A 72,089-nucleotide genomic window follows, 5' to 3' on the forward strand; every position below is an offset into this window, starting at 1 on the left:
CTTCTTCATAGGGTTCACTCAATACAGAAATCTTTGATTTTACACTCTCCCTTACATTGTTCATTCAATATACAAGCTCAGAGATTACCCTGAGGGTTTGGTTTTCCAACAGGATCTAGATCCCTGTACCTGTTGTTTGGTATAATGTGTTCACCCTTTGTGCACAATATTAACCAAATTAAATATAGGTATGGTGCATGCAAGTGTTTGTGATTAAATTTCTCTACAGCCTTTATTCAACATCTGCATTTTCTTGATATATTGGTTTACTGCCATTTTATCTCCTGTGGATTAGTTAGAAATGTTTCCTTTTATGCAGTATTTCAGAAATTAGTATAGGGAACTTCAAGATCATATCGATACTGGGAAGGAATTGCCAGAAATTATTCTGCTTTAGCTGGAGTAGTCCAAATACAAGTGTTTGGAAGTTGCTGCATCAATGAATTGATTTTCAAAAGTCTAATGTAAAGACTCCTCACCAGGAGTCCAATTCAAATTGTGTCAGGAACTCAAGAAGTGAAGTGAAGACAAGAAACAAATTACTTTTAAAGACAAGGTAACAATCAAAATCATTGTAAGTTATAATAGTGAAATGAAATCTTCTGAATCATTGAAGACATTTGCTCTTATTCATTAGCTGAAAACATACTGTGATTTTTAAGCAACACACACACAAAATGCTGGAGGAACTCAGCAGGCCAGGCAGCATGTGTGGCAAAGAGTATAGTTGATGTTTTGGGCCGGGACCCTTCATCAAGACTAGAGAGAAAAAAAAAGATGCCATCTATTACAACTTCTCCAACAGCTGACGAAATCCCTAACAAAGTACTAAAATGTAACACAAATATTTCTGTTAAGAATTTATGATCTTCATCTGGGAAGTGGTAAGTATGTTAGAGGATATCAAGGACATTTTAATTGTTAATCAGGCTTGATTGTGGCAAATAGGAAAAGTCTTCCTGCTGTATATCACAAGTTATCACAAGAGTCCTGCTAAAGTGCTTTATCCTTGTGGTCAACGATGCTGTTTTCAGAATCACAATGCAGATTTCACCTGTCGATAAGTGCAATGGACACATAGTTTTAAATGTAAAATAAGCATTGACCTGCATCAGATACCATACATGGCCTTCTTTACCTCACCAATGCCTCTAATTCATCAACATAGAGGGGTCATCAAAGCTCCTTCCCAAAGATGGTATGCTCAAAAAATTATCTGCATGCTACATTGTTCTATGCTGACAAATAGCCACAATCCTCAACAATGGACTAACTGTAGATCCAATCCCAGTGTAGACTACGGTCCAAAGAAGACTGAGTCAACATAAATCACAAACACAAGAAAGTCTGCAGATGCTGGAAATCCAAAGCAACATAAGCAAAATGCTGGAGGAACTCAGCAGGTCAGGCAGCATCTGTTGAAAGGAGCAGCATTTTTCCAAGTGATTGAGTGGGAAGAGCCCTGCTTATAGTTTAACCTCCCTCCAACAGGAGGCGAAGTATTTCAAAAAGGAAGACTAATAAAAGTGTTGTTACATTGACACAGCTTGTACTTCTTCCGCCTCCCCCCCCCCACCTTCTTCTTCTGGCTTCTGCCCCCTTCCATTGTAGTCCTGATGAAAGGTCTTGGCCTGAAACATTGATTGCTTAATTCCCTCTATAGATGCGACTTGACATGCTGAGTTCCTTCAGCATTTTGTGTGTGTTGATCAGAAAACTATTCAGTCGTTGTTGCCCCCTCTCTAGAACCAAGTTCGCACCAAATTCAACCATAGTGTGCAGACAATGATTGGAAGATAACAAGAGAAAATCTGCAGATGCTGGAAATCCATGCAACTCACACAAAATGCTGGAGTAACTCAGTGGGCCAGGCAGCATCTGTGGAAAAGAGTACAGTCGACATTTTGGACCGAGACGCTTCAGCAGGTTACCAGGTGAAGGGTCTCGGTCCGAAATGTCGACAGTACTCTTTTCCACAGATGCTGCCTGGCCCACTGAGTTCCTCCGGCATTTTAAATGATTGGAGGCTGATCTCTAATCCATATTGTTTCCTTCCCAGAAGTACACTGGAGAGTGGGTGTTGCACTCAACATCCAGAAGGCACAGGTCCTTAACTAACATGACATTCAAGATCAATGATAAGGTACTAGTCAGTGGATCATTTTCCTGAGTGAGGTCAGACAAATCCATCACTGTCCGCAGTGTCCATCTTTGCATTTGACAAGCTTAGGTTATAGATTTTTGATGACCAAGGCATTGTACCCATTACCAATCTCATGGATAACTGAACAGTGTGATCCCTAGCTTCCCTAACATTGGAGGTGTGGACAACATATGGCATGTATTGTAACATACTGGTGAGGGTTCATCAATGATGCCTCAGCAAATTCCTCCAAGTGTACTGACAGGCTAAGTGAAACAATTTCCAGCAGACTGACAAATGATACAACTGTGGTGGGCCGCATCTCAGATAATGATCAGTTGGAGTGCAGGAAGGATAGAGAGTTTAGTATCATGGTATCATGACAATATTCTTTCCCTCAACATCATCAAAACCAAAGAGCTGTTCACTGACTTCAGAAGGGGGCAGGGTGACAGTGCACATGTTCCTATCTACAACAACAGTGTTGAGGTTGGGAGCTTCAAGTTTCTAGGTGTGATTGGTCTGTCCTTGTGCAATTACATTGGTGTCATGGTGAAGAAAGCTCACCAATGCCTCTACCTTCTCAGGAGACTAAAGAAATTTGGCATAACCCCATCAACTCTTACCAATTTTTATCAATGCACCTAAGGAAGCATTCTATCTGGATGCATAACGGTTTGCTATGGCAACGTCTCTGCCTGTGTCTGCAAGAAACTGCTGAGAATTGTGAACACAACTCAACACATCATAGGAGCCAGCCTCCCCTCTATGGACTTTGTCTATACTCCTTGCTACGACAGTAAACCTGCCAACATAATCAAAGATCCCACCCACCATATGATTCTCTCTTCTCCCCTCTTTGACAGAAGTCTCAACAATCTGAAGGCACTTACCAGCAGGCTCAAGGACAGCTTCTTTCCCACTGTTATCAGACTCCTGAATGGACCTCTTGTATGATAAAGTAGATCCTTGACCTCACAATTTAACTCATTATGATCTTGGACTTTATTGTTTGCCTACACTGTAAATTTTTGGTAGCTTTTACACTTTATCTGCACTGCTTTTTTTAACCTTACTTTAACTCAATGTGTAATGATTTGATTTGTGTAAACAGTATGAAAGGCAAGCTTCACTGTGTCTTGGTATATCTGACAATACTAAACCAATGACCAAATACCAAACACACCATTGAGTGTCTGATCTTACCTAACCATCTCTGACAGGAGAGTCACATTCATTGCATCACACCTGACTCATCAAGCAAACAATCTAATCCAAGGTATGTCTTGGCAAATGATCTCCAGGAGAACAAAGAATAATTTTAAAATATGTCCTCAAAGCCTCTATGAAGAACTATAATATCCTTTCTGACACACAGAAATCTCTGGCCCAAAGATGTAAATGATTGAGAAGAATCTGATATGGGACTGGGCACTTTCTCCGACAAGAGATAGTAGAGAGTCAGCATAAGTCAGGAAATTAGCTTGCAAGATTTCAGTTAACCCAAGCACCCACTCTATAAAGTTCTACCTATCAAACCTGTGACAGGTTCTGCAGGTCCCACATAGGACTCTTTGCAGAGAAATGGAAAAGAAAAAGGTTATTCATGCCATCAAAGGACTGCCTAAGGAGAGGAAAGAAAACTTATTAACCAACAATTCTTTTAAATTCTAGAGGCTTTTATTTCCAAATGAATAGTTAGTTTCTTCCTAATTAGAAGCATTTTTAGAACATATAACATAGAAATCTACAACATGTTACAGGCCTTTCGGCCCTCAATATTGTGCTGACCATGTAACCTACTCAAGAAACTGCCTAGAATTACTCTACCGCATAGACCTCTATTTTTCTAAGCTCCATGCACCTATCTGAGAGTCTCTTAAAAGGCCCTATTGTATCCTAAAAGACCCCATTTTATCCATTTCTACATGCTGAACAATGAGGAGAAGCAGAGGTGAAAATTGTACTAATTTCATTATGCATCTTATTGTTTTTGTCACAGTTTTAAAAATATTGATTCTTGTCTACAATCCCTTCATATCCATGCTCCTCCTCCCGTCCTACAACCATTCATGATTTCATGCACCAACTCATTGCTTGGCTCTTCCTTTGTATTTTGTAAACTCTAATGGTATTTTAGGAAGAGGAACTGTTATATACCATCAACCTTCACTAATTGTAAGTATTGCACTTCAGATATGTGACATCCAATTACACAAATTTGTAATTGTAATTTACATCCAATTTCACCCACATTTGACTGGCTGTCTTCACCAGCAACATATTTTCTATCTGTGCTGCCACCAAATGGCAGTGCTGTAAAGGAAACTGCCATCTGAAGAGATCGAAACAGACTCATGTTTGGAGTAAGCAGGAATGAAGGTAGTGGCGATCATTTTCTTCTACACCATCCATACAAACCAATTGCTTTCTTCCAATTACTGGTCTTCATAGGCTCTCCCCAACAGTTAGAACATGGTTACTTGCCCAGAATTATACATATTTATTCATTATTTTATTATTCTAGTGTGTGCCTTGGATTAGAATTCATACTATTGTTAGCTCAGGCCACAGGATCCTCTCAAACGGGCCACAAACATAAGTATTGACGTCGTTTGCAGTCAAAGATTTGGCTCCAAAGGTTTGTGTCGTTGTGTGGTTCAGCACTGTGTTGCCATTTCTATGTTTACACCCGAAATGGTAACAGCGATATTATGGAGGAATGCCGGTGTTCCAGACAACAGTGAGAGGCTGTTCCGAGGGAAGCCCATGACCTTATCCACGAAACAAAGCACAATTCTTTCAAGTTTCAAACATACCTAATGAGTTTGGGCAAACAAATTGAAGTCCTGTTCTCTAGATAAAGAAAGAGTTTTTCCATAATTATCCCTTTATCATGGCTGGCCAGTTGGTTCACGGCAGAGGGTTTAACTATGCTAGCCCACCACACCAAGCACAATGGACAAAATGAGATAACAGCTGACTGAGTGTGTTGTGAAAATGAATTAATGCATTTTATCATTAGCTCTCTGGCAAACAAAAGGGGGATTTGCCAAAGCTCTGTGAATGGAATGACGAAGAATGGAATAGGAAACCATTTAAACAGCAGTTATCCCTTGCATTGAAGGCACCCTTGGCCAATCCAGGAAACAATGACACATTTGTCTTTCAGACTATTAAGAGTGTGGGACAAGTGACCAGTACTGACGTCTCTGGCAGTGCAAACGTGAAGTGGGCAATTTGCTTTCGGCACATGCTGTGGTTTATTTCTGCTGAGCAAGTAAATCATTCCGTAAGTGGTGTTTAATGTGTGGAGGCTTAACTGACTTGGACATACAGTGACGGTCGTTTGAAATACTAGTGATTGCTGTCAATACAGAAAGTTATTTGGCAAAGTATTTTCTAAACATTCACAACACATTTATGATGGTGAGGTCATGGTGTAAATGCTTTCTGGTGCAACAATGACCCCCCTCCCAAAAAAAAACTAGAGCAACGATGGAACTATGAGTTCAAATACTGCTGCAGAACTTGAATACATAGATGGATTGAAACTGTAAGAGCACTGATTTGTTGGAGATATTGTCCAAGTGATGATACATGAACTAAATGTCTGTTTGGCTATTCAGATGCATACGAAGAACCCCTCAGCTCTATTTTGACAGTTAGGTGGGAAAGCCCTGAAAAATGGCAGAATCAATGGTGGAAGGACAATGGGAGGTTTTTGGACTGATTTGTGAAAGTATGTGAGAAACCATCATTATCTGTACAGAAGAACACTGCAGGTTATGCTTCAAAGTGGTAGTTGCAGCAGAGATTTCTCCATGTCAGAAATATTGGTCACTCTGTAAGTTCAGAATCAAGGAAATAAAATTCTACAGTGATATACCGTATTTCCAGTTTAAGACCCTTTAAATCATTGCCAATATTTATCCTTCAATCAACTAAAAATATTTGTATGGTCATTATTTTATGGTTAATCCTTGGTAATTATTAAGTCAAGTTGTGAACTGCTTTCCAATGTTGCAGCAGTTACCATTTTTTGATGGGCTGAATGGCCTAATTCTGCTCCTTATGATGTTTGATTCAGTTCACCCTATGTGTGACATTAAGAAACAAATGGGAGCAGTGGAGGCTATGGAAATAAACAACATCCCGATTCTAGTACAGAAGAGATGATGCTCTGCTAATTGCCAAATTTCAAGCAAGCTCCTCCAGAACTGTGGTAACAGTGATATCTATCCAATGACATTGCAAATTGCCCAAGTATGCCCTTTCCACAGTACACATGGGAGAGAAAAACAATTCTGCTAATTACTGCTCAACTGGTACATTCTTGGTCATTAGCAAGGTAATGGAAAATGTTGTCAACAGTGCATTCAAAACTATCCACTGTGTCTAATTTGTGAATTTGCATATTCAATGGCATTTCATTCAATAGGTTTCAGTAGGTGCATTTAATGTCAGAAAAATGCATACAATATATATCTTGAAATTCTTTTTCTTTGCAAACATCCATGAAAACAGAGGAGTGCCCGAAACAATGAATGGCAGTTAAGTGTTAGAACCCCAAAGCCGCCCCCCCCATGCACAAGCAGCAGCAAGGCAACGACATCTCCCACCCCCACCAGCAAAAAAAGCATTAGCGCCCTCAATCAATGGAACGTTCCCCTAGCTAAATATTGGGAAGATCAAACCCATTAACTTCAGCTACACGAATCAGTCCCTACATGGCTTATCCATGTCACCCCTGATCACCAACTTTACCCCGTCTCCTTGGCACTGCTTGAATCTAAAGTAGTCTCCTTGGAACTTTCCTGTCATGTTTATTCAGTGAAGATCTTTCAATCACAGTACCAAGCAATTACTAAATGATCATTATTTTCACTACAACATCGTAGGCTATTTCTGTGTTTTCTTCTCCCATAGCTTCGTTACCATAGATCTGATAATACTCAGACATTCCATCAGTCTCCCGTTTTTTACCTGCCATCGACTTGAGGATATCGACAATTGCGATACCAATGTTCTAATTTTCCCCAAGCTGCATTCACTAGACAACTCTATGCATGCTAACGACATTGAATCCTGGTTGATCAATGTCTCCAAATGACCAATATAGCTTTGTGGCTACTGATTTTCTCAATTGCTCACTCACTTCAGCTGTGGTACCCTTCTTTTCCCTTAAGTAAATATTTATGTTTTAGAAGTTCATATCAAATACTGAATGCTTTTTCTGAAGAATATTCAGTTTCTGCCCTTTGTTAACTTGAGATTGTGGCTCTGTATTTAGTTTGAATCAATTCATTAATTTTTAGATTCTCAGTATTTTTTTCAAATGTCTTCAAGGTCTCCTTTGCTTATTCACCAACCCTCTGAAATACATGCTGCCATCCATTTGTATCCTCATGATCATCCATGATTTTATTGGCTTCATATCCTTGATTTAAACTCTGGAAAACAATTGATAAACCTTCCTTCACCTCTTTCCTTCTTCAAGATGCTCCTTAATACTTTTTTGTAGAGCCTTTGTTGGACTGATATTCCACAGCATGTGATTGGGAATCTTCCTAATGAACCTACTGTACATCAGGTGAATCTTGCTATAGGAACAGTAAATCTATTAACTTGAAAGGAACAGGAGACCAAAATAAGTATTAGCTTATTTTGTTATAAGGATTTTCAAGATTTTTCATTATTTAAAATAAACTTTTAAATGCTTAATTTGTTTGAAATTTAATGATTTTGTAATGCTTTGAATGGATAGTCATAAATATTAAACATTCTTGCCAGATTTGATAATTGGCCAATGATTTAGCAGCTTGCATGGTTTTTCCCTGCTGTTTCATGGGTGGGGTTTGTTCTGCATCTCCCTTCATCATCTTCACCCAGGTGACTGCACCAGGGAACACAAGGCTTTGCTCCAGCACTTAGCAGCCTCTTGGCAATGGTAGATCCACAGAACTAATAAGTTGCTGGCCCAACATTTAGATCTTCCCCAGTCAGGTGTGAAAACTTTACAAGGTAGCAACATGTCTGTGACAAGCTGCCTAGTTTATCTGTGGATAATGCCACATTGCAGGGCCTTGCTGAGTACAAAATTGGTTTTGGCTTTGCTTTGAAAGTAACAGTGTCACCATTTCAAAAATAAGTTATGTTGCATATCCTAAAGATAAGAAAGTTATACTGTAGATGCAAGTTCTTCCTATGCATTAAATATCTGTTGTGTAACATTAACTGGAAGTTATTTGCCTAATGAAGTAAATGACAGATGACAGCATATTGATAAGTCATACCATTTATCTCATTGGCTTATGATTTGACACAAAAATTAATAATGACCAATAATCCAATAGAAATTTCATGCTAGTGCTGGAAATATTATATAAGAACTTAAAATCCTGCACATGCTGATATATTTTTTTTTCTGAAGGTAATAATGCAGGATATTAATCATGCACAAATTTTATAAATTCAGACGAGGACAGAAGCATGATTAAAGGCAAAAGTTGTTGTCCGTAAAGTGCCATTCTGCTGTTCACATTGTGAGGAGGGCATTTTACTGCCTGAGTTACCGCTGAAACTGATTTACCATTGCATGGAATGATGTTGTTTTGTGTAGACACATAGGAACTCCTGTGGAACATTAATTTGTCTATTTCAGTCTATTTAAAGTGGTGTGGTAAGTGTTAATTACTGCCAGTCAACTTATCTATCACAGGAAGGTAACAAATACAAATGTGGAGTTTCTTTCCATCAGGGTTTTATTGCCTTTAGATGCTCTAATACTGCAAATGATAGCGCGCTATAACTACCAGCAGTATAATAAACTATCAAATGTTGTAGCAGAGCCTTTTCTGTATGATTACACAAACCTTTATAGCCAGCAAACTGTCTTTTAATTTGGATATATACATGAAGACGGTTAACCTCTCAAGTAATGGCTTCTTAAATGTCTTTGGAGCTGCCCACAGTGACCACAAGAGAAAATAAAATGTCGGTCTGTCTTCTAATCCTCCCGGTCCACACAGATGCATCTCTAGTCAACATTAGATGTATGATCATTCTGGACATAATTGTCAATTATTTGCTTTATATAGGAGTCACAACTGCATAGTTCATTATATTATAACTATTAATAGCAACAAAATTAACACAGCAATATTATGGTAAAAGCAATGTGAGGCTTTAGTAATTGAATGAAAAGTTCTATTGGTCTGGTAACTGCAAAGAAACCCAGTTCTGATTTTGAAATGGATAAGTTTGCTCTTGTCTTCATCACAAAGCACACTCCTGTCTTAACTTAAACGGCTATAATATAGTACATCCAGTAAGATGGCGGCGTGCTTGGTCACAATGGCCTCTCCAGGTCTGAAAAAAGGTGCAAATGGCTTTTTAAAATGTTTTTCTTGTGCTCGCAAGACCCTGCTCAACATTGGTAATACCAAATGCTGCAAATCCGGTTCACTGGCAAGACTGAGTAGACAATAGACAATAGACAATAGGTGCAGGAGTAGGCCATTCGGCCCTTCGAGCCAGCACCGCCATTCACTGTGATCATGGCTGATCATCCACAATCAGTATCCAGTTCCTGCCTTATCCCCATAGCCTTTGATTCCACTATCTTTAAGAGCTCTAACCATCTCTTTTTTGAAAGCATCCAGAGACTTGGCCTCCACAGCCTTCTGGGGCAGAGCATTCCATACATCCACCACTCTCTGGGTGAAGGTGGGGGAGTTGCGCAGTCTTGTTTGTTGTGTAGACTACGCCCTCACGTCCTGGCATCGCCTGTTACAACCATCTAGGTGGGAGAGAACAGAGGTGTAACAGGCTTGCTGGAATTCATGCTGCCCCCTACAGGCCTGCCCTCCAATTAGTGTTGCTGTACAGTGTTCGCTTCCTGGAAGACAAGCTGGATTGCCTTTGTTTGTGGCTAGCCCAGCACAAAATCAGGAACTGCTGCATGCTTATACTTGCAGAGACATGGCTCCAGGACAACATCACATGCACCATCAATCTGCAGGCCATGCCACTCAGTGACTTGTGGTAATAGTATTTAGTGACTGTGTGTGACTGTATGTACTGTGTTTTGCACCTTGTCCCCAGGGAACATTGTTACGTTTAGCTGTATACATGTGTAAGGTTGAATGACAATTAAACTTGAACTTGAATAGACTATATACATAAAACAACGGCTGCAGGTTGTCAAGATAGACTTAGCCAACTAGGTCATACAATAAATACCCATTACTCAGTGACAACCTGTAAATCCTCTAGTGTAGAGCTGATCCGGTGCCAGTTTGTAATGAGGCATGTATATGCAATAATAGTGAAACCCATAAAGTACCAGTTTGTATGGTAGCCAATATATCCTGTAATACAAAGTGATCTGGTGTCTGTTTTCAATGAGGCCTATTTATAAAGTGATACATACTCAATATGTAGTCATTGCCTTAAAATGTGTGATCAAGATACGTACAGTATGTACGTTATTTATGCAACTTGTTAAACTTTTTTCATTCTGTAACCATGAGAACATATATCAGTGGCAGAATTAGGTGGGTACCTACTATGACCTTTAGAAGAGAGTTTACGTTAGTCTTAATAATGAGGTCTTGTGATGTATTGAATGAAATTCCCATTCAGTAAGACCTTATATATTACAAGGATGCAGATCTCCTTAAAGGAGCTTGACACAAAATTTGAGTCATTAATACCTGCTGTTTGAGAGCTATAAGTAACCTTTGACCTGGAAGTGTAATTCACTTGATCTGCGTTTATTCTGGAGAAACTTTTACCCTTGTGCACATTAGAGGTGACATTAGTACATGTGCAGTGAATGCTTGTAGAAATTAAGTAGTCTGTATTTATGATAGTACTGATATTGTTACTGTTGAACTTGGTGCTCTAGTTAAAGTCAGCTCTAATGGTGGAAAACATCTAAACAGCAAGAAGAATCACTGAATAATTGTTCTGAAAAGGAATGATCTTTTTATTTTTAGATTAGATTATGAGGACACTCAGTCCTCGTTTATTGTCATTTAGAAATGCATGCATTAAAAAACGATACAATGCTCCTCCAAAATGATAGCACAAGAAAACACAAGACAAACCAAGACTGAAACTGACAAAACCACATAATTATAACATATATTTACAACAGTGCAAAGCAATACCATAATTTGATAAAGAGCAGACCGTGGACACGGTAAAAAAAAGTCTCAAAGTCCCAATAGACTCATCATCTCAAGCAGACGGTAGAAGGGAGAAACTCTCCCTGCCATGAACCTCCAGTGCTGCCAACTTGCCGATGCAGCACCATTAGAAGCACCCGACCGCAGCAGACTCTGATTCCATCTGAAAACTTCGAGCCTCTGACCAGCCCCTCCAACACAGCCTCACTGAGAACCATCCTCTGCCGAGCGCTTCGACAGCCCAGCCGCTGAGCAACAAGCAAAGCCAGGGACTTGGGGCCTTCCCGTCCGGAGATTCTAGACCACACAGTAGCAGTAGCAGCGAAGCAGGCATTTCAGAAGTTTCACCAGATGTTCCTCCGTGCTCTCACATCTGTCTCCATCAAATCAGGATTGTGCACGGCACCCTACTTGACAAATAACAGACATCACCACCGGAGTGGACGCTGCGAGCTGCGTCACGCCGCCATCTTCTCCTCCCGCCTTACGAACATTAGTAGAAGCAGGAGTAGGCCATTCAGCTTGTTTTGCCTGCTCTGCCATTCAATAAGACCACAAATGATTCTTTATCTGAATACCAATTTCAAGTGCTTGGTCAACTCCCTTAATATCTTTCTCATATTAAAATCTAACAAACTGTATCTTGTATATTCGCAGTGACCAAGCCCCTCTACAATCCACTTGGGAAGTGAATTCCAGACTTTACCCTCTGAACATAATGAATCTGGAATTGAAGAATACAGAACCCTCTCCTCATCTCTGCCCTGAATGGCCAAGCTTCAGTTTGAAACTGTGACCCTAGGTTCTAGATATCCCAGCCAATTGAAACACCACCCCCGCATCTAACTTATCAAGCCTCTCAAAGATTTTGTATGTTTCAAAGAAATCTCTCAATAAGATTTCAAAATTTGAGAGTATAGTCTCATTCAGCGTAATCCCTTCTCATTTGACAATCTGACCATCACAGGAATCAAATTGGTGTTCCTTTGCTGCACTCCTGTGGCATAGTTACTCCTCCCTATGTAGGGAGGCTGGACCAATACATGATCTTCCAGATGCCAGTTCCTCAGGGCTCTGTATAATTGGGACAAGCAATCACTATTGCTTTTTTTTCAATCATTTGCAAATAAAGCTGAATATTACTGGCTAGCTTCTGTTTGTTTTTCTTTCTGTCTTTTGCTATGATGTAGAAAGGTGTTCTATTTTGCAAAAGCTCCTGATGTCGGTGTGAGAGAATGGGGTGCTGGGGGTGGGGGTAGGGGTGCAAAGTGTGGGGTAATGTGTGGCTGATGGACCACATTAGCTTTGTGTGCTGATGGACTTATTGTTCACTTATGGCTTTTAGACCAGCCAATTGTCCCAGAGGCCGATGTGTTTGAAGGTGTTTGTCATAGCCTACGGTAATACATGAGTAGAAGACACAAAATAAAACAAGGTAGGCTGCTGGAGGAGGGAGGATTAGACTGTGGAGAGAATTCAGTAGGAGGCTATCAGTGCTTGGTATTATTAGGAGACAATTATTATGATTATGGTGCAGGGAGATTATTTAGGAGGTGCATGCTTCCACCAACTTCACCTTCCAAATAGGCAGAGAATGTGGATAAAGAGGGAAATGTGATGTGACCATTAGGGGTAAAGATATCAGTATCTGGATCTAGTTTTTATTTCCTTTCAGAATATTACTTAAATAGTCTCTTTTCTTGAAAGTCAATAGGCCTCATTCTCCAATGGTCACAGAGAAGGGTTGGCTAGCTGTAACATGAGCAACAGTGCATTCTCAGCTTCTATTTGCTGCTCAGAATTACAAAGTAATAGAGGTGCGACATGGGCACGTCTGACCTTGTTCTTAGCCTTGGATCATTATTGGATCTGGGGACTACTGTATTTCCCTGAATGGGGGTGGGGGGTCCAGTCATGTCACATCTGGACCCTCAGAGTGCCGTTCATTTGAATAGGGTACCTGATTATAATTAAAAATGTAAGCTTAGGTAAAGTATATGTATTTCCTTTATTTCACAAAGAAAGAAATAAAAAAATATATAATTTATCTAAGCAAATGATGTAGTCTTTATGATATAGATAAACATATACATTATATATATACATATACATAGACATATACATTTCACTGTTTAGTATGGTGGGGCTACTGCACAGGATTGAAAGAAGCGTCAGTTCCATCATGGGTACTAGTCTCTGGATTATCCAAGCCATCTTCAAGAAGTGGTGCCTCAGAAAGGCGACATCCATTATTAAGGACTCCCATCACCCAGGACATGCCCTCTCCTTACTGTTGCCATCAGGAAGGAGGTACAGAAGCCTGAAGGCACACACTCAGCGATTCAGGAACAGGTACGTTCCCTCTGCTGTCTGATTCCTAAATGGATATTGAACACATGAACACTACCTCACTTTTTTATTGTTTCTGTTTTTGCATTACTTTTAACTTAATTATTTAATGTACAGATATATATACTTTAATTGATTCTTTTTCTATACTTATCATATATTGCATTGTACTGCTGCCATTATAACAAATTTCATGCCATATGCCAGTGATATGAAATCTGATTCTGATATATGTACACAGCGATGCAGTATATATAAGATGTTATTTCTAAATGTCTGAATTTAGTAATTAAATACAAAATAACCTTCACTATTATTAATTGGTACTTGGGGCAAACATCAAGATGCACAGTGTGGAAGTCTGGTTGTTTTTTGGGTTTAATCGACTCATGGTGTAACTGCAGAACTGAGGCTTCAGATTTATTGGCAGCTGTGGAACCACAAGAGGTTAGTGGGGTTGTGGGGCTAGCATGGAGAGATAGACTTGAGCAACAGAATATGATCAGGCCCAATACTGTGCCAGACAATCAAATGTAAACCTTGACCTGTTGACCAAGATGCAGTTTTCATTTCATCATCTCATCTGTCAGCACGCTGGAAATGTCCAATCAGCAAGCTAACATCCTTTCAGAATATGATACCTCGCTATTTAAAGGACTTATTAAACATTAATAACCACTCTTTATTTTGTGTGAGTAGCTTTAGATGCAGAGGAAAAATGCGGCCTGGAGTTAAACACCATGTGGCTCTTCAGTGAATTAAGTGTTAAAACACAATATGAAGAAGAGGGGACAGATTTGTGGTTCTGTTGGCAAAGGAAAGGAAGCTGCTGATTCAGAGAAGTCTGAGGATGGTACATGTTTATGATAAGGGAAAACCTTCCAGAAAGAAAGAGGAGGCAAAAGAGACTGTGGAGTAACATAAAGAGTGCTGGAGGAACTCTGTCTATTTCCTCCATTGCTGCTACCTGACCGACTGACTTTCTCCAGCACTTTTTGTGCTGCTTCTAGAAACCAAGCTCTGTTCCAAGCTCACACGGGTTTATCTGATTATTGTATTATTTCATTATTTAAAAATACAGTGCAGAATAGGCCCTCCCGGGCCAACAAGCCGCATTACCCGGCAACCCACTTATTTAACACTAGCCTAATCACAGGATAACTCACACTGACCAATTAACGTGCAAACTGGTATGTCTTTGGACTGTAGGAGGAAACTGGAGCGCCCGGATGAAACCCTCCATTCATGGGAAGAACTCCTTACAGACAACACTCCAAACTCTGGAATGCCCTGAGCTGCAATGGCGTCATGCTAATTGCAATGCTACTGCGGTGCCAGTAGCTAAGTGGTCAATGTAGTTATGATGTATCATTGTAATTATGGGTTCTTCTGTTCCACATGTGCAACTTTGCCAGGAATCTGGCAGGATAACTTTGCTAAAATTTAATACTTGGTGATAGAATAGAAGCAAGTCTGAGGAAAGTCTGGGCAATATGTTGTTGGTTCTCAAGATCTCCATGGGCCAATCAATTTTGTATCATAGCCAAAATTACTTGGAGAGTCCCAAGTTCACTGTCCGCCTGTGCTGATGTAACTACTATAGAGACATAGAGCAGTACAGCAGAAAGTAGGCACTTTGGCCCATTTAGTCTGTGCTGATCAGACTTGTCCGCTTCACTTGTGGCAAGGATGTTTTAAATATCTCTACCAGAGCCCTTGCAGTTCCTGCACTATCCTCCTGCAAGGGATAAAGGTACAACTAGTCTCGCCCTGGGGATATATTTACCCTAATTTGCCTCAAGTCAAGCAAGCGCCTCCCTTCCCCGATCCGGGTTCAGTCTGTGACTTCATTACATTTTTGCTTCAGTCTATAGATGCTGTGTCTGTCTCCCAAGTAAATGCAGATGTGAAAAGTTCATACAAGATCTCGCCCATCTCTGTCAGCTCCATGTGTAGATGATCACACTGATCTTCAGGAAGACCAATTTTGTCTCTTGCTATGCTTTTGCCCTTAATATATCTATAGAAGCTCTTGGGATTCTCTTTCACCTTGTCTGCCAGAGCAACCGCATGTCCTATTTTAGCCATCCTGATTTCTCTTCTAAGTGTTTTCTTGCATTTCTTAAACTCTTCAAGACTATCATTTGACAGTAACTGAATATATCTGATATGCACCCACTCCTTCTTCTTAACCAGGGCCTCAATATCACTCAAAAACCAAGGTTCCCTAAATCTGTTCGCCTTGCCTTTTATTCTAAAAGGAACATACAGATTCTGTACTCTCAATATTTCAGTGTTGAAGGTTTCTCAAGTACCAAGTATCCCTTTGCTGGAATACAACCTATCCCAATCTACACCTGCCAGGTATCTTCTGATGCCATCAAAATAGAGAATCTCAACCCAAGAACCAGTTCTATCCTTCTCCATAAATATCTTGAAACCAGTGGAATTAAAAAAAAAGAACTGTGTAGTGGAGTGCATTCTGACAGGCAGCATCATTCACTGGTATGGGGGAGGTGGGTTACTTCACAAGACTAAAAGAAGTTACAGAAAGTTTTAAAATTAGTTAGCTTCATCTTGAGTACCAGCCTTCGTAGTATTCAAGACACCTTCGAGCAGCAGTGCCCCAGAAAGGCGACATCCATTATTAAGGACCCCCTTCTCCCAGGCCCAGGGCATGCCCTCTTCTCATTGTTACCATCAGGAAGGAGGTACAGAAGCCTGAAGGCACACACTCAGTAATTCAGGAACAGCTTCTTCCCCCCTGCAATCCGATTCAATGGACATTGAAACTATGAACACTGCCTCTCTTTTAAATTATATATTATTTCTGTTTTTGCACTAATTTTAATCTATTCAATCTACATTTATATACCTACACTAATTTATTTATTTATTTCTATATTATCATGTATTGCATAGTACTGCTGCTGCTGTTAACAAATTTCATGACACATGCCGATGATAATAAACCTGATTCTGATTCAGATTCTGAATTATGATCACCCAATCCAAAGTATCTCCTGTCGCTTCCCTGAATCATTCCTAAGTAGAGATCCAGTATTATGCCCTCTGCATATTGATTAAGGAAGCTTTCCTGAATACTGTGCATTTGACAAACTCTATCCCATCCAGTGCCTTTACAGAATGTGAGTCCCACCTGCGGTTGAGATTTACCCATGAAAATTCCACCTGTTCCCGCAACTGTTGCATTGACTCCTCCTTGATGTAGATTTGTGAGAAGATGTTAAACATGAATTCATAAAACCTTATCTATGATGAATTGTGTTGAATAGTTTTCCAAAATATGTTGTGAAGCTACACATAAATGGCTTTTCAATGAGGTACTGAAAGATCAATTATTGCCTCTGGGCCTGAAATACAACATAAAATCAAAAATGGGGGCTGAGAAAAAATTTGCAAAGATGATGTGAAAAGAGAAAACATCATTAACTTGCAGTAAATGGTTATTATGTTGTTCATAATGTTACTGTACTGTATATCGCAAAATGTGTGGTAAACAAAAACAAGTAAAAAAGCTGAGACCACACCCAGAGTCCTATCTGCAGTTTTGTTCTAGTTTAGTTAAGGAAGGAAAGTCCTAAACTGGAACAGGGCAGCAAGGGTTCATTGGATTGACTCCTAGGATGAAAGGTTCTTCTAAAATTTGTTACACTATTTGGAGATTGAGAGGTGATTTCATTTAAGCATTTGGAATCAGAGAAACAAGTGCTTCCACTTCTTGTCCATCTATAAGTCATAGAGTTTTTTATGGTATCAGTTAAGCTGGTGAATGGTGATAGTGGGAATGGTTGGAAGTATCCAAATGGTCAGTGTTGTTCTAATACTGCAGGTTTGACAGTGGTTGTAGCATTGAAGGTGTGGGAATGGCTGCAATGTTGAAGATTGGGGATGAGAGGGAAAATGGATCAGCCAAGAAGAAATGGCGGAGCAGACCCGATGGGCCAAATGGCCTAATTCTGCTCCTGCATCTTATGTTAAACTAATCATACTGTCAAAAGTTTGAGTGTGGTCCAACATTTATTTGTAAATGGAAATCAAAAGCAGGTGCAGAAGTCAAAATGAAAATAAAATGCTTGAAAAACTAAGCAGGTCATGTAATATCTGCAGGAAGAGAAACAGAGACCCTTTGTATTGTGAAAGCTAATCTGTGATTGTAACATAGGAGCTTAGTGTGTTCAGAACTTATTTATTACACGGCTATAGTGGCTACAAAAAGAGCATGCAGGGGCTGGGTTTACCACAATGGTGAACTCACCACACCAAAGGCTTTTTACCACCTGCAACACAAAAACTGGATCTGTGATGAAGTAATGCCAAAATTTGCCTGGATCAGTGCTGCTCCAGCAACTTCCAAGAAGCACAGCAATATATGCGGTATGAAGCAGCTCCATTGAATGGCGTTCCATCAACTCTATACATTTAGTCTCTCCATCTCTGGCACACGGTGGCTTCAAAATCTACAAAATGCTCTCCGGTTACTCACCCGACTAATCCGACATTTCCTCCCAAGCCTGTGACTTCTAGCACCCAAGAAGGACAAGGGCAGCAGGCACATGGAAATAGCACCACCTACAGGTTCTCCTCCAAGCCACTCATCCTACTGACTTGGGAATGTATCATGGTGCTTTTATCAGCATTGAGTATAAATGCTGAACACTCCTCCCACCAGCACTCTAAGTATGCCTTCACCAGAAGAACTGCAGCAGTTCAAGATGGTGGCCCCCTACCATCTTCTCAATGGCACAGAGAAGAGCAATAAATTCTGGCCAGTAAGGCCTAAATCCAGAAAAATGAAGACATGTGAGTAATGGATAAATGCTCTTTGGCCCATCCTGCCAATCAACAAGGACCTGTATTATTTGATACGTATACTTATTCCATTTACCTGCCTTTAACTCCATAGCCTTCTATGCCTTTTCCATTCAGGTGCTCATCAACTGTTGTGAGAGTTTCTGCCTCCACTACTCTCTCAGAAAGTCTAACAGCCTTCTCGGTGAAAAAAAAACTTCTTTTATTTCCTCTGAACCTCTTACTCATCCTAAACCTAAGCCCTTTGGTTATAGATACCTCTGCTAGGTAGGTATGCTTACAACAATCAACCCTATCTATGCCCCTAATAATTCTGTACACTGTAATTTTCACCCCTTGGTCTTTTTGACCCCCAAAAAAATGAACAACCTCACCTTGCTTCATAACTGAAACGCTCTATCCCAGGCAACATCCTGGTAAATCTCATCTGTACTCTCTCCAGAGCAATCAGTTCCTTTCTTTACTGAGTTAGATAGCTGTAATATACAAAAAGATGTTGCAATCAGACTAAGTTTTGACCAATAAGAGTTGACTTCTGCTTTTTTTTTAGCATGTATCCCTTTCATTCTGCGGCCAGTGCCGCATACAGCTGACATATTTTGATAACTGCATCACAGCTGCTGCTCTGGAGAATGCCTTCAGGCCCTGTGAAGATTCTGTTCAGTTGACTCTTCTATAAACTCCCTTATGCAATAAATCCCATCACTTTCAAAGTTTCCCCAGTTACAACTAATCACTTAAATTTCCATCATTGGCACTTGGATTCAATAATCACTTAGCACACATTTAACTGATCAAATCTCACAATATTCAAAGACAATTTGTTTCTTCATCTGAACAGAAGAGTTTGGAAAATAAAACTAGAGATTCAGTCAATTTTACAACATATAAAATTTAAATGTAAGTTATTTTCACATTGCAGCTGAATTTAAACCTCTTTTATACACTGCAACAGGATTTAAGAGACAATCATCAAGCCAAATTTAGAAAAATAAAAATAGCACTTTTTTCATAGGGCCAGCTGGCAAATGATACATGTTACTTTTGATGGGATACTCCATGTGGTATTGACATCTGGAAGCCAACAGATATTTTGAGGAAGTAAATGCAGGGGTTGCCTGTGGAGCCACATACCTGGGTCAGTAAAGCACTGGAGGAATTTAAAAGCCCCCGGAGTAAATGAAGAAAGTAAACAAAGTCACTAATAACCATGAGACCACAAGACTATAAGACTTTGGAGCAGAATTAGGCCATTCGGCCCATTGAGTTGACTCCACCATTTGATCAAGGCTGATTCATTTCCGTCTCAGCCCTGTTTTCATACCTTCTCCCTGTAACCTTTCACACCCTGACTTATCAATAATGTATCAACCTCCGCCTTAAATACACCCAGTGACCTGGCCTCCACAGCCGCCAATTCACCACACTCTGGCTAAAGAAATTTCTCCTCATCTCTGTTCTCAATGAACATCCTTCTATCCTGAGATTGTTCTCTTTGGACCTAGACTCCTCCACTATTGGAAACATCGTCCCCACATCCATTCTATCTAGCCTTTCAATATTTGATAAGTTTCAATGAGATCTCCGCTCATTCTTCCAAATTCCAGTCAGTACAAGCCCAAAGTTATCAAATCTCCTCATATAAGGCTAACAGAAGTATTCAATGGTAAACAACTGAAATTAACTACAGCAGATTACTCCAAAGGGATCTATAAAGAAGTTCATAGGGTGGTTTAAATTGAAATGGTGGTATTAAAGATGATCTCAAAAATTGCTATAAAGATCTGAAAGAAATAGACCAGAGGATACAGATAGGTTTAAATGAACCTAACAGTCACTAGGTACATTAACATTTAAATCTTTGGAACTTCGTAATTAAATATTGCATGCAATGACAGACAGAGTAGTAGCTTATTTTTTGCTGTAATGAACTGTCCTAAACTTTATTGTGTGTAATCCTCCCCTTAATTGACCCCTTGCAATTGAAGACAACTTGATTCTGCTCTGAGGGGTTTCTGAGGCGACTGGATGAAACCTGCAGATGTGGGATCTGCAGATTTTGCCCCATTTGGGGAGATGGTGATTGGTGAGACGGATATGTCACTTGTGAGTTGATATGTTCCACTCACCATTCCTGCTGGACCTCTGCATGTTCTTGAAGCATGGACTTCAGATGTTCAATGAGATCCTGAATACTCTTCTCCATTGGGCTCCCGCCACAGTTAGCACGATGCTATTACAGCTTGAGAGGTTCTGTCCGGAGTTTAGAGTTCAATTCCAGCATGTGGAATGCATGGGTTTTAGCCATATCCTCCGATTTCCTCCCATAGTCCAAAGACAGAGCAGGTAGGTTAATTAGTCATTGTGAATTGAACGTGGGTTAGGGTTGTTGGGGGTTGTGGGGTTACTAAGGCAGCGTGGAAGGGCCTACTCCACCTAGTATCACTAAATAAATAAACTTAGGTTGTAGGCATCAATGAAAGATGCTGCAAATTTTCAAGGAAGTTTTGAGAATATTCTTTGATCTTTGCCTCTGCCTGTTTCTTTCAGGAATCTGGTGTCAGGCATGAAAACAATGTGGCCTGGCCAATGAAACTGACTGAGCTCTTATGATGCATGATGGCCTTACTACTGTGGACATTTGTACACGTACCCTGATAATAGATTTTGTGGATTTTGAGGAAACAGAATTCATAACGTTACACCAATGCTTTGAGGTTCCTGCTGTGGAGGAGGTCTCAGAACCATATGGGGTAGGGGTGGGATGCAGGGTGAGTGGGAAACAAGGATCATTACTGCCCAGTGGTTTATGTGTTAGATTTGAGGTATTAATTCTAAAGCAGCTTTCTCCTTTGATGACCAAGCTGTGCAAATACAAAAAGAAAGAGAATAATAATAATAATAATAAATAAATAAATACACAATAAATATAGAGAACATGAATCCTTAAAAGTGAGTCCAGTTCAGTGGGAACATTTCAGTGATGGGGCAAGTGAAGTTGAGTGAAGTTATCCTCGCTGGTTCAAGAGCCTGATAGTTGAGGGGTAGTAACTATTCCTGAACCTGGTGGTGTGGGTTCTGAGGCTCCTGTACTTTATTCCTGATGGCAGCAGCAAGAAAAAAGCCATGATCTACATGGTGGGCATCATTGACGATGGATGCTGCTTTCTTGCTACAGTGTTTGATGTAGATATTCTCAATGGTGGGGAGGGCTTCACCAAGATAGACTGGCTGTATCCACTACTTCTTGTACGGTTTTCCCATTCATGGCTGGGTGCTTCCATACCAGGCTGTGATGTAACCAGTCAATATACATGCTGAATCTTCACTAACTTCTAAGAAAGTAGGGGCACTGCCATGCTTTCTTCATATTGGCACTTATGTGCTGAACCAAGAACAGATCCTCTGAAATTATAACACTAAGAACTTTTAAGTTGCTGACCCTCGCCACCTCTGATCTCCTGATGAGGACTGGCTCATGAACCTCTGGTTTTCTCTTCCTGGTCAATAGTCATCTCCTTGTCCTTGCTGATATAGAGTGAGTGGTTGTTGATCTGGCCTCACTCAGCCAGATTTTCTATTTCCCTCCTATATGCTGATTCATCTCCACCATCGATTTGGACAATGGCAGTGGTATCATCGGCAAACTTAAATATGGCATTGGAGCTGTGATTAGTCTCACAGTCATAAGTAGAAAGCAAGTAGAGCAGGGCCCTAAACATGCGGCCTTGAGGTGCACCTGTGCTGTGGGACATTGTGGAAGAGATGCTGTTGCCAATCTGAACTGACTGAGGTCTTCAAGTGAGGAAATTGAAGATCCATTTGCACAAGGAAGTATTGAGGCCTAGGACTTGAGGCTTATTGATTAGTTTAGAGGGGACGATAGTATTGAATACCAAGCTGTAGGTAATGAAGAGCATGTTGATGTATGCATTTTCGCTGTCCAGATGTTCAAGGATTGAGTGAAGAGCCAGTGAAATGGCATCTGCTGTTGACCTGTTGTGACAGTAGGCAAATTGGACTGGATCCAAGTTGCTTCTCAGGGAGGAGTTGATATATCTCATCACCATGTTGTTTTGGGTCATGCTTTGCATGCCACCATGAATTAAATGTAATATGGAAACAAATCCCCTGCAGGGAGAATGCTTTTTCATCAGGTGTAGTTTTTTTCTGGAGTTTGAAGTGCAATGAAGAATTATGTCTGTTATGACTCTGAATGGATAAAATGCACTGTTATTCGAAGATACCCAATTCTTCACTGGGAGCAGGTAGTTGAAGAAGAACCCTTGATGACTTTGCCTTCAGCAGATAGCAAGGAAATCCCTTTGTAACTATGTAGCCGCATTGGCTCTATTCCTGGAAATGGTCATTGGTGGCATTTCTGAAGTCCGCTGTCATGTAGTCGCCTTCCAGCCATACGCTTTACACTGTGTAATCTATTTTCGTTTTGATAATACGTTAGATTTTTGTACCATGCTTTTAATATTAAACTAAATCCATCAGAAATGTTTTAACAATGGATTTTGGTACGTTCTGTTTCTTTACAGATTTGTTCTGCCATGACATCACGCTACTTAATTTCTCGAAGCAATACCCGAAATGCTGGAGAAACTGCACGGGTCAGGTAGTATCTACCGAGAAAAATGGACAAGTAATGTTTCACAGTGAGGCCTTTCATCTGAGTGAATGCTCTGAATCTTAAATGTCGATCATCCACGTTTCAACTGTCGACGGTCGAATTTTGCGTTCGAGGTAATTCAGTCCAGAATCTCCACCAGAAACATTGACTGTCCAATTTCCATGGAAGCAACTTGATTCACCGAGCTCCAGTATCTCTTATGTTGCTCCAGATCTCAGCATCTGGAACCTCTTGAGTCTTACTTTCTGGATGGTAGGCTTGTTGATTGTTTTTCTTCAAATGAGTTTTCAAGGGGAAAGCATTTCCCATAATCAAGAAATCAATGTAATGACAATTCCGCAGAATAGTACAAACATGAAATGAAGACTTGTTTAACAAAGGAGGCCTATACTTGCTACAGTTATACTTGCGTTAGAGGAAGATCTTCTGAATGGGCTGGGAAAGGATTTATTGTAATTGACATCTTCTAAACGGCTCCTGTTTACTGCAGCCCAACTTCAGTGGCGGTGTCGACAGCTCTCCGTCACCAGGCAAGTTGGAAGCAACCAGAACAACGTAATACCACGATCGCTGGCGGGTTTTGCCTTATCGATGATTAGCAATACATTTCTGCTGATGATTGAGGAAGGTCAAAAACACGAAAGTTACAAATGGTGACTTTTAAACAAATGTTTGCTTCTATGCAATTTGTCTCAAATGGTGATTCGGATGGGTTCCATATCTGGTCAGCGCAATGCATTCCAGTGATTTCTGATGGAAGCAGCTTTGAGTAGTATAAACTTAGAAGAGGAGACACTGGTTCTTTTAGGCTAAGGGAATATCAACGCCGCAGTCGGCAGCTCAGCATCTGCTAATTCCATACACACGCAGTCACAACCTCCGATTTAAGTAACCACTCCAAAATTGTGCATTAAACTTGCTGTAGTCCTGCTCTCATTTGGGCTAATTAAATCTTGCCTTTCCACTTTGTTTTTTTTTTGCGTTAAGGACCCGGTTTTCCTGAAATTCTGTGATGAGCTGATTGAAGTTACATTCCGTTTATCGTCTGGTCCCAAATGATATTCAGTGGAAGGTCTGAGAAAGGTTTAGTGAGTCAATTGACAACCAAGTATTAGGAAAAAGATGCAAAAACAAAATCAATATTCTGCTAGTTTGCTAGCTTCGTCTCTGATCTAGAAGAACATACGACATTATGTTCAATCTGACAGACCATTCCTGAAAAAAGGTCCATTGGAGTAGTTACATTTCTCCCATATCGGCTAATGAAACTCAAGTAAATTTGGGATTCAAATTTGGTTCAGTGGCAGGAGATCCGTTTCCTTGTTTTTTTCTTACAACTAAAAATGTTCAGGTACAACCATGCCCTTTGTTAAACTTTGTACCACAATAACACTAAATGTGCAAATTGGTGCCGAAGGTGCAACTGAAGCGAAAGTAAACTGGAATGAGAGTAATTTCTTTAGAGAACACCTTAAGCTCATGTTGATAGCTCTGTGTGTGATTCTGTAATATCCTAGAATATTATAAGTATTTGCATCTTTAATCTCCAGTGGACTGCAGGATTCAGGACTCTCACAGTTGTAGATACTTGTTTTCCAATCAGTTTTCAAATGGAAACAGAGTGCCACATTTTTTCTTGCTTTCATTGAAAAATTTCTCTCCTCCTTCTTACTAGACATGGTTCTACAGGATGTCATGCACAATTCCACAGGGATCAGTTACCGTCCAGCACTCTACTGACATGGCGATTTTGATCAATGTACCTTGGCCATGAATGCTGGCAGGTTGTTCATTGCAGCCAGAGAAAATGGATCACAGCTGAGTTCAATCCTCACTTCATCTGAATCCACATTCAAAAACATTCCACTACTGCTTAACTTGGCCTTTCCTACCCTGCTTGGTTGGGGGTAGGGACTAATATGTGGGGATAAAGGGTTGCAGTAGTGCTAATCCTGAAATCAGTTACAACACCCAATTAACTTAATAGAAATTGGATTTTCTGGTCTATATGGCACTGTTATGAAATTATAGAGTACATTTATTAGAGATCATTTATTCAACTCAAGTAAATAGTATTATAAATTTATAATGAAGATGATTTTGATTTCGTTTTTCTTCCCTCTTACAAAAGGGACTGGGACAGTCTGCACTCCTTCCTGGCCAGTGAAAGTAGAGCAGTCTGGAAAACATCCTTTTCCTTGTTGATCAGAAAAGTTAATCTGCCAAGTCTAAAACAATGAGAATTTACTTACCGATAAGTACCAAGGCTCAGACTAAATGAATTTAAGGAACATCATAAACACCAGCTACGAGATATAAACTTGAGAAAGTGAAACCTTGTGGCTGTGATATGTTATAATTAAAAAAAGAGTAGGAAATGCAAAGGGACAGATAAATGGGAAAGCACTTTTCCCATCTTTTGCTCTTAGAGAGTTGAAATGATGGTAAATTCTTTGGTGCAATAATCATTGAATATCATATGAAATAGAACGGAGACTGCAATTTGATGAGGGTGTACATAAGACCATAAGACATAGGAGCAGAATTAGGCCATTTGGCCCATCGAGTCTGCTCTGCCATTCAATCATGGCTGATCCCTTTTTTCCCTCCTCAGCCCTACTCCCCAGCCTTCTCCCCATAGCCTTTGATGCCATGTCCAATAAAGAACCTATCAAGCTCTGCCTTAAATACACCCAGTGACCTGCCCTCCACAGCTGCCTGTGGTAATAAATTCCACAAATTCATCACCCTCTGGCTTAAGAAATTTCTCTGCATCTCTGTTTTAAATGGATGCCCCTCTATCCTGAGGCTGTGCCATCTTGTCCTAGACTCTTCCCACCATGGGAAACATCCTTTCCACATCTACTCTGTCTAGGCCTTTCAACATTCAAAAGGTTTCAATGAGATTCCTCCTCATCCTTCTAAATTCCAGCGAGTACAGCCCAGAACCATCAAACTTCCACTCCTGAACCTCTTAGACAAGGAGCCCAGAACTGTTCACAATGCTCAAGGTGAGGCCTTACCAGTGCCTTATAAAGCCTCAGCATCACATCCCTGCTCTTGTATTCTAGACCTCTTGATATGAATGCTAACATTGTATTTGCCTTCCATACCACTGACTCACCCAGCAAGTTGACCTTTAGGGTGTTCTGCACAAGGACTCCCAAGTCCCTTTGCATCTCAGATTTTTGGATTTTCTCCCCATTTAGAAAATATTCTGCATTTTCATTTCTACTACCAAAGGGCATGGCCATGCATTTTCCAACATTGTATTTCATTTACCACCTTTTGGCCACATTCTCCTAATCTGTCCAAGTCCTTCTGAAGCCTACCTGTTTCCTCAACAATAGCTGCCTTTCCACCAATCTTCATATCATCTGCAAACTTGGCTACAATGCCATCTATTCCATCATCTATATCATTGATATACAGCATAAAAAGAAGTGGTCCCAAAACTGACCCCTGCGGAACACCACTGGTCAATGGCAGCCAACCAGAAAAGGATCCTTTTATTCCCACTGCTGCCCCCTACCAATCAGCCAAGTTCTAACCATGCCAGTAACTTTCCTGTAATAGAATGGGCTCTTAACTTGGTAAGCAGCCTCATGTGTTCTGAAAGGCATTCTGAAAGTCCAAATACTGTACACAATATCCACTGCATCCCTCTTATCTATCCTACTTGTGATCTCCTCAAATACAGATTATGAAAAAGAATATTGATATGTTAGTGGTGGTCACAAGATAGAGTAGAACTTGAAAATATATGAAGTTGTGTACTTTTTTGTAGGAAGAGTAAAAAACAATCTTTTTGATTATGAGAAATAGTAAGTCTTGGGAAACACAGGAAGTAAGAATTCAGCTACAAGAAACAATTCAGAATCAGAATGAAGTTTACTATCCCTGACATCTGTCTTGAAACTTGTTTTGCAGCTGGAGTACAAAGCAAAGACATAAAATTACAATAATTTTCAAAATAAATAAATAATACAAAAGACAATAAAATTATGAGGTAGTGCTCATGGACCATTCAGAGATCTTCTGGCAGAGGGGAAGTAGCTGCTTCTGAATTGCTGAGGGTGGGTGTTCAGGCCCCTGCACCTCTTTTTTGATGGTAGTAACAAGAAGTGGGCATGCCCCAGATGGTAAGGGTCCTTGGTGGCTGATGCCACCTTCTTGAAACACCGCTTCTTGAATATGTCCACAATGGTAGGGAGGGCTGTGCCCATGATGGAGCTGACTGAGTCTATAACTATCCACGACCTCTTATATTCTTGCGCATTCGCGCCTCCATACCAGTCTGAATGCTCTCCATCGTACAACTGTAGGTAATTGCAAGAGTCCTTGGGGACATATCAAATCTCCTCAAACTCCTAATGAAGTAGAGCCACAGCATGCCTTCTTCATGATTGCATAACTAGGAAGGCAAATGTACCGTATGTTGGTCACCATTACAATGGCACAAAAATAAAGAAGTGTTGTTGAGATTGTGAAGTGGGTAGGTGAAATTTAGAGTTTTAGTCTCCTTATTAAACAAGCATATAGCCACCTTGGATTCATTAGACTGATTTTGTTGATGAGGGGTTGTTGTGTAAGGGAAAAGACTGATTTGCCAAATCCATTGGAATTTAGGGTAATACTCGATGGTATCTTGCAGCTTACAAGGTTCTGAGATGGACTGAGGGAATGGATGCTGAGATCATTTCTCTTCGGTAGAAAATCCAGAATTGGATGACGTTAGGTCACAATGAGTTAACCATTTTGAACTGGATTGAGAAGAAACCTCTTTCTTCAGAGAACTGGAGAGGTGTAAAATGCTCTATCTCAGAGGGCTTTGGATGCTCAGTCATTAGAACCAAGGTTGATGGATTTGTCAACAAAGTGAATCAGAGGATATGGAGATCAGGCAGCAAAGTGGATTCGAACATGTAATCCTACTGAAGTATGCAGCAGGCTTGGCAGACCATACGGTGTTTTCCTGACTTAATTTCCCAGATTTCTGAATTGGGTACTGTATGAGGATAAAATCACAGACATATGCAGTTACAGTGAACTTTAATCACTAGTGCCATACTTTTACTTCAAATACATTTTGAATGCATCTGTCAAACAACCTAACACTGAAAAAAATCAGCTAGTTTTTACTGCCTCCAAAATTCTCAGGTTTACAAAAGAATCCTTCATCTCCCAGCTAAAGAAATGCTTTGCTACCTCTAGCAAACCACTCCTCCCACTCTCCCCCACCCCCACACACCACCTTCCATTTACAAAGACATGCTTGATTGCTCATTCACCGAGCAACTCTACCTCCTGAACACACCCCCTCCCCCTTTCCCCCTTTGAGAGAAGCACTCTACACCTGGCAAATCTCTGTTTCACAAAAACTGTCTGAACTCTTTCTAAATCACTCAATTCACAGAAACAACCCCATTCTACCAATTTCGAAAGGTATTCTACTTGCTTCACACATTCAATCCTTTCTAGGTTATTTCCCGCTCACACATCTATCTAGTAATGAAGCGATAATCTTTCTTATCTTTTCCTTTTTGCTTGAAGCTTCAGCTCTTACCTTTGGTTCATTTCAGGGGAACATCTTGAATATGAAGATTATAAAATAATGTTAACAAGTTCCCAGCCAAAATACTTAGACAATAGATTCTACCCATATGATGATAACCCTGTTAGTTTGCGTACTTCTCTTACAAGGAACAATTCAATTTATTTCAAAAGTCCCAATTTATGACCATCAAATTTGTAAAAGAAACATCATCCTCTGTAATGTAAGCATTCCTGGTAGGGGTATCATTTAGACATTTATTTTCCTTACAGTTATCAACATGTGATACTACCAAGTGATTTGCTAGGTAATTTGCAGTGTTAGGTTGCTTGATAGACACAGCAAGAAGTTAAGAGTTGGTAATAGTTATGTACATAGACCAGGATAGACAATAGGCCATTAGTAAAGGTGTGCCAGTTTTAGAGTCCAGAGGTAATTTATTATTGATACCAAATGCCAAAAGTTTATTACCATGATGCAATCAGATCTTCTGGATTTGAAAAGATCATTGTTAGCTATAAGCTGTAAAATAGCACATGTTTGCTTTATGAAAGTGTTTCCATGAGCAAGGTACAAGGAGAGGTGATGGCTGTCTAACAGTACATACCTAGTAGCTTCATCCAATTCATCTGGTTTAGATCTGATGATGATGATGATGCCAAAGGAACTATCCAATAAGCCCTTCTCATTGAAATTTTCCCGACCCAAAATGAGACGGTTTACCACCTCAGCTCCAAGCCCAAGTTACTAGAATTTACTGGTACATTTAGTAATAGACAATACTAGCATAAACAAAATGTTTGCAAAGAAGTTCATTTTAAAAGCACATTGGAATAAAATACAAGGACCAATGTCAGTACATGAAACAGTGGTGTAGTTTAGCAGGAGCGACTAGACTAGATAGGTATTGTGTAGAAAGGTTCATGGATTTTTGCTGGAAAGGCACCTTTAGGGAAGAGAAATACGTGATGCTTTAGTTGGCTCTTGGTCTACAGAGTTGAGAGGCTGTGGGGTGAGGAAAGGGATTAAAAACAAACGGTTTAGGTTTAATTTGACGAGGGAAAACACTGTCAACCAGGTCAGCCCTCTAATTCCTATCCCGGCATAAGATACTGTCCATTTGAGACACACTGGCTGGCAGGCTTGCATTCCTCGGGATAAAAGGGTCTGCGATTTTTGTTTCGGAATTTAAGCCTCCCAGCGTTCGTCTGAGTTCCTGGACTTCAGGGATTCCGATAAATAGGGTCTGCTTGGTTTGAGAGTGACAGATGCACCTGGGCGAGTCTACCAAGTCTCGGGAATCCATCCTTTGCAGCTACTTTTAAGGAAGGTGAAAAACCGTTTGCAAAATCTCAATGTGCGACGTGCGGTCTAAATAGACTTCCCAATGCGAGTAGGTACATTCAGTTAGAAAAAAATGAATATTCAGTTGGAAAAAATGAAGCTAAAACAACGAGCGAGAATGGCAATGCGTTTAGCAAAAGAATTATAGTGCATAGTAATTTAGCTTTAAGTTCCATTTTATATTACTTATTCTATATTATTAATATTTAGTGATAAAGCATTATTAAAGTTCGGGTGTCTTATTATCGTAACAATATTGTTTCGAGCTAAGCAGCACCGGTGCCTTTAAATCGGCGGTTTTACTGGTCTTGCTGGCAGTAAGGAATGCATGATCTACATTCAGGAAAATAAATCATACAAACTACTTAACTAAACAATTTATACAAAACGGTGTAAAGGCAAATTGAAGAGATGGTTGTTCAAAGCACGTGACAACGAGTCTCTTTGGAGGCAAGATTTTGCTCTTTTGTGGTTTTCAGTCACAAGGTCATAGATGAGAGCTTACTGTGCTGTATGAATGCTGAAAGCAATCCAGCTCATGCCAAATCCTGTATGTTTTCGACAAGCGGTTCAAAGGCTTTGTTTACCCCGTGACCTCCCACTAAGTGAGAGACCGAACCAGAGTCCCTCCTCTGTGCCCTGATGTCATATGTTGGGAGATGATTCAGAAGAATGGCCAGGAGAAAACAGGGGTTGTGAATGGCTTCTTACGCCATTCAGTCATCTTCCGCGATAAATCAAACTTTATTGATGTTTCTGGTATACCCCTCTGCTTGCAACCGGGACAAACACCTGTTACAGGTTGCTGTAATTCATATACGGGTTGTCCCTTAGCAGCCGCAAGTCTCCCAACAGGAGTTTAATTATCTTAAACAAACAAACTCGGAGAAAATGAACATAAAGAAAAAGCACCACAGTCTCAGCCTAACAGGTGCCCAGGTTAAAATGCCACTCAAACTGCGCGAACAGGTGGCAGTTTGCTGCTCGGTGACAGGGAATCAGACCTGAGGAGAGTCGAGACACTATCTTCAGTCCTGTCATCCCCCCTCTCTCTGAGATTACCTTGGTGGTTTTAAAAGCATCGGTAATGGCTTTCTATGGATCGAAAATATGAATCAATATTTTCAGAAATGCTTGCCTTCTTCCCAAGTATAAGCAGCATGTCCGCTCTGCCTCTGCCATCGCCTTGTCTTTTCTTTTGCATAAAGATCCTATGAATCTCCGCGGGAGAACATGTTAATCTGAGGGTGTTTCCCGTGTGGAGACTCGCAGTGCGCGAAACATTTGGGGTAGGTTTAAAAACTTCGACTCGCAATTCAAAGGTTGCGAGGAGTATATTTGCTCCGTCAGTGACGATTATTTAACAAGCTCGCTTTAAATAGTTTTTCAGCTTCACCAATGGCCCACGACCGGATGCGGAGAAGCCTTTGGGACGGCAAATGGCCTATTCAGTTTCACGTGGATGACGCCATTTAGCCATTAGCTATAACCGGACAAATCACTGCATACTGAAGAGAGTGTGGAGTCGGGACGGTGCTGTTTGTTTGGGGGAAAAAAATCATCGTCTGTTGGTGTGAAGTGCATCTGAGTCACTCGCAGAGCTGCTGCAGATTCGGGAGGGGTATGCTTCGCCGATAGACTCTGACAGCCCAGGACACAGCGCCCTTCACTCTAGGAGCTTGTCATTGATCGGATACTCACTGCACTTGAAGCACAGCAGACAAGGTTACTGCCACAGTTCACCCGGCAGCATCGCAAAGGAACAACCGACATCTTTGGCGAGGTGAGGGACCTGCACGCCGGTTTACAATACAACATGGCTTGCGTATGTGTGTATATATTCGTTATTTATTCTATTTTGTCGTGTCTGTACACTTAATGCGCCAGACTTGAGCTGGTTTTCTGCACAAGGTTTAACACTAATTTCAAACAAATGCCAAGATCTTTCCGACCATTGATCACTTATCTGTTAACACAGGGGACTGACTGCATTAAACTCGACCCGGCCGCAGCATACTGTTACTGGTGTGAAGGGAGGTGGAGGAGATGATATTTAATATCGATCAAAACCTAAGAGCAGCCTTATTTTACTGTAACTACTTGAGAAACGGATCCTGCCCTATCCGTTAAAGACCGAAAGGCAGTCTGTAAAGTTCACTGCCTCTGGCTATCGAACACAGACCGGGGCAGTCTTCATATGAATTTTATGGTAAATGCGTAACCCCTTAACTGGGGGGGGGGGCATTGTTTTTCTTAAACATATTTATTGGACAACTACTTTTATACATTTGTTTGCATTTCAGTGTCTGCGACTTCATTTGGATTTTTAATTCCCACCGACGAATCTCTAACCGGGGAGTGCCCTGAACATTAAGTGTGCCCGGAGTTAGGTGGGATGGGGTGGGACCCGGAGGGTTGATTTATGTGAAAGGCTGGCGGAGAACTCGCTCTGCTACAAGTGGTCCGAGTGCAGAAGAGAATGGGTGGTTCTGCATGTGTTTACAGCGTAGCCTGGTTAGTGCGTAGCGCTGTCTAATAGCCCCGTCCAGTATTTGACTTTTCCCGTGTAGTATCTATTTCATGCCAACTTGCTGTATCGGATTCGACACATCCGGAAATGCAAACACCCTACCATTCAATAGCAATTGGAAGAGTATGGAGCTCCGCTAGGTCCCGCTCTTTGCTCTTCATCTCCGCTTCAGTATCGTCCCAACTGTCCATGCAGCCAGCATTCTCCTGCGTGTAGCACAGTGAATATGGTTAGACATTTCAGCACTTTGACTACAGCCGAGAGTGGGGACTATTTCTAGGAAGTGGGTAAACTCAGTCACGCTGGGAGAAGAATGTAGAATTGAATCTTGTTTTGTAATCCGGACTGCTACACAGTGTCACGATTTTGAATTTGCAACAGATGGTTTGCATTCAACTGTGCGTTGTCGGGCTATAGCACGTGTAAAATACCATTAGCTTTTGACGCGGCGTATTTCTAAGTTATCTCTGAGTGAATGGGGACGGGTAGGTAGGTGTGAAGACGGGATGTGCGAGGAGTCACTCGGCCGATGGACAGCAACGTTTCTTTGGCTTTTAGCAGTGACTGAAAGGGAAAAGTGGATTGGAGCAGGGAAGTAAAGATGAATCCATTTTCGGAGAGTCTGCGTGTGTGAACAGTGAGCCGGAGTTCAGTGTGCTTTTTATTGGTCCTGCTGAATGTGTAAATGAAACCGGGTGCTGCTTTAGGATGAACGGAGGTAGTCCTAGACCTGGAAAGAGATGTTTTACCAATCCGACTGTTTCACACGACACTGCAAATTTCTTATGCTGAAAATGGATATGAAATCCAGACACTGTGTATGATACCTGTCATGTCTTGCACGAGATTGAATCGCCTATTTGTTTTAAATATTTTCTCCCTTCTTCCAACCTTAAGGACTCGAAGGCTGGATGTTGACAATCTGCCGGGCGCGATGTTTGGATCAGGTGGTGGAGGCTAGGTTGGGAAGGGTAATGTGGTTTTCTGGATGGGTATGGTAGGAAAGGAGGGCCCCCAGACGCCAGGACATGAGGGCGGAGGGCGGGTCCGTTGCAGTGTGTGAGTGCTCTCTTCCTGACATTTCTCTCCGTCCTGTCTTCGCCACAGGTCTGACCGATGTGCAGCCAGCCCACGGGCCTGCACCGGTCGCAGTCCGATGGAAGCCCCAGCGCACGTGGAGTCCCCCCTCTCTCTCCAGCTCGCTCACGACAGGGGACGACTGCGGATTGATCCTGACCCGGGAGAGATGCAGGCTCCGGTGCTCTCCATCGATCAGATCCGGGCCATCCGAGCCAACAACGACTACGTGGAAAGGCCCATGGTCCTCAGTGCGAAGGTCGCGACCAGCAGCCCGTCTAGCACGGCGCAGAAGTGGGAACGGACAACGGAGCTGAGCCTGGGCGTGGAACTACGCTCCTCGACTCAGCTCCATCAGCAGGTGCAGCAACACTTGAGCAGATCTACCAGTACTGTCAGTTCAGCGTCCCGCAGCAGCACCACCTCCGAACAGAGACTGCTGGTTAGCGTGAGCTCATCCCCTTCTGCCCAAGGAATTGTCAGGGCACAGCCCAAGGCTGACCTCAAACCCGACTTTAACAAGACTCTGGGCGGCGAGGATTGGAGCCAACACTCACTGCGGTGCGAGGAATGCGGGAAGTGCAAGTGCGGCTCCTGCACAGCCCCGAGGACTCTGCCTTCGTGCTGGCTCTGTGACCAGAGGTGCCTTTGCTCATTCCAGAGCGCCCTAGATTACGGCACGTGTGTATGTTGTGTCAAGGGCCTCTTCTACCATTGTTCAAACGACGACGAGGACAACTGTGCGGACAATCCGTGCTCCTGCAGCCAAGGCCATTGCTGCGCTCGTTGGACCGCCATGAGCCTCATCTCCATCTTCTTGCCCTGCTTATGGTGCTATTTGCCGGCTAAAGGATGCCTCCGGGTCTGCCAGGGATGTTATGACGGCGTCAAGAGGCCGGGCTGCAGGTGCAAGAACTCCAATACCGTGTGCAGGAAGGTTTCGAAGGCACCTTGTCCTAAAACCTTCGAGAAACCCTTATGACCAAGACACCGCTTCTACCGTGAACAATGTTAACCCTGTGGATGTTCAGAAAGCACACCTCCAAAGCTTTCTTCACTCACCGTAGAGATTTCCAAGAGAGATTGAATTACTTCTGGCGCCGAGACTACCCCACCACGTGTGTGCGCGCAAGAAGGGAGAAGAGAGTGGAGAGAAGGCTCTCAGCGAGATGTTTGTACAGAGCATCTTCCTGAAAATCTAATGGTTCTATGATTATCTTGGAGTTTGAGCGATTATAATCTACCCAGGGAATCGGGACCATCTATCTTCCATGTTAAGCACCTTCTTGTGGGTTCTCCCTGTGTTTGTGGCAGGTCAGACCGTTCCTCTTGTGGCTGAATGGCTGGAAAAACCCGGCGTCGAGTTTCAGTACACCAACCGAAAGAAATTAAGTGTTCCTTCTCCGTCGCCCACCTACCCTGTCCCCAACCCTCGCTCTGAAGGGTGCCCACCAGTATTTGATGGGGTTCCATCCCGGAGGTCCCAAGACTTGGAGGTGGGCAGAAGTTGTTTCTTCTTTCTCACTTCCACTGTGGAGACCTCGGAACTGAGCCCATTTGCTGGTGGATCTGTCTTTGGTAAACCACTCAGTTTATGGGAAAACCATGCAACTCGTCTTCCGTCAGCGCATTAAATATTTATTGCTTGGCTAGAAATGCGATATAGTCCATTGATAATATATTCTCCCTCTCCTCAATCACAGATACAATTATTTATGTATTTTGCTGTCAGTTACTCACGCAGATCGGTTACGGGAGGGACAAAGTTTGAAACCGTTTTGATTCTTTGTCGATTCATATGTATTCGAAGGGTGATGGTTGGGCCGTGATTCTTTGTGTTTGCTAACTATAGTGGGCTGCTATTCATATTCAGTGGATTTGTGCTTTTTAAAGGAAACACATTGTTACGCAGGGGCTAAATATGGATTGCAACATGTTGGAAGTTTGACATTGTGTGTGCAATGGGTGGGTTGAGAGTTGGGCTGGGACACTTGTGGCGAAGAAGTAGGATTTATCAGTGTTACCGCAAACTTTTTTTTACTTTGAAGTATACCGTTACATAATGCGTGTAATTCTTCTCTAGCTCCCGAAATAGGGCTCCCTTACTGGGAAGGAACGCGTGCTGAAATGGTCTGGGTCCTTTTAGGATGGTAAAGTGCGGCTTAAACGACATTTGGCACTAAAGTTATTGCGCCACATGTTGACAAATACATGTTGGCAAATGTCATTTCCGCTGTACAAAATGGCTTCGTTTCGGGGTGGCGACGTGAGCCCCTGGGGACTTCAGTTCAGCCGTGTTCAGCGGCGGACTGTTAAGCAACATCCCACCCCGGAATAAGATATCTCGTTAAAACACGCCAGCCTACTGTCTGTAATTCTGCCGACAAGTGTATAAATTATTCCATGTAGATATGAACCTATTATTATCTGGTTCTGTCTTTTAACGCAATCCCCCTCCTAAGGTTCCGCCAAACACTACACTTCATCCCATCTTTCACGAAATTTTAGTTACACTAGTTATGTTATTAAATAATTAGTTGTAAGACTATCTGCTTCATCACCCCCCAAGGGGGCTAAAATTAATCACTTAAAACAGCCATTGCAGAGTTACAACATCGGTTTAACATTATCCTCGTAGAATTCCAGTCAGTGTGACTCTTAAATTGCAACATTGGTATAGGAAACTAGAGATTGTAAATGTTTCTTCTGTATTTTTTTTTCCATATCGAGATAAATCGAATTTGACTCTTGGCCAGTAATTCTGCATTTCAGAAGGGCATCGTCCCCACTTTTAGGCTTGTATTCTTTCTAGTCTATTTGTCTGACCGATAATTTACAATTAGTAAGTTTACTACTTTTTTTCCTAAATTGCCAAGTCTGAAAGATAAGGAATAGAACGGTCAACTCTGTGGCATGGTGGCCTTGCATGGGGCTCTATCCAAGTCCAATAAGATTTCATTACGTGAAGTAAAACTCGGGGTTTCCTTTGTAATATAATATTACCATACTCGAAATACAGCCTGTCTTCTCAAAGGAAGGCGCAAACCTTATGGACCAGGGTTGCTTGTCAACCGGAATGGTTTTCCTTAGGACTTTAAACGTTCCAGGAGAGTGGAATCGATCGAAAGGTAAGAGAGCCGAGGTTGTACAACCTCCGCTGACCTTTCTTTCATTAACCCTGGCGGGGCGTGAGTTGGAGGCTGGGGGAATCTCTTGGTTAAAAAGGGCAGCCATGATTATCCAGGATCCTCCTGGCTGCCAAGGCACCGGCAATCGAAAAAACAAATGTAGAAAGGGAAGCCTCGTCATAGTAGTTGCGGAGAAGCATTGGGACTTCCAGTACAACGAGGATATCGTTTTAGGGATTATACTTGAATGGTCTGTGACTATTCCAATTAGTTATTATAGAGCGGCTACTAAATAATTCAAAACCCAAATCCTTTCGGCTATCCCAAGGGATGGTCTGCCCTTTTAGAGTGACGTCTGCGGTAAGAACAGTAAAAGTATATATAAGAATTGCAACCCTCTCGCCCTGTAGTATCTCTGATCAAAACGGTTTCTTAAATTATGTATTTGTATCTTAAGCATGTAAGTTGTTGGGTCATCGACATTTGTGCAAATTGAAACTGTAATGATGGTTACATTTATAATGCAAACTGACCCATATTGAGCATAGTGGCCAGGGAATGATTTATTACATAATGGACGGTAGGTCATGGTTTTCCTGGAAGCTACTTTCCTTTTTCCAAAAATACTTCCCTACTTCCCTCCCCCCCCCCAAACTTTGCAAATTTGCAACATGGGACATTCATTCACTGTAACTAGCACATAATTGAATTTTCTTACAAGATTTGCATTATGTCAACATGGTTTTCCTAGAAGCTGTTTGGCAATCTGAAAAAAAATCAGGAGACAAACTGGTGTTTTTGTAAAAGTCGGTGTGTGTTTAACAATTATGCAGCGGAGCGGGCTCAGCCCGCTACCCAACAATCATTACCTGAGAGGACTGTAATCAGTTTGAATAAGCCATACTGAACCTGTTGGGATCCGGAAGAGAACAACTTTATTTTGGACTATGATGCAGTGACACTTTATTGCCTGGATGTCTGGAGCACGTGTCGGATCACAGTTCAGCGTACAATCTGGACCTTGATGAAATCAGAAGAAACACGGGCACGTTTCGAAGAGATCTAACCAGACGTCACGTTCACGAGCATTTTCTTGCTTTCTTTGGGTTGTGAACACGGCAAGAGCCTGCTCTTTGTTATAGTTACTTTCATATATTTTTCTATATACAATATTATTAATACTGTGAATGGTGCCATATGAAGGAAGAACTCCAGTTATTGGTACATTGTACATTCAGGTGAATGTCCGACTCCGTCTCCCGCTAACATCAGGCTCTATTACCCTATATACAAAATCCAGTTATTGCAATGCTTAGGTACAATTGGCTTCCTGTATATCAATCAAAAGTTACGGATTCTTTTATGTTTTACCATTATGTTGATTAGTCTGAATATTTATTTGAAGTTTTATTTTATAAGATATTTATTTAAACACAACACCCTTTAGAAAAAAATTACTGTACGGAACTTGCTGCAAAAATGTAAGGGTGGCACTACAGAGCTGAATAAAGGTATAAAATAGAAATATATTAATTTTCAAATTAAAGTGTTTTGTTTGTTTTATTCTGCTGCTGCTGCAATAAAACTAGCCTTTCTTTGCTATTCGTGGTCCAAAGCACCGGGACTGTATCTTCCCATTTTGGGATATTAAAATTCAGAATCCCAGAGATTTCTTCATTGGGGAAGTACAAATGGCTTTTTTTTCATGCATTTTACATATTTTCTTGTGTGTGGAGAAGTCTGCTGAAACAATAGCTTTGGTTGATCAAAATGTTAAGTAGGCCAAGAAGGCTAAGTACCGAACTGACTTGTGTTATGCATCCTTAATTGTGCAAAGTTGTGATGGTCTTCATTCTGAATCACAGCAATGCCAAAACTATTGTTATTTTTCTTTAGATGAAGGTTTTTGTCCCAATCATGATAAAGAAATAACGCATTCAAAGAATGAATGATTTATGTATACACTGATATCCTAATGACTTTGCTGATTTTACCCCTCTCAATGGAAGATGCTGGAGGTGGTATTGAAATAAACATGTTGAGTTATACATTACATCCTGTAGATAATATAACAGCCTCTGGGTGCCACTGGTGGAGGTCAATTATGGAGTCCAATATCAAGGTCACTGACCATTGGGAATAGAAACTAGCAATATCTGTAATTAAACACCTATTTCAGAAAATGATTTTTGGCCCAGCTCAAGAGGTAGTGTGTGTGCGTGTGTGTGTGTGTGTGTCTCTCTCTTTCTTTTCCTGGTGACAAAATCATATAGACTTTTACATATAGATTTTAGAAGCACTTAATAGTGGATTTATGCAGTTGATTACTCAATCAAAATTGAAAACACACAAATATAAAAATAACAGTGACGCTTCCTTTTCATTGCTCTAACATGTGTCCAAGCTCATTCACTGAGCACAAGTCTTTTTTATCACATCACATGATCAATTCTGACAGTTCAATTTGTGCCCTGTGGACTTGAGATTTAAAGATGCTCAGAACTCCTCTAGTTTTGTTTTTCAAGAATTATGCCAGATGGGACATTGTCCTTTGTTACGAGGTATGCTTTTAGCATTCTTCCACAATGAACAGACCTTTAATTAGCCAGTATTTAATTTAATTTAAGAAAATGCATCACTTACCCACGCTGTTGTGACTAAAATCTTACGACACTATACTCCTCTGCTTAACTGAATTATTTACAGCATGAAAAACAGTATACCGATTAGAAAGAAGAAACGTTTCTTTATCCCAGGATATCCTTATTTGAATAATGTTCGCCAAATTTGTTTGTCAATCACCAGCTGTGCAAATTTTGGATCTAGGATATACGTACTTTGAAGCAATATTTTCATCAAGCTGTTTGTAGAGGCTTTGACTCTTCATTCATCACCACAGCTATAGACAATAATCTGTTTAATCACAACCTCCTCCCTATGGTAGATGCTCTAGTACTCAATAGAACTGCTTCTTATACTCTGGTTGGTTTCACTCAGATATACCTAATGTTTCTGTTTTCTTAGCTCTAATTGACACATACATGAATAGATGTGGCAGGTAAACTGTTTTAAAATTTGCTACCTGCCTCAATTGCCTAAGGAGCCAACAGACCCCAGCAGATAGGTCAAAACTGCTCAGTGTAACAACGACATCCTAAAATGTAAAGACAGCCCTTGGCTTTCTTTTACCCTACTGCAAGCTACCTTCAAAATCCTTCTCTGTCATTTATATTTACCAAGCTTGCCTCCAATGAGAAGTTCTCATCGATTCCCTTAGTGCTAAGAATAGATCATCCAAATGCATACTGGTGTAAAGCTTCTTTAAGAGACTTACCTTCCATTACCTTTGTTTTAGCTTCATTCTTAATTTCCGTATTCCTCCAGTTTCCACTCTTTCCTCCCATGCCATCACTGAGCTCATCATGTCCATTCAAACAACACACTGCTGCTTAAACCTAATCCTACTAAACCATCAGGTGTCTCCTCCTCTTCTTGGCTCTTCTGTCAGCTAATGTTAATGGTTCTCTTTCTCTGGGTACTGTCCTCCCCAAACATTTCACTCCCTGAAAGAAACTTTACCTCCCAATCACTTTGCAAGCTGTTACTCTAATTCGGAGATCTCTTCCCTCTTCAGTTCCTTAATATAATGCCACACCCATCTTTCCCTCCTAATATCCTATACGTTATGGAACTGAGTGTCATCAGAATCATGAATGATCTTCTTCAGGACCAAGCAATGGTAAGATACCTTCTGACCCTATTGTACATGGGTAACAATGCCATTCTTTTCCCATGATTCTGACCATTGACCAAATAGGTGAGGTTTCATGCATCTGCTTTGATTCCCTGCATTCATACTCAGTACGACGTAACTTTCTGCCACTGCATCACGACCACTGAGTCCCAAACAAATCTACCCTTGGCCTTCTATCTCATATGCATATACCACTCTTTCATTGTATCATCCAAATGCACGGACAGTTTCCACATATACCCTGACAATTCAAGTTTATTTTCATGTGCACAAGTACAGATATGTACTGGTGCAATGAAAAACTTGTAAGACTCAGTTGCAATGTATCAGAATCAAAATCAGAGTCAGGTTTATTAGCACCAGCCCAGGTTCTGTAACTTCTCAATCAGGATTGTGAGAATGATGGCATTAAATGCTGAGCTATTGTCGATGAACAGCATCCTGACATAGGTGTTTGTGTTGTCCAAGGCCATGTGAAAAGCCATTCCCACTCTTGACTCACTGTCATTGATTTGTTATAATTCAATATCTATTACTAAATGCAAGAAAGGTTCCACTAAATAAAAGTTAGAAAGACTAAAACTATTTGGTTTTCACCATTAACTCTTAACCATTTATATCTCTGCTGGATGACTGAGGGTGAACCAGATTGGCGTAATGTTTGAAATCTAGCTGAGCTTGTAAATCATACACTCACACCATCAGTAAGAATATTTATTTCATCTCTGTAGAATTATTTGTTTGCATGAACTGACAAGTGTTAAAACTTATATTTATGCCTTTGCTGCCTGTGAACTTCATAATTAAACTTCAGTCCTGGCCAATCTTCCTTGTTCTCCTTCCTGTAAAAATAAGGCTGCACAAATATATATCCTAACCCTCACTAATACTCCAGCTGTTGAAGCATCATCCCTCTTCTCACTCGCCCTGCTTTTGCTCCCAGCTATGCAATTGCTGAATTTTAAAATTTGCAGTCTTCTCCAACTCTCCAAGATACATGCACCTTTAGTCCATCAGCTGATCATCACCAGGTTTAAGTTTTATGTGATGAGAGGTTATGCCTACGTTTGCAAACTATGACTTCCTTCCTAAAACTTTCCACCTTCCTACTTTCTTCCTTTAAGGTTCTCTTTTAAAGTTACGTCTTTAACCCCTGATGCCAATGTTATGTTTGTTGACATTCCTGAAAGATTTATTCAGAGATTCTAATTTTGCATGACCAAAACACGTTTTTATTATTATTTCAGATTAATACATAATTACATAATTATGTATTACATAATAATTAGGCATTGAAATGCTACATTCAGTATTCAGGAAATTCGTTAGTTTAAGGCAACCAAACAGTTAAAACGTTGTTAGCACATGAACTGTATAATGAACTTATGGAAAAATGTCTTTGTGTGCCGGATACTTGCCTACTGTGCCAGAGATGTAATTCAGCACTGGAGCTCAATTACAGTTCTCTTGTCAAATTGTAACAATAACTGCAAGGCATCAGATATGAATTTGGATTTGGCTCAGCCAAGCACTCAGACAGTTGGCAAGGCAAAAGATGGACTACAGCAACGTAAGCTTATCTCTGAATGGCCTGGACAAACAACCGGTGCCAGAAATTGAGAACAGAGTTTACAATCTTGCATTTTTATTTCCTTTTTTCTACAACAATATGTAGAGTCTATATTATTGAATATGAAGATGAGACCTCGTACCTAGACAGCCATTAGGCACTAAGCTGTTAGGCAAGGGAAGTGAATTTTTTGAGAAATTATGTTGTATTATAGCAGGTGAGTTTAAAAAGCAAGGGAGAAAAAAGAAATTCATTCAAGTTTCTACTGTTAGAGTAAAGAGGCAGCCTGCTGCTGACAGCTGCTCACTTCTCAGAGGAAGATGATGAGGGATCTGATCCTATTTTAAGCCAAGGATGCTTTAAATTTTAATTTCCATACACTGTTTCTCCTCCCTACATAATCTTCATTATTTTTCTGACAGCAATGATCCAAAGTGTAGCAAGGTTCTATAGATGTGCAAAGTGCACAGTAACTCAGCCAAACGTCCCTTTTCATGGGTTAAACTGGAGAACACGTATTGCAAGATTTTTGCTTGTGTGGTTATTCATGTCCTGTCCTCATCTAAATCCTCTGCATATGTACATTCTGGTAATGAATATGTTACTAGAATGTACACATAAAGACGTCAATGGTTACAGGAAGAAGGCAGGAGAATGGGATTGAGAGGGATAATAAATCAGCCGTGATAGAACAGCAGAGCAGACTTGAAGGGCCAAGTGGCCTAATTCTGCTCCTATGTCTCTGCCAGACGAGCTACATCTTTTTTACATTCGATTCAATGTTGCCAGTACTGAGCCCCTGAGGAGACCTGCAGATGATGCGACCTGCAGCTTGGTCATCTCTGAGGCCGAAGTACGCAGGTGTTTCCAATGAGTCGACAGTCACGAGGCCGCAGGACCGGACGTCATCCAGAGCGTATGCTCAGGATGTGCGTGGCATTATCGGGAGGTGTATTTATAGACATTTTTAATCTCTCCGTCTCCCAGTATAGAGTGCTCTCCTGCTTCAAAACGTCCACCATTGTCCCTGTACCTAAAAAGACCAATGTAACATCCCCTCAATAATAAGCAAATGATTTGATAGGCTGGTCAACTACTACATCCACAGCATGCCCACCCAAACTGGACCTTCTACTATTCGCCTACCGACACAACTGATTGACAGATGATGCAACAGCCACAGCTCTACCCACTGTCCCTACACACCTGGAGAAGGGGGATGCTTACGTGAGAATGCTGTTCTTCCTCTACAGTTCAGCATTCAACACCATAATTCCCTCCAGGCTCGACAACAAGCTCAGAGAACTCGGCTTTCACCCTGCCTTGTGTAGCTGGATTCTGGACTTCCTGTCAGATCTTCGACAGGTGGTAAGAGTGGGCTCCCTCACCTCTGCCCCTCTGACCCTCAACACAGGTGCCCCTCAGGGTAGAGTACTAAGCCCCCTCCTATACTCTCTATATACCCATGACTGTGTCGCCACCTACAGCTACAATCTGCTAATTAAATTTGCTGACGACCCTACACTGACTGGGCTAATCTCAAATAATAATGAGGCAGCCTACAGAGAAGAATGCATCACCCTGACACAGTGGTGTCAAGAAAACAACCTCTCCCTCAATGTCACAAAAACAAAGGAGCTGTTTGTGGACTACAGAAGGATTGGAGACAGGCTAACACCTATAGACATCAATGGATCTGGGGTTGAGAGGATGAACAGCTTTATGTTCCTCGGCATAAACATCACCAAGGATATCACGTGGTCTGTACATATCGGCTATGCAGTGAAAAAGACAAAACAGTGCATTTTTTCATCTCAGAGGGTTGAAGAGGTTTGGTATGGGCCCCCAAATTTTAAGAACTTTCTATAGGGGCACAACTGAGAGCATCCTGACTGGATGCATCATTGCCTGGTATGGGAACTGTACTTCCCTCAATCGCAGGACTCTGCAGAAAGAGGTGCAGACAGCCAGCGCATGTGTAGATGTGAACTTCTCACTATTCAGAGCATTTACAAAGACAGGTGTGTAAAGGGCCTGAAGGATCATTAGAGACCCGAGTCACCCCAACCACAAACTGTTCCAGCTACTACCATCCGGGAAACGGTACCACAGCACAAAAGCCAGGACCAACAGGCTCCGGGACAGCTTCTTCCACCAGACCATCGGACTGCTTAATTCATGCTGACAGAACTGTATTTCTATGTTATATTGACTGTCCTGTTGTACGTAATATTTATTATAAATTACTATAACTGCATATTGCACATTTAGACAGAGACGTAATGTAAAGATTTTTACTCCTCACGTATATGAAGGATGTAAGTGATAAAGTCAATTCAATTCAATTCAATTCTGGCCTTATGGTTACCAAATATGAATGGAATCTGCTTTTTGGAGTACTTGTCCTATCGCATCCCTGGCTGCAACCAACTAACTTGTATAGGTGGTGATCAAACCCTATAGTTTCTTATTGTTGATTGCCATAATACACAACATATTTGTTTGCTGTAATCCAAATTTCCCACAGAAATTTTTAAATCATGATCTGAGCTTTTAATTATAATTTTACCATCTAGCATATACCTCTGGACTGTCCTCCAAAAACTATTCACCTGTGTTTTCCCTTTAAACCAAACCATTCATCTGAACCTGTCATCAGTTATGTCCTTAATTTCTTTAAGTTTTACCCTTTCTTTTGAAGCATCCTTATATGTTCCTTACATTAGGAAGGCTGTGAATCACTATACAAGTCAAACCAAGGGAACAGGACCTACTGCTTTTCTATTGTGGTGTACCTATTCTTATTCTATTATAATCCAAATGAAATCTTTGATTAAATTTCAGTCAGAAACTCATTTATTGTTATTTGTCATTCTGAAAGCTAAATGTCTCCTGTGCTGTTGCTCACATGAAATGGATGGCATAATTTTTTTGTTTCGTGTTAACTTCAACACATCAGGATCAGGATTCTAACAGCAGTTGTGGACTTAAAATCTATTTTTCTGTCAGTATTTAATAGAAACTTTAAATTATTGGTGAAGGTAACTTTTAATTAGGAAATTAGCTTGCTTCTTTTTTAACTGGCACTGGCCCAATGGGCTGAATGGCCTCCTTCTGTGGAATAACTTGTTAATGAGATCCTGAGATGCTGCTCCTCGATATTTTATTTCCTCGCCCCAGCAGCACTCTCTCCTCATCTTCCAACCCCGAAGCTCAACAAATGCTTGAATAAATATAGCACATTTCTAAATTTGACTCTCTTGTAGATTGAGTGCTGAGTGTTTCTTTCACCAATTTCAGATCATTACCACTACTTCCATTTTAATTTTGGAGCACAATTGCCATTGACCTGCTGTTGCCACTTATGCCTTCCTTGCAACCAGCTTTTTTTTTTTGTTTTGGGCCCAAGTACCACCCTTTTGAGCCTTGAGTTTGGGGTCCTGTCATTGAGTAGTCCAGGGGTCGATGCCAAAGATCAAAGGTTGATTTGAAGTCCAGAAGTTGAAGCCTGATGGTTGTCGCTTGAAGACTGGAAATTGGAGGCTCAGAGGCCAGTCCTGGAGCGGTGGACCGTGCAGCTGTGTGTGCGTGGGTGGGACGGAGGAAAGGGGCTTGTTTTGTTGCTTGCTGTGTTCGGTTTTGTTGTCTCCTGTGCTGTTCTGCCAAGGATTGTGGGAATGCTATATTGGCACTGGTATGTGTAGCGACATTTGTGGGCTGCCCCCAGCACACTCCTGGATCTGTGGGTGAGGGCAAATGATGCATATCACTGTATGTTTCGATGTACATGTGATAAATAAATCTAAACCTGAATCCATTTGACTTGTGCCATCAATCTTTTGTTATTTAATCTCCTCTGCCCAATTCTTTCATCTGCTCGCTCCTATTGCCTCTGCTCTCACTTAAAGCCAATGACATTCCTATTTTTGACAGGAAGCAGAGGTCTTGAAATGTCTGAGGAGTGGAGGAAAGCAAGTGTCTGGAAGAATATGATTGGCAGGTTTTGGAACGTCACCATGGGATCCAGTAGTCTCATGGTGTCTCATGGTGCAATAAAACAGTTAAGACAAGCCTAAGGATCAAAGGGGGGCGGGGTGTGATAAGAGGACTGTGATATATGAACATCTGGAAAGGGACAGGTTATGGAAGCATTGACAGAGGAGAGTCCAATTCTATGAAGTGGTGTCCTTATTGTGGAAGGAAATCTGTTCTTCTGGAAGAATCAGATGGGGAGAATTTCAGTTTATACAAACATTGAATGGTCTTTGCTTGGGGTGGTAATGTAGGAGAGATGGTCTATAACAGGGTCATGCCAGAGGGCACTTCTGTTTGAATGTCCTGTCCCCTTGCACGTTTCTGCAATTTGCAGGCCAGGGAAGAAGGAATAAGAGAGAAGTGCAAGTTATGTGCAAGAAATTTGAGAAGGAGGAACTGAATTCCAATGTATTGGGTTATCAGAGGAATAAAGGAAATTACAATGGTATGGGAGGGGAGCTGGCCAAAGTTAACTGGAAAGGGACACTAGCAGGAAGGACAGCAGAGCAGCAATGGCTGGAGTTTCTGTGAAAAATGAGGGAAGTGCAAGATAGATATATTCCAAATAAGAAGACATTTTCGAATGGAAGAAGGACACTACTGTGACTGACAAGTGAAGTCAGAGCCAAAGTAAAAGATAAAGAGAGGGCATACAAGGAAGCCAAGGCTAGTGAGGAATTTTTAAAACCTTGCTGAAGGAAACTAAGAAGGTCATTAGGAAGGAAAAGATGAATTATGAAAGGAAGCTGGCAACTAATATCAAAGAAGATACTAAAAGCTTTTTTAAGTATATAATGGGTAAAAGAGAATTGAGGGTAGATATAGGACCAATAGAAAATGATGCTGGAGATATTGTAATGAGAGATGCAGAGATGAAAGAGAAACTGAATGCGTATTTTGCCTCAGTCTTCACAGTGGAAAACATCTGCAGTATACCGGACATTTAAGAGTGTCAGGGAAGTGAAGATTGTGCAGTGGAAATTACGACTGAGAAGATGCTCAGGAAGCTTAATGGTCTGAGGGTGGATAAATCTCCTGGACCTGATGGAATGCACCCTTGGGTTCTGAAGGAAGTAGCTGAAGGGACTGCAGAGGCATTAACAATGATCTTTCAAGAATGGATAGATTCTGGCATTGTACCGGAAAATTGCAAATGTCACTTTGCTATTTAAGAAGGGTGGGAGGCACAGAAAGGAAACTATAGACCTGTTAGCCTGACATCAGTGGTTGGGAAGTTGTTGGAACAGAGTGTTAGGGATGAGATTATGGAGTACCTGGAGGTGCATGACGAGATAGGCCAAAGCCAGCATGGTTTCATAAAAGGAAAATCCTGCCTGACAAACCTAATGCAATTTTTTGATGAAATTACAAGTAGGGTAGACAAAGGAGATACAGTGGATGTGGTGTACTTGGATTTTCAGAGGGCCTTTGACAAGGTGCTTCACACGAGGTTGGTTAGCAAGATAAGAGCCCATGGAATTACAGGGAAGTTACTAGCATGAGTGGAGCTTTGGCTGATCGGCAGAAAACAGAGAGTGGGAATAAAGGGATCCTATTCTGGCTAGCAGCCGGTTACCAGTGGATTTCCACAGGGGTCGGTGTTGGGACTGCTGCTTTTTACAATGTATGTCAATGAGTTGGACTATGGGATGAATGGATTTGTGGCTAAATTTGCTGATGATACAAAGATAGGTGGAGGAGTGGGTAGTGTTGAGGAAACAGAGAGCCTGCAGAGAGACTTAGATAGTTTAGGGGAATGGGCAAAGAAGTGGCAAATGAAATACAATGTTGGAAAGTGTATGGTCATGCACTTTGTGGAAGAAGTAAACGGGCAGACTAATATTTAGATGGGGAAAGAATTCAAAATGCAGAGATACAAAGGGACTTGGGAGTCCTTGTGCAGGATACCCTAAAGGTTAATCTCCAGGTTCAGTCGGTGGTGAAGAAGGCGTTGTTTTGCATTCGTTTCTAGAAGTACAGAATATAAGAGCAGGGATGTGATGTTGGGGCTCTATAAGGCACTCTTGAGACCACACTTGGAGTATTGTGTGCAGTTTTGTGTGCAGACCTTATTTTAGAAAGGATGTACTGACATCGGAGCAGGTTTAGAGAAGATTCACAAGAATGATTCCAGGAATGAAAGGGTTATTGTATGAGGAATGTCTGGCAGCTCTTGGGCTACATTCCCTGGAGTTCAGGAGAATGAGGGGACATCTCATAGAAACATTCCAAATGTTAAAAAGCCTGAACAGATTAGATATGGCAAAGTTATTTCCCATGGTAGGGGGATCTAGGACAAGTAGGCACGACTTCAGGATTGAAGGTTGTCTATTTAGAACAGAGATGTGGAGAAATTTAATCAGAGAGTGGTAAATCTGTGGAATTTGTTGCCACGAGCTTCTGTGGTGGCCAAGTCATTGGGTGTATTTAAGGAAGAGATAGATAGGTTCCTGATTAGCCAGGGCATCAAAGGGTATGGGGAGAAGGCAGGGGAGTGGGGATGACTGGAAGAATTGGATCAGCTGGTGATTGAACAGCAGAGCAGACTCGATGGGCTGAATGGCTCCTATATCTTATGGTTATGGATGGGGATTGTTAGAAAAGAAAGAATGTAGAGATTGCTGACAGAACATTGAACAAAATGCACTCTAGATGTTCCCTAGGCACCAGTACCCCAGCTCTCTGGCCTGTGGTGGTGTTGCAATAAATAGTGTAAAGGTAAATGCAACTGAATTTCACACCAAATCCAAGCATATTGTATGGATTCCAGAAACCTATTTCATGGGGGCAGCTGGTGGCAGAGCCTTCCAATTAAACTGTAATCAATGAAGTTTGAATAGTTGACATAGTAATTTACAATGTTTAATGCTTCCAGAAATCTAATGACTAATAAGAATGATGTGCAAGTAAGATTTGTGGACAATGCCTAAATTTATTTGTAAAAACACCTGCAAATCTTTATTAGTCCTAGTCTATAAATTGCAATTGATGGTTTGCACACATTAACAACCTGATCTCCGAAATTAGGTTTGATCCTGATTGAACATACATACACACAGAGTCTATGTGAAATTTGAAAGTTAATATCCTCACTTTACTAGAGTTTCTTTCTAAGTACAGACTAGTTAGAGAGTGAGGACTCTGGTCACTATCCACGGCAACACAGTACAAAATGGCCATGATTTGTCACTTGCCTTGTGTGAAAACTGAGGAAATTAACACAAAATTATTTTTCCTCTTTAGTGAAAGAGGATTAGTCTCAGAGATGCAAATAAAGATTGAATTCAGAAAAGATTGACAAGGTTATTCATTTGCCTGTTCACAGGCAGTTTTTGTTATTGTGGTTAAATGCCTGATGATATATTTTTAAAAAGTAATTTTTGCACCTTTAAGTGTCAAAAATAAATAAAACCTTTGTGTAAGAGGAACGTCTTGCTGCAGGCAAAGGATTGCCAAGGATGATTCTTTATTGATTGTTTTTGTCAAGATCAGCTTCACAGCAAGCATTGAATTTGCTAAATGAGGCATATTATTCAACAGGAAGGAAATAACCAGCATTGTCATTGTCTGCTGACCGGCAATGGTCAATCACACATACAGTATATCGAAAGGAGCAAAAAAAAATGCCGTGTACAAGAGGGCTTAGGTGAATTTTGAGAAAAAGAGAAACAGAAATCTCTGGACATATCCAGCTGTTCAGACAGCACCCCTAGAGAGAGCAACAGAGTTAGCATTTTCAGTTCATTCCCTCTTGTTTCTTGTGACATTGGCAGAAGTTGTGCCTTTATTCAGAATTGAGTACAGCACAGTTCAGATGCAAACTTCAACTCTGAGTGTTCTCTTTGTACCACTTAGAAACATAGAAAACATAGAAACATAGAAAACCTACAGACCCTTCAGCCCACAAAGCTGTGCCGAACATGTCCTTACCTTAGAACTACCTAGGCTTTACCCATAGCCCTCTATTTTTCTAAGCTCCATGTATCCATCCAGGAGTCTCTCAAAAGACCCTATCGTTTCCGGCTCTACCACCGCCATCGGCAGCCCATTCCACACACTCACCACTCTCTGTGTAAAAAACTTACCCCTGACATCATCCTCTGTACCTACTTCCAAGCACCTTAAAACTATATCCTCTCATGCTAGCCATTTTAGTCCTGGGAAAAAGCCTCTGACTATCCACACGATCAATGCCTCTCATTATCTCGTACACCTCTATCAGGTCACTTCTCATTCTCCGTCGCTCCAAGGAGATAAGGCCAAATACACTCAACCTATTCTCGTAAGGCATGCTCCCCAATCCAGGCAACATCCTTGCAAATCTCCTCTACACCCTTTCTATGGTTTCCATGTCCTTCATGTAGTGAGGTGACCAGAACTGAGCACAGTACTCCAAGTAGTTAGTATATGTATTCTAAACCAAGCAGTAATCCAAGGTCCCTCTTTGAATATGGTGAGCAGGCACCTATATAGAGTATGTGTTATTGTTTGGTCTGCACCACAAGTCCTAGGCTCAGCTATTTTAGAGATATCAGTTGTTTTGGCTAATTGTAAGGGGAACTTGACCAAATTGGAAATAGCTAAAAAAAAATTTGAAGTAAGACAGAATCACACTTTCTGCGGCGGAACCTCCACTGTTGTATCTTGGTGTGGCACTTTCAATCACTAATTGTGCTGTAATACGTACCAGGTATCTGACCGGCTGAGCAGAGGCAGACTTAAGCTGGCATCTCCCTTCTGGAGCAGCTTGTTTGGGTGAATCTCACACATAAATTGACGGGGAGTGATATTGGTAGGATTCTTAGAGCATGAGTTGGTTGGAAAGTTTCTTGTAGTGAGGCATATTATTAAATTAAACTAGACATTTCATGTCAGCTGAGTATTCCTCAAAGAAGCACAGTGCTCTGTGTTATTGAGTACGAAAAGCTCAGAATGTAAAGGCTGCAGTATTTATTCCTCATGAAGAGCCTATAGTTGATATGTTGCTTGATGCCTATCTTGATGTTCTCTGCTGTCTTGTTCCGGTGATTTTAGTGTGTTAAATTTTAGTCAGGATTAACGCCAAAGTAAACTGCATGCTTCAGTTTGTATCCATTCCTCAAGGAGTTTAGTTTCCTTCTACTATTGGCAAGAGCTTCTAAACTATATTTTAATTGTTACTCTCCCTTCTTGACTGCATTTATTTTATTTTATTAATTCTGTCAAATGAGATCATATATACAAAATGCCATGTTGCTTTTTTTTTCTTTTACTTCCTCCCCCCTTGTCATATACCAATCTGGTGATAGCAGGCATGCAATTTCTGCCCTCCATGTACGGAAAACTACACTTAGGTCATTGAGGAAATCAGTATTGTGATATTGCACATAATTCTCTGCCTTTGCAGAAATCCCTCAGACATTAATATAAGGAAACTGATAGCCTATTTTTGGATTGGGCCGCCTACAGTGGAATGGGCCATTTAAAGTTTCTAAGTATATAATCCTACTAAAATTCTTAAATCTAGGCCAAATTATAATTAAATAGCACCTTTAATTTTGAAACAGTTTTTTTTTAAAGTTGCTTGACTAGTCCTAAATTGATGCTAAGGGCAAGAATAATGAAAAGTGTGATCGAAGTGGTAGTTATTAAGGAAAGTCACATGAAAAGAGCAAGTTAAACAGTGATAGAAGTTTAAGAAAGGAGTTCCAATACTCTGGACTTAAACAGCTGACGGCACAACTGCCCAGAGTGGAACAATGAGAGTGAAAAATACACAAGAACCAGAGATGAAAGAATATGAAGTTCAGAAGTCTATTTTCCAGCACTTTATTTTGTTGAAAAGAAACAGTAACTAATGAGAATACCGAGGGCTGTGAGGAATTATTATCATCTCTCAAACTAGTCTTTGGATTCAGGTCCTGATCCTTAATATCTTGTCTCTATCTCCCTCTCTGAATTTTTATTTGGCAAAAGACTGAACTGGGGTAGAAATATATGCTGCATTGCATGTGCTAAGCAGGCGATGTTGCAACGTATGTAGGCTGAGTTTTGCTTCTACATTTTAACTCCGTTGAATTCAGATTCAGATTCGGATTTATTTATCACACGTTTGTACATTGAAGTATAGAGCGAAATGCATCATTTGCGTTAACAAGTGTTGCCAGCATAGCATGTTCACAGTGTTCCACAGTACAAACATAAGCAGCAGCAGCAAAACAAGCCCCTTTCCCATCCCTCCCACCAACCCACCCACCACTCACACACCCAGACAGGTTTGCAACCCCACGCAAGGCCACAACCAGGCCTTCAGTCCTTGTCCCCAGATTCCCACACATAGAGACATCAGACTTCCTCACACAACGCCGATCACTGGTTCGACCTCTGGGCTTTGACTTCCAGATTCGCATGGATCTCTGACCCCGGTGACCCAGGCCCTTGTGACTCCTTCAGGTTTCTACCTTCAGTCTTTGGCCTCAGGCCTTCAATCTCTGGACTCACCGTGCATCAAACCATTTGCATTTTGGAAGCAGAGTTCAATACGCAAGTGTTACAATTTTTGCACCCTGAATGTGGATGACAGAGAAATTGTTTTATTCAGGATTCTGGGAAATTAAGATGGAAAAGATGAGGGCATGTAATGAACAAACTAATCAATAACAGCTTTCTGTTAAAAGAATGATCTTCCAATTGCTTTGCTGAGCACCTGAAAGTGTTGTGAAAGACGATTGTTGGCTTTTGCCTGCTAGGAACAGGTATGAATCCCCTGCTGTTTGCTTAAATGGGATTGATATCAATCACTCATTAAGTATAAATCTAGGAAAGTAGCCAACTGCACAAACCGCTGACTGTAAACCTTGGGTTTGCCAGTACTAGAGTGGCTCCATTCTAAAAACCAAAGGACAGTGTTTTACAAAATACAACATTGGCAAGGAAGTTCATAGTGGTGTTCATTAACAAATACATTCATACGTTCAGCTGAGTGGTGTGCCTAATGAAGTTAGCGACAAAATGCAGAATAATGGATCTATATGGAATGTGTTAGCAGTCAAAATACCAGATTTAGTGAAGACGGAGTCTAACAGTGATATCTGTGTGGAACTGAACACTTACTTAGCATTTATTTAAGGTTCATGATTCTTTGATTTTAATACTAATCCCTTCCTCAATTTATCACATTATATTGCTGAAAAACAATTCATTTTATGCTCTGTGGAAGCTTAGAGGCTTGCTTAGAGTTACGCTTCAGCAGTAAAAGGACAAGAGTTCATTCACAGTCTTTATGAGGGTCTAGAATCATTTACTAAATTGGACCCACATGGTTGCCTGATTAAATGTTTCACCTCGGTACCTGTACTGTACTAAACAAAACTATTGCAGGCATGATCAGACTCTAAACACCATTGTTGTAGTCCTTCAGAGTCCTTTAAAATGAATGCCGCAACACTACCAGTTTGATGCCTGCTATTTGTAAAATCAGCTTTTAGGTGTCTCTTTGGCTTAAGGGGATGAAGCAGTCTGATCATTGGTAATCTTGTTGTTAAGAATGTGTTAGTATGGATTAAATAAGATCCTTGCAGAATTTAGTCAAGCTGCTGGTGATTTTATCAAATAATCAAGGCCTTTGTACGACTGAAGCAGCTGGTCCATACCTAACAAGTCATTGCAAAGATCCTTCCCTCTTTACCTTTGAATGAACACACATTATACCATGTCCAACTTGTGAATGACAGACAACTGAAATTTGATCAGTCAAAACATGAAGATGAGCAACAGCAATGTTATCAGGCTCTGACTCACCTTGTGTGGGGACCTGTTTCCAGTTTACATCCTGTGGAATAGTTTCACCATTGAACTAAAAAAAGCAAGAAAATGACTCCTGACATTGTCAAACATACATATAAATATCATTATGTAACTTAGACCATAAGACATAAGAGCAGAATCTGGCTATTTGGCCCATTGAGTCTGGTCTGCGATTATGTCATAGCTGTTTTGTTGTCCACCTCAATTTTTGATATCCTTATTAATCAAGAACTTATCAATCATTGCTTTAAACATACCCAAAGACTTAGCCTCCAAATTGTCTGTGGCAATTAATTCCATATATTTACCACCCTTTAGCTGCGCAAATTCCTTACCTTTGTTCTAAACAATGTTTTCATGGAAATGGAACAGGCAATAGACTGTATTAAAAATAATTTCATTTATTAATACTTTCCTAAATTATTAGTCAAATGATGGAGGCTCAAACTATAATTTCCATCTCTTTCTTTCTTTTACAATCTTTTTATTAATTTTCAAGTTCATAAACATATTAACAGTACTAATACAAAAAGATTGGGATTACATTATTGGTAATTAACATATGCAAGTAAAAACTTCAGATAATACAAGTAATTTCCATCACTTGAAGTTAAATAGACATTGCCTTTGTCAAAAGGTTTTGACAAATTCTTTCTTTCCCCATATCCCCCAATGTTTGGGTATAATTTGCATCAAGGTATTCATTGTATCACTTTTAGGAAATATCATCATGGAAAGAACCTGTGAGACTAACTTTATTTCCTCTAAAATAAAAGCTTTGAGCTATAGAGCCCATACATTTGATTGGGTTGAACTGCTTACTTTGCTACGAAGTGCACATTGAATGGAAAGAGATTAGTGATCAATTCCAGATTCAATTCACATCACTGCAGAATTCTGCTGGCTACTTCCTAGAAGTGTCACAGTGAGGCTGAAATCACAACAGATATGTATCCATTGGTTTTATTTGTTGTGCAAAGGTCTGGGAAAATCACTGCACATTATCCCAGAAGCTTTCTACTTTGGTCATGCTACTGTCAGCCATGTTTTCAATGGACAATGTCAGACTGGGATTCTGCCAAGTACCATCTCTATGATGCTTTTGATGGATCCCGAGCCTCCAATCACTAACCTCACACAAATGACACACAGATCCTCTGACTGCCAGTGCCTAATTGATTCCTCAATCCTAATTCCCTGATTTCATTGTATCTCCAACTGCAGAACCAAAGGAGACGTCTGACTAGCAGCCCTCTATCCTCCACCAACGGCATCTCCACTCTTGGTCTCAGAGCGACAATTTGTAGGTCCTGCGGCTTGTAAAGGAAAATTGCATTGGTGGCTCGGTGCCATGTGAGGTCTTGGCACTGATGTTTGTACTGACGGGCACATGACCATGCTGTTCATGAAACAGGTGGCTTGCTGGTTCATGTGTTTACTATTTATATGCCAAAGTTCCATTAAATCTAGACAAAATAAGTGAAAGACCTTCTTTTTGACACTGCACTGGTAGTGCGGTGGAATAGATTATGGTTCTTCGTGCATTTCTAACTTCTGGATCCTTCAATTGATTCAACTGATAGTCTAGTGAACAGGGAGGACAATGGAGGTTTGATGTTCGTAGTGACCGAGGGATTAGAGGAGTGTGTAATTTTTACCAGGCTGCCCTGTTCTCATTTGCAGTAGTTTTGGACAGCAGACCTGGCAGCCTTATTCCTAAATCCATTTTCTGATCATCGTCACAACGCGTATTGAAATTAGGTGATATGTAAAGTGATAAGCTAATCTGATTTGGTCAACTTCCCCTTGAGCGGGTTTAGTTAAGATTACTTCTTCACAAAATCGTCTTCCCACCAGTCTTCAAGGCCATTCACAATGAATCTAGTAAATTATAGAAATACTTGGATCACACTGGTTGGATGAAAAATGTTTGTGTCAGCATTGACCTTGGTACTAGGAGAAAGGACATGGCTTAGTCTTGTTATTAATTACATTATATTCTGTCTCTGTCAACCCTTATATATAGTTCAGTAGTCCCAGTTTAACTGGAGCTGGAATTTAGTGGCAAGCTTCAAGACCATTAAAGCCTTTCTATTCCTGATAAAAGAGTGGGCTATTTTAACCTTTTGACCCCTCATTTAACTGCCACAAGCTAGTTTCCCATCCATTCTGAGTGGGAAGTGATATAACTTCACACCATCTGGAGGGCACCTGGAAAGCAGGTGGATCCTCAAAATCATCTGCCAAACTAACTCACGAAACCCCGGACCAGTGGAGCAAAGTATAAGATTTCTTTGTGGACAAACATTTGTACCCATTCTGAGTTTCTTTTGCATTTCCTTTTTCTTAATATTTCTGTTCCTAACTGTTCCTTTGACTTTTGACTAATCTTTCATATTCCCATTTGGTATCCTTTCTTTGTTTAGAATGTTTTGCCTTTATTTTCAGTTTGTCCAGTTATTTTTAAACATCCTTGACCTTGCTCTATTGACTTGCTTTTTACTTGTGCGCAGTATACAGTATATTACTTCTGGATCCAATCGATTATTTTTAAAAATATATCCCGACACATTTTACCTTTCCTAGTTACTTCCTTACCTGTTATTTTGAAACTTGAATGAGAAGGAATAGGCTACTCAGCCATCAAACCTGAACCACTATTTAATAAGGTCATGCTTGCTGTGATTGTCACAACAGCCAGCTCTGCATTCTCTCCCAGCATCAGGCCTTCAACTACCTGTGCCTTCAAAATATTCATTTATAGATTTCCAAGAATTCCTAATCCCTTAGAGAGAAAAAGCAATCACCTCTTCCCTGATTTAAATGAGCGACACATTCTTTTCAACCAGTGACACCACAATCTAGATTTTTTCACACAGGGAAACATACTCCCTACATCCATCTATTAAAGCCCCCTCCTGACCTTGAATGCTTCGTTCAACTCCTCTCCTGATCTTCTAAACTCCAGCAAATACAATCCTAGTGTGCCCAACCATTCCTTACAAGACAGTTCCAGGTATTGGTTTAAGTAGCACATTCTTGGGTGTTTCCATCACACTACTATTGTTTCTTAAATAAGGAAACTAATTCTGTATATGTTTTTCTTGATGTAGTTTCACCAATGCTAGAACTCTGATAATTGAGCATATTTTCTGGACTATTAATACCCCCACATTCTGTTTCTTTTACATGCCACTCAGTATTATCACAGAATTTCTCATGATCTCATTGAATTTAAAAGGAATGGAAAACAGAACCAAGCACAACAGAAACACTGATGTACACCAGCCCCAGCTCCAAACTTATCCAGTTTACTGACCATTGGTGTCCCTGACTCTGAACACAGCCCAGGCTGATTACCCAGTTTGCACTCCAGAACCCCTGTTCTAAACACCCAGCTGGACTGCATCCCAGTCTTCAGCTCTGGTCACATATCCCACTTGCATTCCAGACTCCCAACTCATGCTCTGGACTTTAGAATGAGCCGAATGTGTATGTTTTATGATTTCTGGAAAGTTGGATACTGGATTATTTGAGTTTTACTGTAAATGAAGTAAAAACACCCTTACTTTATACTAAATTCCTCTACAAATAAACAATACCATTCCGTTGGCTTTCCTAATTGTTGCTGTACATCCATACTCTCCTTTTACAAATCATGGACTAAGACGTGTGGAACCTCATAAGACCATAAGACATAAGACCAGAATTAGGCCATTCGGCCCTTTGAGTTATTTCATCGTGGCTAATTCATTTCCCTCTCTACCCTTCCTGCCATTATCGATAAGACCAGAAGACATAGCCCCCGCATCTTCATTTTCAGTTTTCCTCCAGTGACAGTGTAGACTTCTTCTTTATGTTCTGATTTTCTCCCATTTCCCAAACACATGTTAGTAGAGTAATAATCTAGAGTAAGAGGACGATGGCAGAATTCAAGGGTAGGGATGGGAATTGATGGACAACTGAGAGAAAATATGTTGTGGGAGAATGGGAATGATAGTAATTCTCTAAGGGCTAGCATAAACTTGATGGGCCAAATTTTTGCCTTCATGCTATGAGATACAAAAAAAATGCTTCATTTTTATTCTTCCTGTCACAAGTGGATAGTTTCACATTTAGCAACTGTTCAAAACTTTCCTGCTATACGGTCTAGCAGTGCTGTCATTAAATATTAAAATGTTCCTACTTTCCATATAATTGACAGATTTGGTTGTTAGGGATTCTTACACAAAGTTCCTCTGCTGATTGTAATTAGAATCATCCTTTGCTATCTAACACTTTAACTGCTGAATTAATAAAGTGTTTTTCGAAAGGAATTTTTATGAGGTTTTCGTGTGGGAGTAAATCTAATAGTAAAAAAAGAGTAAAAATTAACTTGCCTTCTCCATTATTGCTTCATTATCTCAAAACTACTTAACATGCTGTTAAAATGCTAAGAGTGAACATGATTGGACTGTGTTGAGGTGCAGAGTGCTTGTAGCCTCACATACAGGAACTAGGAGGTAGAATATAATGTTATATTCTACCTTTTAATATTGTACCAAAGTATACTTTGCACATACATATTACATTAATTTAAGTAAAGCATTTCCTGGAAAAAAGGCACTGCACACATATAGAATTTAGAGAACAAGGCTAGGCCATTCAATCCCCTTAGGTATTGCCCCAAAAAGGAAGCATCCATCATTTAAGGACCCTCACCACCCACGACATGCCCTCATCTTATTACTACATTAGGGAGGAGATACAGGAGCCTGAAGATGTGCAATCTACATTTTAGGAACAACTTCTCCTCCACCATCAGATTTCTTAACGGTCCATAGACCCATGAACATGACCTCACAATTTTGCTGTCTTTATTTATTTTTATATTTCTTATTGTAACCATTAGTAATTCTTATGGATTACGCTGCACTGCTGTCACAAAACAACATATTTCACAAGGTATGTCAGTGACTCAGATTCCTAACTAATGCTGCTGCATGTTAAGCTGGCCTAAGATAGAGGAATAGTGAGCTGAAGGGGAAGGAAAAACACGCCAGGTTGAACTGAAAGGGAGAGGATGTGGATGAGGGAAAGTCAGCATGAAGTGAAAAAGAAAATAGGAAGTGGGCTGTAATGTTTGGTTGACCAGGAAGAGAAGAGAGAAATTTGCACAAGCAGTGTTTTACTCAGTGTCAAAAATGTTCAATCAGCACTACCAATGTACACTATATTCTGGTTCATTTACATTCTTACCAAATAATTCCAAAAACATTTTCAAAAAGGATCTTGGCTCTTTTTATGATACCTTTCTCAAAGTGGCTCATATAAAATAGATTGCATTTGATGAATGATTTATGTAGACACACATATAACACCAATTCTGCTTTCAGCAAGAACCCACAAATATCAATGATAAGTCAATACTGGTAAAAGGAAGGAAAGAGCACTCGAATGTACAATCTCCAGTTTCTTTTCAAGTACATTCACAAGATCTTTAACACTCACCTGAACCAGGAAAAAGTTAAAACGGGGCTGGTTTGAATTGTTTAACAAATGATTAACAGGGCTTTGGGACAGAGAAAAGTTTATATATGTCTCGATCCAAGTATATTTTGGATCCAAGTGTTACATTAGTTGAAATAAAACTTTTCATGGAAAAAGCTGTGTCAAAACCTAAACATTTTTTTCCCAAGGGTTTAGATTTTCTCTGACCATATATCACACCAAGGGAGAGACAGGCAATTTGCTTTAAAGCTGCAGTGTAAATTGTGTTATGAAGATGTATTACTTTATAGCCAGCGAACGATAGCTTCATGTTAATCAGGGGTAACAGTACAGAAATCAGGTCTCCAACCCCTTATGATAATTTATTCCCAATGTTTGCACGTGGGAACATTGGACTCCCAAAATGAAGACAGGCCATCAGCCTCATGTGGCTATTCCCCCACTTACAACATTTAGATCACGCTCCCCCTCTGTTTCCCAATCTCTATTCCACGTATTTTGGTACCAAAGGTTTTAGGCATTCCAAATATTTTACTTCATGAGATAAACTGTAGTGAAGACAGCACTACAAAGAACGTGGCGAATGGAATTTGGAGTAGGTATAAAGATCATTGAGGATAAAGGGCATGGGATGCATTATTTATTGTGCCAATAAAATAACTGGACTCCAAACAATACCTTGTGGGCTCTGGTTAATTCCTATCTAAAATAGCAATCTCTGTCATTGAACCCCAGTATTGCCTGTGCCAAATGAATACATTGAGTGACTAGTAATAGGTTTCTTTTAAGTACAACAGATGGCTTCACTTGAACTAAATGCTGGAAGGAACACTTAATAAGAGAAATTAAGAAGACAGGAGATAAGCTCTTGCAGAGTGTTCTGGAACGCTCAAAAATTGTGGAATATATTGAAAAGTTTGGTTTCTATAGGATGCAAAACAAACAGTATATTGCAGCCTTAAGAGTTAGGCCAGTTGTCAGTCCAACAGTGAGCCATAGCTATTCCAACACCCAGGACCAGAGTTTGAGTTCTTTGCTACATTCTTGGTGCTGAACCCTATTTTGACATTTCCACAGCATTGTGGAATAGCCTCTTATCAAATTTTAAATTACCTCTTGAGGTGACCACTATTTCAATCCACAGTTTTAACATTTCCTCAATGAATGTAAACAAAAATATTCAACCCCTGCAGGTCCCTTATCATTTTTTCTCTTTCATTAAATACCAAATCCTTTTACAAGTGGCTTGGCTTATCATCATTTTCATCATTATGTGCTGTGTCGTGTGATGTGGCGATTGTGGCCTTCCATTTGAACTATGATTATTCTTGGCAAATTTTTCTACAAAAGTGGTTTGCCATTGCCTTCTCCTGGGCAGTGTCTTTACAAGGTGGGTGACCCCAGCTGTTATCAATACTCTTCAGAGATTGTCTGCCTGGCATCAGTGGTTGCGTAACCAGGACTTGTGATATGCACCAGCTGCTCATATGACCATCCACCACCTGCTTCCATGGCTTCACGTGACCCTGATCGGATCGCTAAGTAGGTGCTACACCTCGCCCAAGGGTGACCTGCAGGCTAGCGTAGGGAAGGAGCACCTTACACCACCTTTGGTAGAGACGTATCTCCACCCCGCCACCCAAGGCTGGGCTCATGCCCACAATAAATGTTGCCACTTTATTCTCCATAGGAATTGGACTAAGCATGTATTATTTTGAATATATGAAGGGAAAATAGGTAGAACTAGAAGACACATGATAATTGGCAGTAACCCTGTTTAATTCCCATTGTTAGGCCAACCCAATAATGTATAAAGTAAACATGCATATTTTTGAGGTCATCAAACTGAGGAAGTTAGTCTGGGAACAGAGCACATTACTGCTGTCTGCGGAAAAGTTCATTGTTAAGCACAAGATGAGTTAGAGATAGAATAAACAGCATTTAGTTTCCTCCACTCCCTGAGAGTCAGCAAGTTCTCATCATAATGTCAGAACTGTAGACTGTGTCCAGTTCTATTTGTGGTCCCTCAAAAAAAATGAAACTCTTCATGTGCAAGATGAGACTGCATTCAGGTATGAGATTCCAATAAATGGCAAGCAACAATTCTGGCACACAAGTGCTAGGCATCAAGATTTTGGACTGAAACGTAGACAATTCCTTCTCTGTCCATGCCCATCCCCACCGCCCCACCCCCGCTCCCATAGATGATGCTCGACCTGCTGAGTTCTTCCAGCAGATTTTTTATTCCATGAGATTCCAACAACCCTCAACATTTTTTAACTTTTTCAAGGCACATCAGGATCTTGATAGAATACACTACATCTGCCTGGATGAGTGCAGCTTAAACAACTCTTAAGAAATTGAACATCATTTGCGATAAAATGGTCTGCACAACTGATACCCTATCTTCCCCTTATTCATCCATTTATTTATTGTCATTATCAGTGCACTCTAGCTAGAGTGTAGACTATATAGAAATGCACCACAGTTCCTCATCCTGGCTATTCTGAGTGCACCTTCCAAATACAAAACACTAGCACTGAAAAGGACAAATACAATAGATGAACAAGAATTTAGGGAAAGTCTCCACAAGTACAACTGCCTGGGTTTCAAGCAGGTGGTGCCCTGGGTATAATTAGGCTACGCCAGTGATACCTTGATCCTTTATAAATAAAGTTGGTTTTGTTTTCACACTGTCATTTCAAACAATCCTAGATAAGATATAATAAGTGATTAAAACCATAAGACCATAAGATAGGGGAGCAGAATTAGGCCATTTGGTCCCCGTCAAGTTTTTTTTCTGCCACTTTATCGTGGCTGATCCACTTTTCCTCTCAACCCCAATCTCCTGCCTTCTCCCTGTATCTCCTCATGCCCTGACTGGTCAAGAATCTATCAACCTCTGCCTTAAATATATGTAAAAACTTGGCCTCCACAGCCACCTGTGGCATCAGATTCACCACTCTCCTTGAAGAAATTCCTTCTCAGCTCCGTTCTAAAAGGATGCCTCTCTATTCTGAGGCTGTGTCATCTGGCCCTAGACTCCCCCACCACAGGAAACATCCTCTCCACATCCACCCTACAGAGGCCTTTCAACATTTGATAGATTTCAATTAGGTCACCCTTCATTCTTCTGAGTTCCAGTTTATAGTGGCCCAGAGCCATCAAATGCTCTTCACATGACAAGCTGTTCAATCCTGGAATCATTTTCGTGAAACTCCTTTGAAACCACTCCAGTGTCAGCACATCCTTTCTAAGATAAGAGGTGCAAAACTGTTCACAATACTCCAAGTGAGGCCTCACCAATGCTTTGAAAAGCTTCAACGTTACATCCTTGCTTTTATATTTTACTCCTCTTGAAATCAATGCTGACATCGCATTTACCTTCCTCAACACAGACTCAATTGTGGAAATTAACCTTTAGGAATCCTGCACAAGGATTCCCAAGCCCCTTTGTGCCTCAGAATTTTGAATTTTCTCTCTATTTAAGAATCAAGAATCAAGATTAACTTTATTATCAAAAAATACATAAATTATCCAACCTTGCATTTTGCTTGCTCACTGGTAGCCACAAGGAAGGAAACTGAAAGAACCCAATTAAAGAAAAAAAGAATAAAAATAAAAATAAAAGACCAACACTCGATGCATAAGAGAAAGAAAAGAAAACGAATTATACAAACAATTGAAGCGACCAACAACAGCATTCCAAACCAAAATTGAGTCCTCAGATCCAAACCCCTGAGCAGCCTGGAGTAGGCCCAAAGCCTTGCTTATCAGGTCATCATTTTAGAAAATAGAGTACCCTTTTATTTCTTCTATCAATGTGCATGACCATACAGTTCCGGACACTACATTCCATCTGCCACTTCTTTGCCCATTCTCCTAATCTGTCCAAGTCCTTCTGTAGGCTGTCTACTTCCCCAAAACCACCCACCTCACCACCTATCTTCTTATTGTCCACAAAAGCAATCAATTCTGTCATCCAACTCATTGACATATAGCTTAAAAAGAAGCAGTCCCAACACAGACCCCTGTGGAACACCACTAGTCACCACCAGCCAGCCAGAAAAGGCTCCCTTTATTCCCACTCTTTGTCTTCTGCCAACCAACCACTACTTTATCCATGCTGGTATCTTCCATGTAATACAATGGGCTCTTTAACTTGTTAAGCAGCCTCATGTGTTACACCTTGTCAAAGGTCTTCTGAAAATCCAAGTGCACAACCTCCACTGACTCTCTTTTGTCTGTCCTGTTTGTTATTTCTTCAAAGATTAATCTGGAGCTCAGCGCTGTTTTCTTTGCAACTTCAATTAATTGTAATTCAGGCTTTGTTTACTTGACTGAAATATATCATTTGAAATTCCTTCACCTTTGAAAATATGGTTCTAATATATTTTTTGGCATTGAATTCTACATTTTCAGGTTTCTCTTCATGTGCTGGCAGATCTTAGGATTCAATTTTACTGGCTAATTTGTACTAATCTTGGAATAGTCTGCAAGAGGTTGTTCCCCAGACATCTTCTTAATTCCAATCAGTAGTAAGTGCATCTTCTGAACCTCCTTGACTCCAGGAAATATAACATATATTTTATCTCAAAATAATTCACTCCCTTGGTTTTATGCTGGTTATCTACTACTAATCTTGAGGCTGACAACCATGTTTGAACGCACAAGATTGAATATCATATTCAAAAGAGGTCTGGCTAGCAATGTCTGTAGCATAAAAAGTACCTTGTTGTTTTTATTTTCCATAACATATTATAAAAATTTCAGAATTTCCCATTCTCTTTGCTTTTTTCACCCATGACTTAGCTTTACATTTTCTATACTTTAAGTGATAAGAAACTTTGCTTATCCCAATAATAAGCTCAAATTTGGGACCATGGCAAATTGTAAATCTGATTTCCATAAATCTGCTCATTTCTAGGTTAGTACCAGAAAATAATCATGAGAAATATAGATAATACAATATCCCAAATAGCTGACTGATATCCTTCAAGTAGGAAAGCTATTCCATATTTAATGAATCTGGTAAAAATGGCTTCATGTGTGTCTTGGTAGTCTCTTATTTCTTTCAAGTTACCTCAGAACCAAGAATATTCTGAAAAACTGGATGCATATGTTTCAGATCTATGTTTTTCTTAATTTCAGTATATCAGATTCTTTCCCCAGGTGAACATTTGCTCCTGAAATCCAGGCTTTTTGTGCTTAATGTCTGAGTAATTTGTACTTTGTTCAGGGACTGAACAGAACACACTTGCTGCTGTGGTTTGGATTACAGGTTATATGACATTCTCCCAGGTGATTTTTCTCCACGTTAGATGCTGGTGGTATAAATCTTTCTCCAGGCTGTGACTGCCAAATAGAATTTATAAGGAGGAAATAGATAACTAAATGTTAGTCATATCACACAAAGTATTACAACATTTGTAAGCTCCACTCCTCCTCATAAATAAACATAAATATCTGTAATGCTTTGAACTGATTCACATATTTGTGTGAAGTTCCTCTGTGGCTTGACTTTCCCTATCCCTGTACTACCCTCTAGCCAAATAAAAGAATGTAAGGACTCAGCAATTCTTCATTTCTGAAGTTTTACATCCCTTCACCTCACCATTGGTCTTCAGGTTTCTTGATATAAATTCTCAATTTCATTCCCCACCTCTCTGTATTCCTGTCTTCCACTCCTCCTTTAAAGATTCTTACAGTCTATGTTTTTGAACCTACATTTTAGCCACTTTCTGTAAGATTTCCTTTTGTATTTCCAAGTTAAGTATTGCTCGACTGTGTTTCTGTGATGTGCCTTCCAATGTTAAGGCTACTATATAAATACAAGTTGGAGTGTAACACAAATGTATACATTAGTGTGTTTTTCTTTTGGCTACAGGTCACAAAATCTCCTGGTGCTCCTACTTCTCTGATAACATCAGAAGCAATAATCTATTTTTAGAAGATGTACTGAGAATTTTTCCTTAAAGAAAATTGATCACTAAATATCTATTAAATACATAAATAGCTGTGAATAAAATATACAAATAAACCATATTTGTTCTTTAACTGTAAACTTTCCTTGGACACAGTAAGATGACAAAACAAAACGTAAAATTCTGGAACTACACAGAATATTAGTAAAGAAATATGAAAACAAAAGACTAATAGTAATATCATGAGACGTAGACCTAACGAAACAACATAACTGATCTTCGGCAGTTTATCTTTCCTAATATTAATCTCCTTCTGTAAAATATTAGCTTTTTAAAGTAGTACTTTTATTTTTATCTTTGTGATGTCTTTCTCAGTCTTTATCATGTCTGGTTGTTCAGTATCTGTGAAGAGAAATGACAGTTCAGATCATTTAGTATACTTTACCAAATATCATAATTTATCTTCTTTCTTCAAGGATAGACGAGATTATATACAGGTCTCATTTGATATTTAATCAACAATCCAAATAATCAATATTAAATAACTTTTAACATTTTTGAATAGTAGGTCCAAGCTGTGCTGCCATTCCCCGGCCTGGATAGGGGGAGCAATATTTATTATATAAATTCACATGTTGAGAATAGCTAATTTAGTACCTGAGTGGGAGGCTTTCAGCCATTACAAGTGTGTAGTGTGACAGGATATATACAAACTTCAAAAGAGAAAAATGTTGAAAAATGCAAAGATGAAAATTGTTTGCTTTGAAATTATACATTGCAAAATTAATCGTGGAATTGTGCCTATGATGAAACTTTTTGTTGGGATTTCTAGTAATCCAGGTCACATGCTAGAAATGGCAGAATGAGATGATGTCTAAAATTTATCAACACTTGTTAACAAATCTTCTGATGATACAGTTGTGAAAATAAAATTATATTAACTGTTTTAAGTTTACTGACTAGAATTTATACAGACAACACTCACTGTGGACATCAGCCACTGTATGCTAAATTGAAGATTTTTGTTCCACTGTAAAATCTGCCCTATTGTGATGAGTTTAACTGTGTTGGAATCCGCATCTAGACTTTGGCAAGAGTACAGAATCAGATGTTAGGTTGTGATTGCTGACTGAGACTGGCTAAGTGTCCTGGGATAAATGTTTTAACAGTTAGGGGCCCTGTATCTCATGAGAAGTATAGTTGGAACTTCAAAGCACAGCAGCGGGGAACAACATGAACGCTGTGTTAGAAACGGAAAGGATTAATATCCACTAGAATTATTATACGTGAATTGTTGACATCATTTTCAGTGGTAGCCCAAGTCATTAATTCTTTATTGAGAGCATTTTCATATTTTGATGCCTCAGATTAATCTGGCTATCTTCAGTATTCACTGCTGAATTATTACCAGATAGGTTGCTTGGATAAAAATACAATACAGTTTTTAAAGGAACATAGCTTACCTAATTTGTAAGTTCCTAACTGCCACCCCTCAAGCCTTGTAGTATTCTTATTTCAGTAAGTCATGACTGTAAACTGGTTAGTTAATAGAGAATAAAACAATATCAGAGTGAAGGTAAATGTATTATCACCTAAATGAATGCTCCCAGTCTCCAGCTCATATTTTGACACCTTATGTAATTTAAGGTAGGCTTAGAAACATGATCTGCACTTGGTAAATCACTGAGCATGAAGGCTGTTATTTACGATGGTGGGGAGGGCAGGAGTGTGTTAGTGGAGGGTGAGGTTGCACAGGTGTTCTGCTGCAAGAGGGGATTGTACTGGAGAAGGTGTCATTCACAAGTAAGTGCTTTGTGTAATGACTTTCAAAAAGCCCACATGCTGTCCAATGAAGAAAGGAACTCCTATACCAGCCTTTCACAGGAAATCCTATGGAGTTTGCAGACAGTGGAAGTGGTGGGCAACTCTCTTAGAGAGTTTACAGATGGAGCAATCACACAGTGTCCAAGGCCAACATCTCATCTTCTGCTGTAGCACAAGCAGAAGCCATGCTAGATCCAGGTGTTGCAACGGAAGCCTGATCATCTGCCACGCAATCACAGACTGTGTGTACTTACAGACTCATGAGAGCCCAGACAACTCCTCCAACTGATTATTCGGGTGGCTGAGGTGCCTCTAAGTAGCAGCAGCAGTGATGGCAACGCACGTAAATCTGATGCATCCCGCTTCCTGTCACCATGACAGATCATTTGCTGCTTCCTACCAACAAATGAGACCGCTGCCACTCTAGGGCCATCTCTTGTCTCCTCTTCTGAAAGCCAGCAACTTTCTATCAATTTTACTACAACTATTTGCGTCACATTGTTCAGTAGAACAGGAGAGAAAAAAGTGCAAGGAAAGTATTCACTATGGGCTTGGACAGCGGTAATCACATGGTCTTCAACACGGTTTGATTCCTGAATCATGTTCTTTTGGCAGTTATAATGAGCACTGTGGTCAAGCTGATGCTGAGATGATGAATAATAGAGGGACTATCAAATGTGTATTATTGGTGAATGAAAAAAAAATGGACATGAGCTGGCTCGACAGAGACCATCTAGGTTGTCTCGTCCCCTCCGTTTCTGCTTTTCCTGCTTGCTACTTGTACTTTCCCTGCTTCTCTTTCTTCTTTCCATAGTGTCTCCCTGCAACACTGGTATTGCTGAATCCCCATAACAACAGGGCTGTATAGCATATGTGAGACCATTGCTAGGTCCGAGACTGACTCTGCTGAGTATCACAAAACCCAGTCAAGGTGGTGCAGCAGTACCATCCCTTTTGAGAATATCAGCAGACCGCAAGACAGCACTGATCACAATGCATTCATTTACACTTGCTGCAAAGTAACCTTACTTAATATTTCCCACATTCCCACCAACCACTCATCAACCCCTTGGTTCTATCACTCACCATTCACCCACAATAGTTGCTATTTATAGCAGCAAATTGATCTGCAAACCAACGTGTCTTTGGGATGTAGGAGAAAAGCAGACGCCCACACCCCACTGGAGAAACTGACAGGGAGAATGTGCAAACTCTATGTAAACAGGGCAAAAGTCAGAATCAAATCCAAGTCTCTGGAGCTGAGAGGCGTCATTTCTACTAGTTGTGCCACTGTGCTGTTCATTGATATCTGTGGTACCAACATTGATAATTATGGAAATATCACCACTAGATCCTCTCTTATAAGAGATGGTATTGTTAGGTGAAATTATTAATCTCTAATTGAAGAATGCAGAGATGGACCACCTCATTTTCTGAGAAATTTAAAAAGGAACTTTGCACAATCATCTTTGATCACATTCACTTCTGACCTTGTTAGAGAAGGAAAGTTATTGATGAAACAAAAAAAAAACCCACAAGATTGGGCTGGGCACTGCCATGAGAAATGCCTGTCGCAATGTTCTAGAGGCTGGATGGCAGATTTCCAAACCTATTTTCCTTTGTGCTAATTAGAACCCCAGCAAAGCCACAACTCCTGTGCTCCTTGATTTCCTTTACCTTCAATGTGCATTAGAATTTCTTGATGCCACAGCCATTGCAAGTTTCAAGGTGTAAACATCATCAAGAAAGCACACCAGCACTTCTTCCTCAGAAGGCGAGGAAAATTTAGCGTGTCCTGATTGACTCTCACCAATATCTAATAAATGCACCATAGAAAGCATCCTATCCAGGTGCATTACAGCCTGGTAGGTCTACCCTGGACTGTAAGAAATTGCAGGGAGTGGTGGACATGGCTCAATATATCATGAAATCTGCCTCCCCTCTATAGACTATGTCAACACTTCATGATGCCTCAGAATAGATAAGGAAAAAAAAAACTCCAGTTGAGGTTAGAGGCAGAATTGGATGCACCTCAACTCTGGGATAGTTTGCAGGCCATTGCTTCCTACAAAACGAAACCTAGCATTATGAAAGACCTACATTAGTTCCCTGTTTTCGCTAACAGAAGGTGTTTTCACTGTTACGAAGAAAAGCAGCACGCGGGGAAAAGCAGCGCGCGAAAAAAATCAGCGCACGATAAAAAAAATCAGCGCGCGCCCCAAGCAGCCGCTCTCCTCCGGATTCAGAATTGCATTCTCACCAGCATTGCTTAAACACGTGCCTGTGAGCAGCCATTTGCAAGATGAGTTCTAAGGTATTGGAAAAGCTTAAGAGAGCTCGTAAGGGTTTTACACTTAGCGTAAAACTAGACATAATGAAGTGTTTCGATCGTGGTGAACCAAGTAAGGACAAAGTGAGTTTGACTTGTGGAAGTTGACGAAGATGATGTTGAAGAGGTTTTGGCATCCCATGACTAAGAACTGATAGATGAAGAGCTGATGCAATTGGAAGAGGAAAGGATAGCAATCGAAATCGAATGCAGTAGTGAAAGTGAAGCAACTGCGTGAGATTTTCGCTGCTATGATAAAGTACAACTTTAATTTTGATAGGGTACGTCGGTTTAGGGCATATTTACAAGATGGTTTGAGTGCTTACAAAGAACTGTATGATAGAAAAATGCGCGAGACTCAGCAGTCAAGCAAGCCTGCCACATCAGCCACAGCAGACGACGAACCTCGACCTTCGACATCGAGGCAGGCAGGCATAGAAGAAGATGACCTGCCTGCCCTAATGGAAACAGACGACGATGAGATGACACCCCAGTGTCCCACCACCCCAACCCCCAGGCCGCGGACAGATACCGATTCACGGAGAATACAGTGGTAGCTGGGAGGCACACAGCACATCTTTAAGAAAAAAGCCGAAATAAACATGCTAATTAATTAGGTGCCCCCCGGCACGTAAATGTCGGCCCAGATCAGAGGTGATTGCCGATTGCGTCGCCTCTGACTTGGGCCGACAATTACGTGCCAGGTGGCACCTAATTAATTAGCATGTTTAATTCAGCTTTTTTTCTTAAAGATGTACTGTGTGCCTCCAGGCTACCGTTGTACCCCTGCATGCTTTGCAGATCGGTATTGGTCGGCGGCCCGGAGGGTGGGGGCCACTGCACCACCCAAACTCGGACCACTCAGACTAACACACCATCATCAGTGTGCTCGGCAAGCTGTCTTCCCAATTCCCATAAGTGATACTACACTGTACATACATTATTTCTACTTTATATCGGCTGTGTATTTTTACGTGTTATTTGGTATGATTTGGCAGCTTCATAGCTTAAAGGTTACTAGAGAGGGTGTTCTTGCCAACAGCGCTTGCGTGAGATTTCCTGCCGAGAGTGCTTGTGTGAGATTTTCACTACGGAGAACAGTGCCCGCAATGATTGTGGAAAAGTATTTCTACTTTATATAGGCTGTGTATTTATCATATCATTCCTGCTTTTCCTATATGTTACTGTCATTTTAGGTTTTATGTGTTATTTGGCATGATTTGCTAGGTTATTTTTGGGTCTGCGAACGCTCACAAAATTTTCCCATATAAATAAATGGTAATTGCTTCTTCGCTTTACGACATTCCGGCTTATGAACCATTTCATAGGAATGCTCTACCTTCAGATGGCGGAGGAAACCTGTATCTCTGAAGTTCTGTCCAGGGCCCAACATATTGACGCAGTTACAAAGAAGACATGACAGCAGCTATATTTCTTTAGGAGTTTGAGCCGATTTGGTACATCACCAAAACGTGTGAATTTCTACAGATGTACCATGGAGGGCATTCTAACTGGTACATGGGAGAGGGCACTGCATAGGATCAAAATCAGCTGCACAAAGTTGTGAACATAGTCAATTGCACCATGGCACTACACTCCCCAGCATTTATGACATCTTCACGGAGCGTTGCCTCAAAAAGGTGGCGTCCATCATTAATGATCCCCATCACTGAGGACATGCCCTCCTCTCATTGCTACCATCAGGATGGAGGTAGAGGAGCCTGAAGGCACACACTCAGCAATTCAGGAATAGCTTCTTCCCCTCTGCCATCAAGTTTCATAGAAACAATGTCCATTTCTTAATGGACATTGAACCCATGAACACTATCTCACTACTTTTTTTTTTCTCTTTTTGCACTACTTATTTAATTTAACTTTTTAAATATATATACTTCTTACAGTTTGTATTATTAGGCATTTGTTGTTATGCTACTACATAACAACAGATTTCATGACATATGCCAATGATGTTAATCCTGATTCTGCTTAAAGTTTAGGGGTATTTGTCATATAGATATAGAAACATGTTTCTCTGTTCTAATGCACATGTGACAAATAAAGCTAATCTTCACCTTTAAAAGAATCATTGAAACTTGCAGTGAAATGAGTAATTTGTTTCAATGGCCAACACAGTCAGAATGTGTGCAGGGGGCAGCCAGCAAGTGTCGCCATGCTTCTGGCATCAAGGTAGAATGCCCTAATCTTCTAACCCTCATCCGTGAGTCTTTGGAATGTGGGAGGAAACCGGAGCACCTGAAGGAAGATCACATGGTCACGGGAAGAACTTACAAACTCCTTAAAGATAGCAGCATGAATTGAACCCCAGTCGCTGATGGCTGGAACTATAATGGTGTCACACAAATCGTTGTGTTACTGTGCCAGCCAAGAACAACAGCTGGCATAATCCAAGACAATTCAGTCTGGAACATTCTCTCTTCTCCCCCTTCCAATAAGCAGAAGATAGGAAAAATCGAAACTGGGATAAAGGACAACTTCTATCCAACTCTTACATGACTCCTGAATGAATTCTTGCACATTACTGATGAACTCTTGATCTTACAATATACCTCGTCATGATCCTTGCACC

The 72,089-nt window shown here is 40.6% G+C and overlaps 1 protein-coding gene and 1 long non-coding RNA gene across 5 annotated transcripts in view; both read left to right on the forward strand.

Annotated features, from left to right (window-relative positions):
* Window positions 1-12,300, forward strand: part of LOC140204164 (uncharacterized) — a 208,845-nt gene extending 196,545 nt beyond the window's left edge. Inside the window, exon 3 of the long non-coding RNA XR_011887543.1 lies at window positions 11,995-12,300. This is a non-coding gene — a long non-coding RNA (uncharacterized lncRNA). The remainder of the gene's footprint in view (window positions 1-11,994) is intronic.
* Window positions 12,301-30,922: 18,622 nt separating this feature from the next.
* On the forward strand, window positions 30,923-38,311 carry LOC140204162 (protein sprouty homolog 2). Of its 4 annotated transcripts, XM_072270600.1 has the most exons (3): window positions 30,923-31,839; window positions 32,035-32,265; window positions 33,694-38,311. In XM_072270600.1, the coding sequence occupies exon 3, from the start codon at window positions 33,743-33,745 to the stop codon at window positions 34,643-34,645; it is 903 nt and encodes a 300-aa protein (XP_072126701.1). In that variant the 5' UTR covers window positions 30,923-31,839; window positions 32,035-32,265; window positions 33,694-33,742; the 3' UTR covers window positions 34,646-38,311. The 4 variants fall into 4 exon arrangements, with proteins under 4 accessions (XP_072126701.1, XP_072126702.1, XP_072126700.1 ...); XM_072270601.1 differs by lacking the exon at window positions 32,035-32,265 and having other exon boundaries at window positions 30,923-31,881; XM_072270599.1 differs by lacking the exon at window positions 32,035-32,265 and having other exon boundaries at window positions 30,925-31,839.
* Window positions 38,312-72,089: the final 33,778 nt, after the last annotated feature.

The sequence above is a fragment of the Mobula birostris genome, chromosome 10 (assembly GCF_030028105.1).
Source record: "Mobula birostris isolate sMobBir1 chromosome 10, sMobBir1.hap1, whole genome shotgun sequence".
In the NCBI taxonomy this organism is placed as follows: Eukaryota; Metazoa; Chordata; class Chondrichthyes; order Myliobatiformes; family Myliobatidae; genus Mobula; species Mobula birostris.

Excerpts from the sequence above, each read along its gene's own strand:
- LOC140204162 (XM_072270601.1), top strand. The coding sequence starts at position 33,743 with ATGGAAGCCCCAGCGCACGTGGAGTCCCCCCTCTCTCTCCAGCTCGCT.